Source organism: Podarcis cretensis, assembly GCF_951804945.1.
Source record: "Podarcis cretensis genome assembly, chromosome: 3".
Lineage (NCBI taxonomy): Eukaryota > Metazoa > Chordata > Lepidosauria > Squamata > Lacertidae > Podarcis > Podarcis cretensis.
This window is the reverse complement of record NC_137172.1, coordinates 30,740,297-30,811,790: the sequence shown is the minus strand read 5'-3', so window position 1 is coordinate 30,811,790 and position 71,494 is coordinate 30,740,297. Positions and strand designations below refer to the sequence as shown.

At 44.1% G+C, this 71,494-nt stretch overlaps 3 protein-coding genes and 1 long non-coding RNA gene across 4 annotated transcripts; 2 read left to right on the top strand and 2 right to left on the bottom strand.

The window, feature by feature from the left end:
• Nucleotides 1–30,226: 30,226 nt before the first annotated feature.
• LOC307212215 (mitochondrial amidoxime reducing component 2-like) lies at nt 30,227–44,790 on the bottom strand. The gene is made up of 7 exons (XM_079969332.1): nt 44,398–44,790; nt 41,751–41,924; nt 39,603–39,765; nt 38,325–38,465; nt 34,791–34,852; nt 34,644–34,715; nt 30,227–31,037 (listed from the first exon to the last, which is right to left on the bottom strand). The coding sequence occupies exons 1-7, from the start codon at nt 44,655–44,657 to the stop codon at nt 30,908–30,910; spliced, it is 1,002 nt and encodes a 333-aa protein (XP_079825458.1). The 5' UTR covers nt 44,658–44,790; the 3' UTR covers nt 30,227–30,907.
• Nucleotides 44,791–50,124: 5,334 nt separating this feature from the next.
• On the bottom strand, nt 50,125–59,601 carry LOC307212216 (mitochondrial amidoxime reducing component 2-like). Its single transcript, XM_079969333.1, has 7 exons — nt 59,304–59,601; nt 56,828–57,001; nt 56,195–56,357; nt 53,124–53,264; nt 52,352–52,413; nt 52,200–52,271; nt 50,125–50,389 (listed from the first exon to the last, which is right to left on the bottom strand). The coding sequence occupies exons 1-7, from the start codon at nt 59,564–59,566 to the stop codon at nt 50,266–50,268; spliced, it is 999 nt and encodes a 332-aa protein (XP_079825459.1). The 5' UTR covers nt 59,567–59,601; the 3' UTR covers nt 50,125–50,265.
• LOC307212252 lies at nt 57,008–58,548 on the top strand. Its single transcript, XR_013836894.1, has 2 exons — nt 57,008–57,378; nt 57,627–58,548. It is a non-coding gene; the product is annotated as an uncharacterized lncRNA (long non-coding RNA).
• A 3,252-nt stretch (nt 59,602–62,853) lies between the features above and the next one.
• Nucleotides 62,854–65,421, top strand: PFN3 (profilin 3). Its single transcript, XM_079971023.1, has 2 exons — nt 62,854–63,101; nt 64,838–65,421. Exon 2 carries the CDS (start codon nt 64,915–64,917, stop codon nt 65,326–65,328), a length of 414 nt encoding a protein of 137 aa, XP_079827149.1. The 5' UTR covers nt 62,854–63,101; nt 64,838–64,914; the 3' UTR covers nt 65,329–65,421.
• Nucleotides 65,422–71,494: the final 6,073 nt, after the last annotated feature.

Sequence of the window (71,494 nt, the reverse complement as noted above, 5' to 3'; positions counted from 1 at the left end):
TCCGTTGCAAAACCCTCCAGAAACCGACCCAGTCAGCCCCCGGTGACGCTCTTGCGGTCGCCTCGGCCTTCCTTCCCCTTGCTGTCCTCTTTCGCCGCTGCGCAGTGAAAGGACCTCTGCAGCCTTATCCTGCAATTTGGGTTTCTAATGGTTTGGAAGCAGGATTCCCGAGGCATTGACCCGGGATCGTTTGGCCATACACTGGTACCTTGGTTCTCAAACTTAATCCGTACCGGAGTCTGTTCCAAAACCAAAGCATTCCAAAACCAAGGTGGCTTTCCCCATAGAAAGGAATGCAAAACGGATTAATCAGATCCAGACTTTAAAAAACAACCCCTAAAACAGCAATTTAAAATGAATTTTACTATCTAACGAGACCATCGATCCATAAAATGAAAACAATAATCAATGTACAGTAGTACCTAGGGCTGATACTTAATTCGTTCCGGAAGTCCGTTCTTAACCTGAAACTGTTCTTAACCTGAAGCACCACTTTAGCTAATGGGGCCTCCTGCTACTGCTGCGCCTCCGGAGCACAATTTCTGTTCTCATCCTGAAGCAAAGTTCTTAACCTGAAGCACTATTTCTGGGTTAGTAGTGTGTGTAACCTGAAGCGTATGTAACCTGAAGCGTATGTAACCCAAGGTACTACTGTACTGTACTATAAAATAAATAAGTCAGTATTGTAGAGGATAAAAATCAAAATTATTATTTTTTTCTTACCTGCACTGATGTTAGTCATTCTTTGGATGGGGGGGCTTTTGACTATTTCCGCAGTCACACAATCAATCAATCAATCAATCAGTCGCTGAACTGGGTTCCACACAGTTAAAAAAACAAATTAACCAAAAAAAGCCTCAAAAACAAAAACGCAAAATAAATAGCAAAAACAAAAGCGCCAAACTTAATCCATTCTGGAAGTCTGTTTGACTTCCAAAATGTTTGAAAACCAAGGCGCAGCTTCTGATTGGTGCAAGCACCCCGGAAACAATAGCTGACAAGCGCATCGGATGTTCGGCTTCCGAAAAACGTTCAAAAACTGGAACACTTACTTCAGGTTTTTGGCGTTTGAGTACCAAGGCGTTTGAGAACCAAGGCCTTTCAGAACCAAGGTACCACTGTATTACTTTTCTAGAGCTCACTTTGCCTTCTGGGACATGAAGACCAAGTATTGTCCAATAGGGGCTGAGAGCTCAGTGACAGAGCATCTGTCTTGCAGGCAGAAGATTCCAGGTTCAATTCCTGGCATCTGCATAGATCGCTGGCAGACAGACCCCTGCTTCAAACCCGAGAGAGATGCTGCCAGTCAGTGTAGACAATATGGAGCTAGATGGACCAATGGTCTGACTCAGTATAAGGCAGCTTCCTATGTTTCTTCCATTAAAGGGCATGGCTCCTCTCTCTCTCTCTCTCTCTTTTCTCTCTCTCTCACCTGCTAGATCAGGCCAGTGGCTGACTGAGTCAGTGATGCTTGTGGGGAAACCACAGAGGACCAAGTACAAGAGTCTTCTCCTCCTTCCTTCCCCCATGCTTTCCAGAAACTCATAGAGTTTAGCCATGTATCCATTGAACAAGCCATTCTTCTTCTCACAACAACGCTACGAGGTAGGTGGAAAGAGGCTACACACTTCTAGAATATGTAAGAATTGAGGAGATTTCACCCCTCCCATATCCAAGAATCTCCTGACGAGTCTGCTGATTCTCCAGAGAGGAGGAGCAGTGTTCTGCTTTCTACTTATTCAGCTCCAGCACCAAGTCAGTCAGTCAGTGTGTCGGAGAGAGAGAGAGACTGAGTGTTAGAGATCGTGTGTAGAGATAAGGTTGCTGCTAAGAGCAGCTGCAGACACTCAGTGTAGCATTCATTTATGCTTAGACCTATTTAGCTCTGTATATAGTTTTGTATTATAGTTGTAGTTATAGAATAAAAGAAGATATTCTACAGAGCTGCTCTCCGAGTCGTGTATACACTGCTACACTCTGCTAAACTCTGCTGTGCGACGACTGTATTGTGGAAGTGAATCCGGTGCTCACAACTCTAAGCTGTGAGTCCACAGCACTTTGACCTGGTGGTCTCTGGAAGTGCTACCCAGCTCGCCTAGCCCAGTCGGGGTTGAAGTGCATGAGTCCAGTTGGTGACACTGGCTTAAGGGCGATGCTGACAAGAATTTGAACCCAGACTGCCTCCATCTTACTCTGGCACTCTGCCCTGCAATGGCTTCATCCCACCAAAGAATTTCTCATTATTTCCTACCCTGTCTAACTACAGAGCACCCACAAACCTTCAATTTTACGCACCCTTAATTTGCATAGGAGGGATGCGGGTGGCACTGTGGATTAAACCACAGAGCCTAGGGCTTGTCCATCAGAAGGTTGGCAGTTTGAATCCCCACAACAGGGTGAGCTTCCATTGCTCAGTCCCTGCTCTTGCCAACCTAGCAGTTCGAAAGTATGTCAAAGTGCAAGTAGATAAATAGGTACCGCTCCGGTAGGAAGGTAAACGGTGTTTCCGTGCGCTGCTCTGGTTCGCCAGAAGTGACTTAGTCATGCTGGCCACATGACCTGGAAGCTATACACTCGCTCCCTCAGCCAATAAAGCGAGATGAGCACCGCAACCTCAGAGTGGGCCTCGACGGGACCTAATGGTCAGGGGTCCCTTTACCTTTAACTTGCATAGGATTCAGTGGGATTTACTTCCCAATGCATTAGAGAGGGCTGCATAAGTCTTTTGTTTGTTAAATAATTTGAAAGCAATTTCTAAATCTGCTTACTCCGAGATAAGTTCAGCGGAATTCAAAAATTCAAATAATTTCAAAATGGCCATTTTCTAAAGCTGCATTTCACCCCCCCCCAGTTAATTTGAATTAAGCTTTTGTTGTTTTGCATTGATAACCCTATCAGCTAATTAGGAATAACGACACAGGCATGGCAAACTAGGGGAAAATACTTGCATTTGAGCCAGCTGATCCCAATTTAACACAACAGGACTGTAAGAAGTGCCATGGCTCAAGGGCGGAGCATCTGCTTGGCATGCAGAAGGGCCTGGATTCAATCCCCAGCATCTCCAGGCAGGGCTGGGAATGTCTTCAGTCTGAAACCCTGGAGAGCTTCTACTATTCAGCATAGACAATACTAAGTTTGGTGTCCTGAGTCCTGACTGAGAATGTTATGTAGTGAGTTGAATAGGATCCAAAATGCAGCTGTCTGATTGGTCCTAGAATAGGATTCAGAATGCAGCAGTCTGCTTGGTCCTAGAACAATGCAGCAGTATGATTGGTCTGCAGGAGCCACCCAATCCAGCTCCAGGTGGAAGTGAATCCACAACCTGATTGGCTTACAGGAGAATCCCGGAATTAACCAATCACATGCAGCCCATTGTGTAACTAATGTATATAAAGCAGATATTTTGGGGGAACATTCATTCCTCCTCACCACTATGAGCTGAATAAAGAGCATGAAATCCACTCTCAACTCCGAGCATATTTCAGAGAATAAGGCAGCTTCCTATGTTATTAAGATCCATTGAATGTGTCATCATGAGGTCTGTGTAGTCAAGTGCCCAGGAGTGTCTAACTTGTGGCTCTCCAGATATTGTTAGACTTCAGCTCCCATCATCCCTGTCTATTGGCTGGCCGGGGCTGATAGGAGTTAGAGTCCCAACAACATCTGGAGAACCACAAGTTAGCCACTCTTGGTGTAACAAGGTTAGGGGAATGGAAACAATGAAACCATATGAGAAGGTCTGTCACATCCATCGGAAAATGGTCTGGACAACACTGGCATTGATTTGGATCAGATGGGGATTGGTGCCTCTGCAACAACAGCTCCCATCATTCTTGGTGGCTGGTGTTTATGAGAGCCAGTTTCCTGCTTATTTCAGGATCTGCAATACAGGCAACAACCATTTTATGCATGTTCAATATGTACACAGCTGTGCACACACGCATTATTGCAAACCTGGAAGTGGCACTTAAAGGGTAAACGACACCCCCAAAGATGGCAGAAGCAACAAAAACGGTGCAAAACAGCATCCCACAAGCCTTTGCACTGACCTTTGAAGCCAGTGGAGAGTTGGAGTCTGAGCAAGCAGGTTTTTGCAGGCTTTTTCAATGGTGTTCCCAATATATGCAACTTCAGTTAAATGCACGGTGCCTTGGAATGTAACTGCTACGGAAATGTACTACAGACTGGGCTGCCAGGTGGTCACCTTCTGCTTCCAGGAGGAGAAAGAGCCCACTTACTCCATCCTTCTGCTTTTGAACTGCTCTTACCTTCACTGGAAACAGTGGTTTGCTGAAAACGGCAGTGCAGGCAGGTAATTTTAGACTCTGGACTTCAGGTCTCGGTGAGGGCTCTTGCGCTAGCAATATACAGTGGTACCTTGGGTTACATACGCTTCAGGTTACATATGCTTCAGGTTACAGACTCCACCAACCCAGAAATAGTACCTTGGGTTAAGAACTTTGCTTCAGGATGAGAACAGAAATCGTGTTCCAGCAGCGTGGCAGCAGCGGGAGGCCCCATTAGCTAAAGTGGTGCTTCAGGTTAAGAACAGTTTCAGGTTAAGAACGGACCTCCGGAACGAATTAAGGATGTAACCAGAGGTACCACTGTACATTACTTCACCTACTTCACGATGAGAGAGAAGCCTGCCCTATTGGACAGTCGCTCCCCTGGGCTGAAATTGGCTTCCCACTGGCTGTAGTGCTGCTCTCTGCAAATCAAATTCCATTGGATTGATTCGTTTGGGTAATCCTGAATTCTAGTATTATAGTATTATAGAAGCAGGAAGCCAGGGAACCCTGTCTCTGTTCACATTATGATTTATCAGACTGATAGCTCCAAGGAGCTCAAGGTGGCTTACATGTTTCTCCTCACTCCTCCTCAATTAATCTCCACAACAACGACAACCCTGTGAGGTAGGTTAACCTGAGAGGCAGTGACTGGTCCAAGGTCACTCTGTGAGCTTCACGGCTGAGCGGGGACTCGAACCTTGGTCGTACGTGAGTATCCATCAGTGCTATTTTTCTAGAAAAAGAAATGCCAGAACAGCAATGGTGCCCACTAGAGAATTCTGGCTGGAAAAAAGCATTGTTGTTGTTGTTGTTGTTGTTGTAATTATATTATAGTAGTGGCACTCGCCCTGTGGAACGCCCTCCCACCAGATGTCAAAGAGAACAACAACTACCAGACTTTCAGAAGACATCTGAAGGCAGCTCAGTTTAGGGAAGCTTTTAATGTTTGATGCATTACTGTATTTTAATATTTTGTTGGAAGCTGCCCAGAATGGCTGGGGAAACCCAGCCAGATGGGTGGAGTATAAAAATTATTATTATTATTATTATTATTATTATTATTATTATTATTATTATTATTATTATTATTATACAGCCATTTGAGCTTTTCCTTGTGGTGAGATGGCTCCAGGTCCTTGACTTTAACAGAGAGCTCTATCTAGTTTAACTGGACAGGAAGACAATTGTTAGTGGTAAGAGCTGCAGGCACACTGTTCCTTTAAAGCACATTTGAAGCACATTTTCCACCTCAGAGAAATCTGGGCACTGTAGTTTATTTATTAAGGGTTGCTGGGAACTAAAACAACTCTACAAGCTTAGAGATCTATTACTACATCGTCTTATGGACTTGTACCTCCCTAATATTTTTGAAATATAATCATTTAAAAAAAAAAAAAATGGCTGCTGGAAATTGTAACTCTTTGAGAGGTAAACTACAGTGCCCGCTGCCCAGAATTCTTTGAGGGAAAGAATTGCAATTTCCTGGTTAATATGCACACCTGTCCCCAAAGAGAAAGGTCACGCTGGAAAATGAATGTTCTGGCGCCGCCTGCTGGTCAACTGGCAATATTACAGGGTGCAATTGTAAGACTGCTCTGTTCTGTCCCGTTGTGCCGGCGGAGGGAAGAGATAATGTAAGATCCTCTCAGTATTAGTTTGGATGCAGACGGTTTTCCTCTGCAACAGAAACAAGAATGGACATTTCCTTAATGGCTAAGCAATGCACAAAAGGTCAAAAGTTCAGATTTGCTTTACTATAATTCAGGTTTATTAGACTTCGGAAGGACCTGAGATGCTGTCGGGTTGCCAGTGAGTGATGGCATGCGTTCAAGGAAAAGAACAATAGATGGAGCCAGGTGGTGGCTGCACTGTGCTGTTTGATAACCAATTACAAAAAAATAATAATAGAAGAAGCCAGGTCATCATTTGCAGTTTCTGGACAGCAGAGCTCACCTGCCTCTGAAAACAGACAGTCCAAGAGTGTTGTTGTTGTTGTTGTTGTTTAGCCATTTAGTCATGTCCGACTCTTCGTGACCCCATGGACCAGAGCACGCCAGGCATTCCTGTCTTCCACTGCCTCCAGCAGACTCAAGTTCATAGCTTTGACAACACTGTCCAACCATCTCGCCCTCTGTCATCCCCTTCTCCTTGTGTGCTCCGTCTTTCCCAACATCAGGGTCTTTTCCAGGGAGTCTTCTCTTCTCATGAGGTGGCCAAAGTATTGGAGCCTCAGCTTCAGGATCTGTCCTTCCAGTGAGCACTCAGGGCTGATTTCCTTCAGAATGGATAGGTTTGATCTTCTTGCAGTCTCAAGAGTCTCCTTCAGCACCATAATTCAAAAGCATCAATTCTTCAGCGATCAGCCTTCTTTATGGCCCAGCTCTCACTTCCATACATCACTACTGGGAAAACCATAGCTTTAACTATACGGACCTTTGTTGGCAAGGTGATGTCTCTGCTTTTTAAGATGCTATCTAGGTTTGTCATTGCTTTTCTCCCAAGAAGCAGGCGTCTTTTGATTTTGTGACTGCTGTCACCATCTGCAGTGATCATGGAGCCCAAGAAAGTAAAATCTCTCACTGCTTCCATTGTCCAAGAGTGTAACACAGATTAAAAATCATGCAGATCTGCATCATAAGATAAGCTAACTTGTAGTGCAACACTACACATATCAAGTCAGAAGTGAGTCTCATATGGAGCTTCATGCCAGGTTGATGTGCATAGGATTGCAGCGTTAGAGAAGCTCAGTAGTACAACACATGTCTTGCCTGGAGAAGAACCCAAGTTAAAGCTCTGGTATCTGCAGGTAGGTCTGGGAAGGACTGCTGTCTGCAACCCTGGAAATCCACTGCTGTTGGATGCAGAGTGGCAGTATTAGATAGCTGGCACATCATTCAGATCAGTGGCGCAGGGTGGCAGGGTGGCACGAGGAGCCAAATGCGCAGTGCCCCCTTAAAAGATGTGCCCGGGGCCATTGCCCTGGAAGCCTCCCCCCACCCCACCCCCGTACACAGAAGAAACTCATCCAACCCCAACATAACAGCGGCCCTTTAAAATGTCCTATCGCCTCCCCTTTTGCCTCATCACAGTCAAAACACAGCCAGGCTTCCTGCCTCCACTGGGACTCTTACGGCTTAAATTAATAAACATGTATGATTGTGTAGCTCATATACAAGCCCCTTAGAGTTGCCTTTGAGCTTGAATCTACTGAAGGGTAGATCAAGTCCTCGAGCAACTGTTTACCACCTCGGCTCTTGTGCTGTTTCCTTTCTTCAAGCTCCTGTGGGCTTTGAAACACTTGAGCTCCCTCCCTGCTCAAAGGCAACTAGGAAGGAGGACGGAGAGACTCCCCCTTAGCGCTCACGTTGATTGGAGCTGCCACGGTGTGGTGTGTTGGTCTCCAGCTTGTAAAACTGCAGACCGCTGGCCTGGTGCTCTCTCAACCTCTGCGCTTCAACAGGCAGCACACAAAATGCCGCTGCAGCAAATTCCTGGGATCCCACGCCTTGGAAGTGGGGCTTGGGGAATGGCTGCACAGTCCATTGGTCTGGTACCTTGCCTGTGGAAATATTCATGATTCGAACAGTGCGGTGCAAAAAAGAATAGAAGGACAAGCTGCACACCATCTGTGATTAAGCCCTGGAGCAGGCTTCCTCACCCTCCACCCTCCAGATGTTTTTGGCCTACAACTCCCATGATCCCTAGCTAGCAGGACCAGTGGTCAGGGATGATGGGAACTGTAGTCTCAAAACATCTGGAGGGCCGAGGTTGAGGAAGCCTGCCCTAGAGGGTTCACCAGGCAGGATAGCTCAGTTGGTAGAGTATGAGACTCTTAATCTCTGGGTCATGGGTGAAAGATTCCTGCATTGTGGGGGGAGTTGGACTACATGAACTTCATGGTCCCTTACCATTCTGTGTTTCTATGACTATTATCCCTGCTTCTTCCTCTCCAGCCTCTTTTGATTCAGCCCTGATCATTTGCTCCAGACTCTTTCTGAAGACCTCATTTGACTACCCCAGAGCCACAGTTAACCCCTCACCTCCATTACTGACATTCCTGTAGTCATGCAGGTTTATCCTCAATCTAAGTCTTAAGGATGTGGTCTTGGGGCATGTCATACAGCTGTTCTGCTGAAGCTAAGCAGGTCTGGATCTGGTCAGTGTCTGGATGGGAGACTGCTTGGGAATCCCATGTATGCTGCCTTAATCTCCATAATGGAAGAGGGGAAGGATATGCATGCAATAAATAACTAGCTGATTGGCTGTCATTTCATGATGCGATCTTATTCTCATACTTGTGAAAGAGGTACCGGTATATTTTCCTACTTTCATTGCTTGCGTCTCTTCTTTTTTTCGTTTGGCTGCAGTAATCTCTCGTCTGCATCTAACTCCTTTCCCAGTGGCTGCTGCTTCATGTCCCAGGCCTCCCCTCATTTCCTTCCCTCACCTTAATACAGTTCATAGGTGCCCTTCTTCTGTGGCAGAGGTGGAGAGCCTGTGGCATGGTTTGACCAAAGCTCCCATCCTCCTCAGTCAGCATGGCCAATACTCAGGTATGATGGGAGATACGCACTGTGGGTTAAACCACAGAGCCTAGGACTTGCCGATCAGAAGGTCAGCGGTTTGAATCCCCGCGACGGGGTGAGCTCCCATTGCTCGGTCCCTGCTCCTGCCAACCTAGCAGTTCGAAAGTACGTCAAAGTGCAAGTAGATAAATAGGTACCATTCTGATGGGAAGGTAAACAGTGTTTCCGTGCACTGCTCTGGTTCACCAGAAGCGGCTTAGTCATGCTGACCACATGACCCGGAAGCTGTACGCCGGCTCCCTCGGCCAATAAAGCAAGATGAGTGCCGCAACCCCAGAGTCATCTGCGACTGGACCTAATGGTCAGGGGTCCCTTTACCTTTACCTTACCCTTAGGAAGGAGACCATCTTTATTTCTCATGTTCAGTGGGCTAGGAACTTTTAGGTGACACCACTGCCTTTTCTTTAGAAAAATAGGTGCCAGCACTCACCATAAAGATGTTACAATAAGTGTCACACTTTTTAACCAAAAAAAGAGAGGTGCTAGTACTGCATACTCTTGAGGACCCCTTGAAAAAAAAGCACTAGGTGTCATCAAGCCCAACCAATCCCTTCTTTGATCAAGTAGACATTTGATGATAATTTTCAGAGAAGGTCTATGTAGGTTTACAGAGCTTTTGAGAAAATATTGCCGAGCTTTGAAAAAAACACACAACAAATAATAAAGAATCTTCTGAAACTAAGCTTGAAATGTGTGGACATGATTGGCGTAGAAGGGAGGACCACTTGATTTTTAATGTGTTTAAAACACTTGGATTTTTATAAATCCACTCCTTAAAACCGTACAAAAAGCTAGCTTTTTCCAGTCTTAGTATATGAGCAGCTCAGTGAAAAATGATTTTGCGTTGCTAGTGGGAATTGCATGGTTGGTGTTCGGAAGGCATGTGTAATGTACGCTCTGGGTTTCTTAGGACATTCAGACCCAGATGGAAAAGTAGTGGCTTTTATTTATTCTCTTGGTTCTCGGCGGCCTTCCCTTGCACATCTAACCAAGTGTGCCAAGCGGAGAAGTCAACAAACTGTTCTTCCCTGTGAATGAAGAACAACCCGGCTGCTTTAGATGCCTATTTTTACACCTTCTGTTTGTTCTTTGGGGTGACGTTGTTCCACACGGTTCCACCAGCCTCCCATTGTTCCACTCCTCAAGAAGAATGTGGCTGTATTGATTGTTTGTGCGTCAGCCCAGATCTCTCTGGAGCTGCGCTTGGATGAAATTAGATAATTTCCATTAGTGGGACACGCATTATTAGTCCCCAGTGCCAAATGGAAAAGCGAGCCAAGATGACTATTTCTGGCCATGTTCACCTCAGGAAGGAACCTTCTCAGCTTTAATGGGCTTGTGCTATTGTTGGTCGCCTTCTGTTTGACAGGGAGCCAGCAAGGGTTGAAAATTGTTTAGAAAGCTGCATGAAATATAATACAACCTCAGCCATTTGCTGCAGCACATTCCAGGGCGATGTTTATTTTGAAAGAGGGGGGGGGGGATTATTGTCTTTGGCAGGGATGGGGAAAAAAACCTCTCCTTCATAACTCAGACTCAAGAACATAAGCTTCTCGTTGCTGTTTTCCTCAAAAGTGCTTTGCAGATGTCATTGAGCAGGGATGTCTACTGAGGTGGGCCGAGGTTACTCACAGAGTACCTCCACTCATATAAGCCTCCATGTCCTAATTAATTAATCAATTAATTAATTTTATATACTGCTGAATTGATTTACCTTTCTAAGCTGTTTACATACAAACCCAAACTTTAAAAATAAGTAGACATAAAATTTATTGGAATATCAGTTAAAACCAGCAGTTATAGAAACAAACATACCCGATACAATTATGTATCTGGGTAAAAGATAAAGGTAAAGGACCCCTGAACGATTAAGTCCAATCAAAGGTGACTATTGGGTGCGGCGCTCATCTCGCTTTTCAGGCAGAGGGAGCCGGCGTTTGTCCACAGACAGCTTTCTGGGTCATGTGGCCAGCATGACTAAACCACTTCTGGCACAATGGGACACAGTGCCGGAAACCAGAGCACACGGAAATGCCGCTTACCTTCCCGCCACAGTGGTACCTATTTATCTACTTGCCCCATTATGCTGCTGAACTGCTAGGTTGGCAGAAGATGAGAAAGAGCAACGGGAGTTCAATCTGTAGTGCGGATTCTGGGTAGGCTTGCTTAAATAAACCAAAACTTCTTAGCAGAGATAAAAAAACACACAATACAATGAAAGTATCTGCCTAATATCAAGAGGCAGGGAGTTCCAAAGAGCAGGTGCTTCCATGCTGAAGGATTGATTCCTTGCAAGTGCAGAATGAACCTTATGTGACACTGGTTGAAGTGCCAGTTTCCACACACTGAGTGGCTGGGTGGGCACAAATGAGCTAAGATAAAAGGGATTTACATACTCATAGTGGCATCTTGAATTTGGCCTGGATGACAAATCGGCAGCCAGAGAAGATCTCCAAGCAGGGCTGTAATACGCTGACAGGGTCTCACTCCTATTAGTGCAGAATGCTGCAATTTCTGGACCAAGCCCAAGGGAAAGCACCACTGACGTGTAGGTGGGTTCCCACGGGGCAAGACACAGTAATGACAGCAAGAACCTTTATTGAACTAACAGAACTGGACAACATCAGCAAAACAACTGCTTATATACATTTTCGAAGTCCTGGGCCACTCCCACTCCCAACGTGATTGGCTGTCTAAACTTCCAAGCTGTGAATCATGACTCAGAGTTCAAGGGCCAATGGGAGAGGCCCAAATACTGAAATGTTCTGTGATTGGATATCATGTATTGAATCAAAACACAGGTGCTCAGAATCCTTAGTCCAGACTCAAGCTCAGGCAAACACAGACCACTGAATACATAACAACTACACAGTGTGCACCACTGTCTTGCCATTACCAGTACATGGACTACTGTGGTAAAGCTTTCCTGATGCAGGAATGGCCACAGCTATCATACCAGCCAAAACTGCTAAAAGGTGCTCCTGACCACGGAGATGGGTTCTTCCTCCAGGTGTCTTCCTTACCAGGATTTAAACTGGTGTTCACTTTCAACAATAGTGTGTCAGGGACTCAGGGCTGAACACGGGGCAATGAATGATGTGGAGTCAGAAGGGTGACTGGAACTGGGAGTCAGGACCAAAAGGACTCTGGAACAAAGAGCAAGACCAAAAATGCAAGACACACTAGAGCTCAGGAAGACCTTGTTGCTCAAGCAACATTCAGTGAGACAGGAAGCTTGACCAGAAAGAGCCATCAGCCAGCTTGGAGAAAACCAGTCCGGAAGGTTCGGCACTGAGATGCTGTAGTGATATGACTCACCACATGGGGGCAGTATGACTGTGCTGTACGATATCTAGCCCTCTCCTGAGAGGCTGCAATGATGCAGCTTGCCACACGGAATCATAGAATCATGAGTTTGAAGGGAAAACAGATAACGGAATTAATTAATTAATTAATTAATTAATTAATTAATTAATTGGTCTCCTAATCACCTTTCACTGCCACTTGGTAAGTCTGGGTCAAGTTAAGATGCGAACAGTGCAATCCTAGATGCTTCTTCCCAGAAGTAAGTCCCAGGAGTAAATCCCAGGAAAGTGGGCATTGGATTACAGCCTAAGGGATGAGCTGTAGGCTTTCCAAGACATTTGCCTGGCCACTGTTGGAGAACTCTGGACTCAATGGAGCCTTGCAGCTGTGGCTGATGCCCATTGTGGCTGGTAGGGTGAAAGGCAGGGAGACCAACAGCAGGGGGAGCCAGAGCCAATGACAGGCAGTGTCTGTTCAGTCTAGCTTTGTCCCCATCCTCATCCCTGCCAGGTTCTACAAGGGCAACACAGAGACTAAGGAGGAGGAGGCTGACAGCCAGGGCCATCCCTTAATCTGGTTGTAAATAAGGCAGGTAAGCAGGTGGGAAGGAAAAATGGCTGAAGGCATACTGAGGTTAGTGGGATAGTGCCCCAGTAGCCATAACAGAGCAGCCTCCTCTGGAGCTTTATCTATGATCTGACCTGCTCCACCCTTTTGGTGCACATGGATTTCCTTGGTTGGCCTCCCTTTAATTCCTTTCTTTGCCCAGAGCCAGGTGGTTACAAACACGAGATTTCAAAATGGCAGGGTGGAATCGCAGAATCTGAATGGGGTTGCACTTCCGGGGTAGACCAAGATGTTGCAGCTCCTGAGGCGAAACATCCATTGCCATTGCCATTTCTCAAAGTTCCCTTCCTGCCCAGCAGCAAAGTTGGGCAATGGAACACCTCTGGCTCCCGCTGACTCAGTAAGCGGGAAGCTTTGCCATGGGTCTCTCTCCAGCCCTAGGAGGGGGTGAGACCAGCAGCAATGCTAGTCAGCAAAACACTCTGCTTCTCTGCCGCTGTCAAAGTCTCCCTTACCTGGGTTGCTTCTGCAGTGGTGGTGGGGTGGGCAAGGAGTCTGCAGGGGTGCCACCTCTTCTGTTTTTGCTGCCTGAGGCCGCTGCTTCGCCCCGACCTATGTGGACACCAGCTCTGTTGCCCTTTTCCAAGACTTCCCAAGGTCAGGGAATGCCATGGGACAGGAGAAACGTGCCCTATCTTGGTTCCTGTTGCAAACCCAGCCACTGTAGTGAGGATGTGCCAGTCCCTTGAGAGGACAGATCCAAATAGTCAAGTTAGAGAGTCAGAATCATTGGATACAAATAAGGGTCTATAATGCAAGTGCATATTCAGATCTTGCTCTTGGTCTGCTGCAGGGGTTATTAACATCCATGGAAGGAATGCAGTGGGTTCAGTATCAGCCCTCTAAACATTCCCCATTAACCCCATTTCATTTCCCTTCTCTCTCTTCCCTCCACCCAGCCTACTCTCAGCCTGTACCTTGGTGGGCTCCCTAGACGCTAGTTTCTGAAAATTATTTGGAGCACAGAGATGGTGGGAATGAGCTCGTTCTCAGCCTTGACAACTCCCCAAAGATCTATCTTTGTTCGATATAGCGTGGTTCTGTTCTGTAAATGTCATCTTATAACAATTCTTAATGAAAGCGGGATTTGGAAGAGAAAGTTTCTGATCTTGTGGCTTTTCCAGTGTTTAAGGTATCTAAAGATATGCCAGTGCGGTGATTGGGAGGGGGGAGAGAGAACTAGAACCACTCTTTTCCTCTCCCTGCTATGCATTTTGTAGAGTTTGGCTGAAGTAGACATTGTAGGCCCCTCCAGAGGCCTTATTTATTGTGCTGTCATGATGATTTGTACTCATGATGCTATTATTATTATTATATTTATTTATTATCATCATCACTGATTTATTAATTGCCTTCTAACCCGCCCTCTCAAGGCAATTTATAAGATAACTAAAAAGAGAAATACTACAAACACTTTTTAAAAAAAGACTGAAACCCTAAGAACTGGTCACCCGCGCTAAAGAACCATTTGCCCAGCTGGGAAAACTTGCTGGAGCAAAAATGTCCTCAAAATGCGCCTGGAAAGTACAGATAGCAAGAGCCTGTTGTATCTCAGCAGGAAGCTATTCCACAGAACTGGAGCTGCAGCAGATATCAGGCTGTCACTACTGTTTACACCTGCAGAAGTTTCAGGGTGGTCACGCTGCTTCATTTCCAATCAGTGCACGTACCCAAACATTCTTCTGAAATCCCGTAACTCTTTTTGTTGTTGTTGTGCCCCTTCAATAGCACCATAGCACAAGATGCTCCTCCAGATCGTAGTGACGCAGGGACCTTGGGGAAAGCATCACGGAACAACTAGTGAAACAGAATGATATGTGGATGGATCGTGATAAATCCACCATTAATGCATTCTTCTTGCTTAAAGTGTAATTAAGCAAGGTTAAGAGCATGGTGCTGATAACACCAAGGTTGCAGGTTCAATCCCCATAAGGGGCAGCTGCATATTCCGGCATTGCAAGGGGGTTGGATTAGATGATCCTCAGGGTCCCTTCTGATTCTATGATCATTGACATGTTGCAAAATACAACCTCCCCCCCCCCCCAAAAAAAGGCCACTCTGGAACGGCCCTCTATCAGTAACCAAACAAGCTTTCTTTAAAAACAACAACCAACAGGGCTAGGTTTGAGAAGTGGACTACATTTCATTTTGCAGCAGCCTCCTCCATTCCCATTGGCATTAGTATCATATCGATGTTTGAGGCAAAAGGTGGAAGTAAAAATAGAAGGGATATACAGGATGAGGAATTGGAATAAAGACTTTTTCCCATATCAACAATCACCATAACTGGTTAGGAATGGTCAGCCAGCCAAAACATGCCCCCCCCCCATCCTCTGGTGTCTCAATATGCTGTGCTGCTTAAATAATAAGGATGATGAGGATAAAATTAGAAGTTGGGGGGTGGGGAAGAGATTGAATGTCATAAATCATCCAATTTTTAAGGTTGATGGGAGCAAATGTCCTCCAATTCTCAAAGGTATTGAGTCAGAAAAACCTCTTATGGGATGTTAGTGTTTGAGGGGGAAATAACTGAGGAAAACACAGTAATAAATCCAGAGAACGTGCAGTTATTGGGGCTTTAAAAATAATTGTTCTGGTGAGGAAAGAGAGCAACATAATAGCTTAATGGCCGTCTGATTCCTTATGCTCTGCCTCAGTCCCCAAGATCTTCTGGGACCGGGGGACATCACCTTCCACTCCCAAAGAAAGAAAGAAAGAAAGAAAGAAAGAAAGAAAGAAAGAAAGAAAGAAATCCATCTCCACCCACAAGGTGTGAATCCTAGGAAAACATATTGTTGTGAGTTTTGGAGAGGGGGGGCAGTCTGTCTGTTGCCCTGAGTCCCTTCCAATTCTTGGGTTCCTGTATCTGTGGGGGTAGGTGGAAGGTATGAAAGCAGGTCCCTTGTTTAGGCAGTGGCTGGGGCGGACGAGTCAAGCACCATGGTTAGCATAAGCCAATAAGCTGCTCTGTGCCAGAGGGCTCTCCTTCCACCTGGCTAGTAGGTAGAAGAATAACAGCCTAGGCCAGATCCAAAGTTGTGATGAATGGAGGAGCAAGATATCTTGGGGTGTTAATGCTGTGAGCCCCTCCATCTCAGGCTCAGGTCTCTGCTGACCTTCATTCCAAGGAAAGTGAACCCTGCATAAGCGCCGGGAGCTCTGGAATCTCTTGCTGCTTGGAGATGGGGGTGGCGGGCAGCAGCAGACCCTATTTTTCAGATTTACAGAAGCCATCCCAGTTTCTGATTTGATCCCAGAATGTCCCTTATTTTCATCAGAGAAAAGTTGGAGAATATGGAGTTATCCGACGCCTGAGCCATCTGAAGGGAAGGTTTTTAAAAAACGTTTAATGTGTTATTATGTTTTTATATATGTTGGAATCTGCCCAGAATGGCTGGAGCAACCCAGTCAGATGCATGAGGCATAAACAGTAAGATTATTATTATTATTATGGAACCAGACGTCCCTACTTTCAACAGAGAAATGTTGGAGGGTACACAACTGTGTGCAAGAATTTTCTGCAGATGATCATTGTTATCATGGATGTGTTCTGAATATTTCACCCCAGCACTGGCCGAGTCAGTTAGCCCCTCTTTGCTCTTCAAATGTTCCCCATCTGCTAAGTGGGATGGGGAAATAACTTCCTTTTCTGGCAGGGATGTGGTGCAGGCAGCTGGAAGAGAACAGCAGAGACTTTCAAAGCCAGTGAAACGTTGACCCGCCAGATGTGGTAGGCCATGGAATCTCACTGTAGCCCAGAGTCCTTTGGGGCTACTTTCCACAGACTGTCTATCAACTTGTATCTACCAGTATACAAGGTCCATTCACCAAACTCGTTTCTGAGGCCCTTCTGGAAGCCGATGGAAAAGCACATAGTAAAACAGACATTTCTAGTGGAATAAATCTACAGTTCCTTAAGCCAGCGGCATGCGTCTTATTTCCTGCGCAAAGATGAGAACTAGAAGCATAAGCCTCCCTTTTGTGTTTACATTGCGCGTGGAGTCAATGGACTACACTAAGGTCTCCATCTGGAGTCATTTTACGGTACAAGAGCTGGTCTCTTCTTAAAGGGAGCTAATATAAAATACCAGTTTGAAGGAGGAGGAGAAAAGCAATATGTTTTATAGAGCTGGTAAGTGGGGGGGGGGGCTTTATTTGAGGGTCCCATGAACTTTCATGAATATATCCAAAGAGATTTATATTTTTGTAATGACTTCAAAGTCATATGGTAAAACCGAAGTTGGTGGTTGTTTTTAATGCTGATGGTGGCAACATCATCGGTTGACAAAGTCAGTGCATTTGAAGGCCAAAGCTTTGCTCACCTACCTTCATGTAAATAGTGCTATTCAAACCACCCGTAAAGGATAGTGGTATATTTTTATAATTTTATTATTTATTAACTTTGTATACTGCCCTTCATCAGAAGATCAGAGGGCAATGCACAACACAAAAATACAAAATCAAAACACAAGAATACATAATGAAAGAAAAACAAGAATAAAAACAAACCAATAGCTCCCCTCCCACTAACACATTTTTTGGAAGAAAAAAAACCCACCATAGAATGTTAATCAACCAAAGGCCTGGTTGAAGAGGAACATTTTCACCTGGTGCCTAAAGATATATAATGAAGGCACCAGGCAAGATCCCTGGGGAGAGCATTCTACAAACAGGGAGCCACCACAGACAAGGCCCATTTTTTGTGTTACAAGTATTTGTTTTCATGTATATATCCCCTAGCTATAACTTTTTGGACCTTCAGAAGTGACTTGGGCTGTGATCCTGTGCATACTTGGTGAAGGGAATCACTTAGACTGTGTACACATGACCATTTGCTCCAGGCCCAGTGCTCTCCCACCATCGGTGTTAGAAGCCAAGTTCACATGACCGTCACCATTTAAAGCACATGGCTTACCCCCCACAAAGAATTCAGGGGACTGTTGTTTACCCCTCTCAGAGCCATGATTCCCAGCACCCTTAACAAACTACAGTTCCCAGGATTCTTTGGGAGACATCATGTGCTTCATATGTAAGGGGCGGATGTGACCTTTAGCCACAATTCATATGTACCTTTTCATTTCCTGATAAATACTCACATTTGATATGTTTTCCCTCAAGCCAGCTTCCATCCCCTTTGAAAATGGAAGCCACCCATTGCACATGCACAGATGGTGCCTCCGTTGACTAGGAGTTTGGGGAAATTGCAGATGCAGGGAAACAACCCAGGTAAGATAAAAAAAAAAAAAAGTAAAAGACCTCTGGACGGTTAAGTCTAGTCAAAGGCGACTTATGGGGTTGCGGCACTCATCTCACTTTTCAGGCCGAGGGAGCTGATGTTTGTCCACAGACATACTTTCCAGGTCATGTGGCCAGCATGACTAAACCGCTTCTGGCACAACGGGACACCGTGATGGAAACCAGAGCACACGGAAACGCTGTTTACCTTCCTGCCGCAGTGATACCTGTTTATCTACTTGCAATGGCGTGCTTTCGAACTGCTAGCTTGGCAGAGGCAGGGACAAAGCAATGGGAGCTCTCCCCATCGTGGGGATTCAAACCACCGACCTTCTGATCAGCAAACCCAAGAGGCTCAGTGGTTTAGACCACAGCGCCCCCCCCACTCCCCATAACCCAGGTAATGGTGCACAGAACAATGTAAAACATGACTTGAAACGCAGTGGAAGGGAACCAATCTGGCTGTGTTTTAAACTGCTAATGCACAATGCCCTTACTAGTAAGGTACATTCTATGCCTGCAGAAGTTGCCACCCCACCATTCAGTCCCTGACATCTTTGGTTAAAAGGATTGTGCAGCAGGTTATAGGAAGAACATTTATCTGACTCCCTGGAGAGCTGCTGCCACCGCAAGTGGACCCTTCAGCTGGTGGGTCAGGACTCACAACCAGGTGGCAGCTTGATCCAAGGTGGGTCGCAAGAGCAGCATGACCACCATGCAAATATGTGGCCAAAAAAATAAATGGATCCCCAAATTCATGTTGGGCAAAAAGGAGAGTCTGAAAAAGTTAAAAGCCTACTGGAATAGGTAATATTGGGATAGACAAAGAGCTTGGCTAGATGTAAAGCAACATCTCAAGGGTCTTCCTATATACTTGGGAGTAAGGCGCACTGAATAAAATGGGGCTTACTTCAAAGTAAATGGACATATGCAGCTGATCATCTTGAGCGCTGGCTATAGGTCGTATTGGTGGATTCCCCCAGATATATGGATGTTCAGTCTCTCTGTGAACGTGTCTCAGGTGGCATTCGTGGCAATTTCTTTTAAGAATGTTTACAGGCATATTTATAACTATTAAAAATGTGAATTTGCTCAGGACAGCCCCAGGAGAAAAGATTTGAAGAGTCCAATATGTTCTGTCTGCACAATTGCAAACACATGTTTTGAATTCCATGGTGAAATCAAGGGGGTGAATTTGGCACAAACAGCAGATTATATACCATCTCCCACTTGCTCCTTCTACTTCCCTGGTCTAAAATCCCCCTCTCAAAGTGGCTTGGCTTTTCTTTGACTTTTTTAAAAGGCACTGTTAACATGCATTAGCACATAATGTATAGTTAGCTCATTAATCACTAAACTAGGCTGGCGGTACCTACAATTTTTCATGTAATCCTCAACCTTTGTTATGCAAACGTAACTGTTCATTGACTATATTTTTGGAGCCATAAGTCTGAGAACAACAACAGCATCAACATTTTAGTGTAAGCTGAAATTCACAGAAGGTTGACATCTGCAGCCCATGTCAAAATTCTGTATTGCATAGGATTTTAAAAGACTCATAGCCTTGATGATACGCTTAAAAGAGCTGAAAAAGCAAATGTAGAACAAGACCAATGCATGGGGGCTAGAATTTGTTACTCTGATAGAAACTGGTGGGTGGGGACCTCAAAAACAACTGAATGATCAGTGGCCATAGAATGCTGACAGAGAGGGAAACAGAAAGAAAACCAGACAGGGAGGGAAAATGGAGTATCATTAAATAAGTCATGGCTGGCTGGCTGGCTGGCTGGATCGCAGAACAGGAGCAATCCACATTCTGCAACATTTTGTTGCAGTACTCATGTGTCTTTTATTAAGAATTTCATCACTGTGTCATCCAATACCACAGGCAGGATTAAGGATTCCTTACCTCCAGCCAGGCAGGAATCAGGGCCAGCAGGGATCACAGGTGTAGAATGTTAATATCTGACCATAATGCCAAATGGGTTCCAATAGAATCAGCAAACTGCAGGCCTCCTGCAGCCCGACTGGAAAGGAAAAGGCTGCTGCATGCCTTTTTGCTCAATGCCTGTTGGCTTGTAGAGAGCTGTGCCCCTGACGTGTCAGCCATAATGCATTCTCCTCCTCTTCCCCCCCCCCCCACCTTTTAATTCTGTTGCCCTGGTTATTTCTTCAGTCCAGATGTTCACAAACTGGGATCTCCCACGATTAGAACAGGCAACAAAACAAAATTATCACACCGATTAATACATTTGCAACAGCTGGGAGCAATTTCTAAATCAGATTATAAAGACGCCTGGGGAGCAGTTATAGCTGTCCAAGCTGTCAAAAGCTTTCGCAACGTCCAGTTTTATAAGCTGCATCCCTGTAAGGAAAGTTCCCTGCAGAACATTCTATCTGAATAAAGGGTTCAGGCCTTCGGAATCCTGAAGCAAGAAGTCCCTACGCCATTTTGTCATCTCTGGCTCTCTCAGGCCAGACCTGCCAAATTAAATGCCCTGGCCTCAGGCAGCCACTTCTCTCTGCCTAATGGTAAGGCTGGACTGAGCACCCATCTTCCCGAGCCCTGCCTAGAGATACCACAGGGATTGAACCAGGACCCTTTGCAGGCAGAGTCCGTCCTCTACCACTGAGAAGAAGAAGAGGAGGAGGAGGAGGAGGAGGAAGAGGAAGAGGAAGAGGAAGAGATGGAGGAGGAGTTTGGATTTGATATCCCACTTTATCACTACCCGAAGGAGTCTCAAAGTGGCTAACATTCTCCTTTCCCTTCCTCCCCCACAACAAACTCTGTGAGGTGAGTGGGGCTGAAAGACTTCAGAGAAGTGTGACTGGCCCAAGGTCACCCAGCAGCTGCATGTGGAGGAGCGGGGAAGCGAACCCGGTTCACCAGATTACGAGTCCACCACTCCTAACCACTACACCACACTGGCTCTCTGAGCTGCAGTGAATCCCCTTTACACATTGAGCTGGGAGTAAGGGTCACTGAACTCAGCGGATTCTGCTCCTATGATGGAACTCCCCCTCCTCCTCCTGTGCACCTCCTCCCCAGATCTGTTCTGAGGGGTCCCCTGAATCTCCATAGCAGATGCAGGGGTGCAGGCCACAGGGAGAAGGAGGGAAAGTTCCATTGCATGAGCAGAGGTGTAGTTATCTGGGGTCACTGGGATGTGTGTATATGTGTTAAAGACCTGTTGCTCTTTCTGCAGCAGGTCTTGCTACCCCCAGTGTCCTAAAGCTGCCCAATCAGCATTAAAGGGGAGGAGTTTTTTGAGCCACTGAGAACAAATCTCCTTACCTTTTGTGCTGACTGGAGCCAATCAGAGTGAAAGGAGGCTCGTCAGCCACTGAGGATTGGCTCCTAGGGTCACTCTGGAGAAGAAGGCATGCAGGAAAAACCGTGAGGAGTTGTTGTTCGGCTTGCTTTAAAGCTAAGCATTTAGGAATACTGAAACCACAAGGCACTTCCGTTTCAAGAGAAAGGTGTGCAAGTTCTGTTATATGCAATGGAACTTCAAGGAAAGCACAATTTAAGTCATGCCCAAAGAAGATATTGGAGCACTCCAAATCATATAGCCATGTACGTGCAAAGAAAATAGAAGATCTAGCTGATCTTCATTTATCATTAAACAGCATATTTAAGTATTAATATTGTATAATTAGATGGTTATTGCATAACTTTAGGAGGTTGTATAATCTTAGAAGGGGCATGGCTGTGAGGTGCTGTGGTTGGGAAAGAATGTGGCTGTGGCTATTGTGAGGGGACCCTGCGCTACTGAATTCATCGGTAAAAAGGTAAAGGTAAAAGGCCCCGGGACGGTTAAGTCCAGTCAAACTTAACTATGGGGTGCAGTGCTCAACTCACTTCAGACCAAGGGAGCTGGCGTTGGTCTGCAGACAGCTTTCCGGATCATGTATTCAGTATGACTAAACGACTTTTGGCACAACGGGACACCGTGACGAGTGCCAGAGCGCACAGAAAAGCCATTTACCTTCTGAAGTAATCACTACACTACTGTCCATGGGTAGAACTCATTTCGTTTGCATAATGTCTTCATTGGATGCAACCCAATGCGGCATAATCGAGTAATAGGTATAGAATCATGCTGTCTCCTTCATTCCCATGGCAGATTGCTATTGTTCTGCATCAAGTCCATATCTATGCAGTGGTCTGCAGGGAAAGAGCTGTATTCCCAAAGAGAATAATTTCATATTAAGAGGTGTGAAACAGGACAATATTCAGCAGATGGGCTGAAGTCTTTCCCGAAATGGAGTTTGTGAAAAGGGATCCTAGCAACCCTTGATACCTGGAGGTCCAGGCACCAGCCTAGGTGATGCAGCAGCACCCCAGGGCTGTGAATCTGTGAGCAAGAGGGGGGAAATATTTCCGTGCCTGGTGAACCCCTTCAACAGCCTCTAGTGTGAGAAGATGGGCCTGACCTGCTATAAACTTGTCTCCCAAGAAAGCTTTGTTTGAAATGTGCAATTTTATTTATTTTTCTTTCTTTGCTTTACTTTGTGCAATTCTGCTGAGCTTGACTGCCCTCTACATTTCAATAAGAGGAAAACACTGTAACTTGAATTAAGGACACACACACACACACAAACACACGTCCTGTGATATCTTATGTGTGCAGTTGACATTCATAATCAGAGATCTGAAGGATGCCTTAAAACACATAGGATTGGGCACAAGCAGAAATGTGCCACCTTTTCATAGCAGCAAGATATATCTTCGCATTCACCACAACACCAGGTGTGCAAAGGAACCTTATGTATACGTATCTGGTCAGCTCACTTTATCAACTACAGAGACCACAGTGTTAACAGATTCCTTTACTTCTGAGGAAGACCCCTCAGGGGTCAAAACACGTTTGCTCTCTAATATAAATCTATTCCTTGTTTGTTGCATCAGTTTAATGCTCAGGCATTATTCAAGATAGATGAGAACATAGATTGTATTTCAGTACTTTCATCCACTGTTACAAACAACCCCAGTCTTTGAGTGGAGCGAGATTCCAGCAGCTCAGGAAATGAGGCACAATGAAGGCCGTGGTGCCTTTATGATATGTGGTTTATTTACACATATATACAAACTGAGCCTACAATGGAGGGGGCTGACAGCATCAAAACCTCAAGGGGTTATTGTTTCTCCCATAGCCACAGCCTAGGATTCAAACAGAAATCAAACAAGCTCCAAAACATAGCTCTGAACCTCTCCCCAGCTTGTTGACTTCTACACACTGCCACCTTTCCGCAAAAACACAACCCTAAACTCTCCGCTCTTTCTCCCTGCTAACTTTCTTGGAGCTCAGTGAAAAGGAGAGCCTGTGACAATTCAGTTGAAATCATAAATGTATGCAAATAATATGCTTGTCATGGCAAGTGGTGTGTTGTGAGAAGAGCCAGAATTCACAGCGATACCTTAATGTGCAGGTGGGTGACCTGTACCCCTAAGGTTGCCTGCAGCCGGTGGAGGAAGGTCCATTAAAGCAAATGGGACACTGTCTGCCGAATTTCCATCTGACCTCAACGATCAGCCCCCAACACCCCCCACCTCTTACTTACCTCCCATTCAGAGATAGCACTGCTGCTTGTCGGCTTCCTCCTGCTCAGTCTTAGTGTTGTCCTTGTAGAACTCAACTGAGGTGATAATGGGGGCAAAACTAAAGACACATTATGGCCAGGTAAAATCACTAGAGGAGGGTGGGGGGCTGGGGGGCCCTAGTCTGGCCAGAGCTCCAAATCCCAGATAGAGAGACTTGGAGGATCATGTATGGCCCTTGGATTTAAGGTTCTCTACCCAGTGCCTTAAGTTTTCATGGATTTCAGCTTGCACGTGTCTTCTGAATTCAGACTTCCAGAAGCAGCCCCAGAGTTTTGGCTGACTCTACGCATCTTCTCTTGGAAGCAGACGTAGCTATTATCCTGGCTCCACAAAAAGTTCAGGAATCTGAAGATGACATCCATGCACACCTATTACCTTCCAAGTGTCATGTGAGAAATGGATGCAAAGTTTAAGAACCTGGAAGCACGTCTTCCCAAATGTTATGCCAAGATGCCCCCATGTAGGAAAAATATGCCATTGTAAATGTTTACACCGTCTGATTTAGAGCTATACAGTTTCCCTTCAGCCATAAACCAGAACAAATACTTAAAGATTTATTACATCCTTCCCTCCAGAGACTTAAGTAACTGTAGTTAAATAATTGAGCAGTTAAACAACACAGAGTACCATTATTCTACTTCCAGGATTCCTGAGAGGCATATTGTTTTCCAAAGGGATTAAGGTCTAAAAGCTGAGCCTCTAAATATGTCCTTTGTCATTCCCATTGAACAAAGGGCACATGTGTAATTTTTTCCCCTTATGTGCTCCATCACATTACACTGTGCTTCCCCCTTCCCCAGAAACAGAAATGAGCTGATCTCAGAGAGACCTGAAGGCTTGCTTAGGGCTCATCGACACGCTTTCTTTAACCATATGAAGACTGCTTGAAACTGACACCAGATGAAGGCTGGCCTTGGCAATTATACAATAACCTTGAGCCAGTCACCCACTTTATATTTTACCACACACAGAGAGAGGGGGTATTTGCACCAGAACAGCGCATTCCTGGTGGCTGCTGGTGCTGGCCTGGATAGGCTACATTTGATATGGAAGGGTAATGACGAAGAACTGCCCCACAAAAACCACATGTGTACTCCTCATATTGATAAAGCATTTGAGAGGGTTGAACAGGGCCATGGTCTTTGCTCTCCTGCTATGTGATGAAGCATCAGTGCATAAAAGATGTAGTGTTGCATTCAACCCTGTCCTGCTCAGAGTAACCCTACTAAAATTAATGGGCATAAGTTAGCCATATCTCTTAACTTCCATGGGTCTGCCCAGAATAGTTCTAGCATTGAATGCCACCCACACTTTCCCATCTATCTCCCACAATGGGAGGTCCACTGAAACTGCAGGTCTGCTGTATAACAAAGTGCTATAAATGTTGACCAGGAATAAGCATTGCCAGCCATGTTGGCCATAACTTTTGACGGGCAAAATGCATGGTAATGACCCACGATGTTCAAGGAATATCTGTCTATGGAAACTCATTGTTAAAGTATGGTATGTGTGTTGAAAAGGAACATAAGAAAAATGGGGTGCTTTGCAACAGAGAAATGACCGAAAGACACAGAGTGCAAGCAGATCTGAGAACTGCTCAAGAAATGGCATCTGGGGCTGCAGATGTCCCTCTTTGAAGATCTGAGGTATGGCAATGAATTTGATGGTTTTAGGAGTGCTATGCTAGCTGTCTCCTCCTATGCTCAACTTGTGTATTTGTTAATAAAGCAAATACTGGGAAAGTGTTGTAAGTTCTCAATGATCTTTCCTCCCAAAGGAAGCCAAAATCAGAGAAGCTTCACCCACCCCCACCCCCCGAAATCATTCACCTCTCTGGGAAGTGGACACTACGGCTGGGCGATATATCAATGTATCGTCCAACACTGGTTTGAAATCTGCATCATGATAATTGTTTCATAATATTTGAGCTGGCAATATACTGAGAATCACAATGTGTGTAAAAGCTAGGTGATATCTGGTTTTCAACATCGCAATAACTCACCAGCTAAACCTCAAAACATCACCAGCTTAACATTGCAATCTACCCCAACGTCTGAAATAAGGATGGAACTGTACAGAGGTGAACAGGACAATGTCCTGGCAACTGCTACTACTTAGAGGTCTAAAACAGATAAATGACAATATTATCAATCATCACACACACACAGTTTCATCAGCAGGCAAACCGAAATGCATCCCAACAGGACTTTTGGTTTTGGATGCATTTTGGCTTACCTGCTGCTGAAAGTGACCATTTATCATTTACCTATTTATCTACTTGCACTTTGACGTGCTTTCGAACTGCTAGGTTGGCAGGAGCAGGGACCGAGCAACAGGAGCTCACCTGTTGTGGGGATTCTAACCACTGACCTTCTGATTGGCAAGTCCTAGGCTCTGTGGTTTAACCCACAGCGCCACCCGCACCCCATTCAGTATATAGGAGCACGTAATTTTATGCATCTGAAGTATACTTTTTTGTAAATGTTTTTATGTATTTACATTTTTTTAAAAGTAGTTGATTTTATGTTATGCAAAGTGGAGAGGTAACTCTTTAGGCTTTCAACTTGCTTTTTGTTGTAGGGTTGTAAATATATATTAAGGGCTATTTAGCTTCAGGAAGAAAAATTGTGTTCCAGAAATCAGACATATACACTCAAGTTGCACATACTTAAAAAAATAAGAAGAGTCCAGCTGAATGTGAGACCAAAGGTAGATCTAATCTAGCATCCTTTTCCACCATAGTGGCCAACCAGGTGTTTATAGGAAGACCACAAGTCGGACATGACTACAACAGCCCTCTCTCCACCTGTGATGCCCAGCACATGCAGACTGCCTCTGACCCTAAAAGCAATATATACCAATCGTGTCTAATAGCCACTGATAGCCTTATTCTCAATGAATTTGCCTAATCTCCTTTTAAAGCCATGTAAGTTGATGGCCCTGACCACAATTTGGAGATTTGAATTCCACTGCTTAACTATGCACTCTCTGAAATACTTTATCTTGCATGTCCTGAATTGTATACCAGTCAGCGACATTGAATGACCTCATGTTCTAGACAGGGGTGGAATCACTCTACTCACTTTCAGCAGGCAAATTGAGGCAACACTACAGGTAGAGCCCCTCTAAACTGAGCAGAGGAAGAAAGAGACACTGCTTAGGGGCCACGTGGAGAACATCAGGCACAGGGTCCAAATGTGGCGCACCAGCCCTATCTGACCCAGAGGACTCTGCCCAGACCATCCACCTCAGATGACACACCCTCACTGGCTCTGCACTGCACCTGCCTCTACCTGGATGGAATGTGTCCTTGAGCTATGCTAATACCTCTTGCTTGCCTTGAAGGAGAGTGGCTTGTGTCTAGCCACACCCACTTTTGCAACACCAACCAGGGCTATGTGACCCCTGGAAGGTTGTCCATGGGAAATTATCATAGACTTGTAGAGCTTGAAGGGGCCGTAGTCCAACCCCTTGCAAGGCAGGAATATTCAGCTGTCCCATATGGGGATCAAACCTGCAACCTTGGTGTTATCAGCACCACACCTTAACCAACTGAGCTAGAATGTGGCCACCAAACTGAAAACCCTTAACTGAGGGGAAATAATCTAAGGTGGAGTTTTTGCTGAAGCACTTAATATTTCACCCCCATGGAAGCATCTTGCAGGACTATCAACAGCCACTATTCTATCAAGTCTGAAACACAAATCTTTAAGCTAAGGAAAAGGCCACCACTGTCTTTTCCTTAGCTTAAAGATTTGTGTTCTCCTTCCAGAAATCCAAAGGCCTCAAGTAGATAATTACTGCTCTACAAAAAAGAAAAACAAGCAAAGGCGGAATCATGTTAACAGCCATTTGACAATAGTGTGTTTTTCAGCTGACTCACACATTCTCTCTCTCTCTCTCTCTCTCTCTCTCTCACTCACACACACACACACACACACACACACAAACACACAGCCTCTCTGTGCGCTTCAATTGGTTTGAAATATAGCCTAGCATTTATCTTGGCTGCATTAACAAGATCTGTTTTACCAATACATTTATATTTATGATGACTAAGGGCAGATTATAGCTGTTAAAGTTGGTCCTCCTGACATGAAAACACTACTTTGTCATTAATACATTTTCTAGTATAAACTGTGATGTCAGGTCAATGGAAAGGGTGAAAACTTTCCTAAAGTATGCACACGTCTTTTTTCCCTTCTTCTCCGAGCAATTGAGCCCTAATGGAATAACAAAAGGTCATAATAACAAACCATTACAGCTTTGGTCTTGGCAACGAGGCCTACAGAAGAATCTCCAAGAAACAGCCATCATTTCTCCAATGTTATGGCATGAGGGTGACAGGAACGGTACACAGATGTGGGCGCAGCATGGCGGTAGCTATGTGAAAGCTGAGCGATCAATTAGTCAGTTGTTTACCAAAAGCTTTCCTAACTGACGCTAACCAGAGCTCCAGGAAAGAAAGAAGATCCCGGCAGCTGTCACAGGGAGCCCACAGAGCATGCGCTCAAAGGCTAGTGAGGCTGCTATAGCCAGCCTACTCTTCTGAACACAGACCAACAAGCAAGAAGCTAAAATGGTGGGGGTTGCACCAGGCCCCTTTTTGATCTGTTTCTCCTGCCTCATGCGCCATCATTTCTTGGGTGCCGCATCTATAGTTAAGGAACAAAAGGAGGGGGCCACCAGGTACAAATACAATTGATGAGACTTAACAGGGTTTCCATTTTGCAATGGGGGCACTTCAGAATATGGAGCATTTTTGTCTTACAAAGATCTAAATCAGGCATAGGCAAACTCGGCCCTCCAGATGTTTGGGGGCTACAACTCCCATCATCTCTAGCTAACAGGACCAGTGGTCAGGGATGATGGGAGTTGTAGTCCCAAAACATCTGGAGGGCCAAGTTTGCCTATGCCTGATCTAAATACCTTGGGCATATAAATTAATATATGGTGTCCATACAAAACTTGGAGGAATGCTACCATCACTTTGCTGCAGTGATTCCTTTTTAATCGCTGCATTCAGTGGGACTTATTCCTAAATAGGTGCTTTGGAATTGCAGCCAAACAGTGCAGTCCTATGTATATCTACTCAGAAGTAAGCACCATTTGACCTTCAAGGGACTTACTCCCAGTTAAGTGTGTAGGATTGCAGCCTCACAATGTAACCCTAGCTGTATATGCTCATAAGTAACTTGCGTTGAATTTGATGGGGTTTGCTCCCAGGTTAAAGAGGATTGGAATTGTCGCCTCAGTCTACTTATGCAAGGACTAACACCTGAGGCTAATGCAATGCCATGCATAGACGTCCCACCTGCAAAGTCCAAATCCCAGGGTGGAAGTAAGAATGAGCATATTTACTTCATTCTTTTATTGTTCTAGGGCAGGGGTGCCCAAACTTTTTTCAAAGAGGGCCAGATTTGATGAAGTGAACATGCATGAGGGCCAGCCAAAGTTGTTTTTTAGGATTGGAGTGGTTGAGCTTTTTTATGATTTTACCCCAAAGTTGTTAAGCTTTTTTTAGGATTTAGGACTTTGGACATGCATAGGGCTTCACTGTATCTGGTATTTCACTCCACTTGCCTTCCACTTTAATTCAGATCACTAAAGTTAATATTGGAATTGGCACATGAGCATTTTGCCATTTCTGTTCACACCTTCCCCACCCCCAAACGCCTTACAGATTGATCTGAGTGGAGTGTCCATCTAAGAGTTTAAGCACTGTGCCACAATTTATGTAGATCTGCCCTTAATTTTAAAAAATGTCTCTCTGTGCTGGAAGGAGCAGCACTGGGCTGCTGATAAAGTTAGCAGTACATCTTTTTAAGTATCAGCTGAATCTACTGTTCAAGGTTTTCAGGAAGGACTCTCAAAGTTAGGTCTTTTCACAGGCAACACTAACAGTGTAATCCTACACATGTCTACCCAGAAGTACAGTGGTGCCCCGCAAGACGAACGCCTCGCAAGACGGAAAACCCGCTAGACGAAAGGGTTTTCCGTTTTGGAGGCGCTTCGCAAAACAAATTTCCCTATGGGCTTGCTTCACAAGATGAAAATGTCTTGCGAGTTCCTGCGGGTTTTTCCCCCTTTCCCCCCCTTTTCCTAAGCCGCTAAGCCGCTTATCAGCTGATCCGCTGATAAGCCGCTTAACAGCTGATCGCTAAAAGCCGCTAAACCACTAATAGCACTAATCCGCTAAGCTGTCAATGGGCTTGCTTCGCAAGACGAAAAAACCGCTATACGAAGAGCCTCACGGAACGGATTAATTTCATCTTGTGAGGCACCACTGTACCTCCCAGTTCAACAAAACTTACTCCTGAGTAAATGCAATCACAAGCACACTTACTAGGGAGCAAGCCCCAATGAATTCAATGAGAATTACTTCTGAATAAACATGTTTAGGATTGCACTGCAAGAATGCCTTTTACAAAGTGCCTTCAAATGTATATACAACACAAGGATCGCATGTTTTTAACTGCAGTCTCTCTAATTGTGACTATTCATTCAAATCAAATGAACTTGCAGGTGGGTGCCATCTGTTCCCATGAACAAACACAGTCTTATCAAGCACATCATTGATCCATCAGTCTACCATTTATCACAGATTAACTCAGATTGCCCTCCAAGGACCATGGCCTTCCCTGCAGTAAGAATTATGAGCTGTGGCATGTCTAAATCATTAGGCCTGGACACATTTAACGTAGTTCATTATGATGCCATGTGCAGATACAATCAATTAATACATATTTATTTATTTATTTACTTATCTATTTTAAATGCTGCCTTCCCAAAACAGCGACCAAAAAAACAAGGGAGAGACACTAAGGATAACACCATGGGTATAACCAAGTGATCTTGCCTACAAAGAAATATCTTTTAGTCTTCACAGTATACCACAGGACTCCTGTTTCCACCCCCATAAGTTTCGGCATCTTTCGAGAGTTCAGTTCAAAATGTTGGTAGTAAACAATTATCTGGTAACATTATACTTATCTGAGTTACAAATTACAATGCAGGTCTTTTTCTCTAAGAAGCCAAGGAAAATTATAACCGACAGGAAGTATGGGCACAAATTAGCCAAAACTAAACACTTGGCAAATGAATGAACAAGACACACAGGTGCTTAAATTTCTTTCACTGATATCAGTAGGAATTTTTAAATGCTGAGATTTGGCTGGTTTGTGCCCTATGATAACAACATTGCAAAACTGCTGCACAGACAAGCACTTTAAGGCAAAGAGTCCTCTGACCCCTTCCTAACATTCAATTATCTTATACACAGGGTCTCCAACTTTAATGGTTCCAAGTTTAGATACTGTGAAAAAGCTCCCAAACAAGGGGGCAGATTTGTAGAGATGCTTGTCCGCGGGATCACACATGCGGTAGCTGCAAAGAAAAAATTAGGACCTTTATTAGTGAAATTATGGCAAAGGACTGTTAGCGTGTGAAGAAACAGGTTACATTGGGAGAAAAACACTGTTACCTTTAAATTTACCCACACAATGTGACTGTTTCTTTACACAGCTGCCCCACATTTTAAAACTTTTGAGGGGGCTCATAGGGTCCAGTTTTACATTTATTTATTTTTATCCTGCACTTCTTCTAAGGAAGGACCATAGCTCAGTTGTCAGGGCACCTGCTTTTCACACAGGAGGTTTAATCCTGGCAACAACACTCAAGAAAAGTATTTCGCAGTAACAGTGGTACTTTAAATGACGTGCAGAGTCTTCCATCTTTTGAGAATAGCGTCTCATTCACTTTCCTAAGGTGTCTTACAAAAGTGAATTGTGAAGGGAGCTGAAAGAGTTAAAATGGCTTTTTAAACCTCTTGGGTACTTTGAAATTTATTTCCCTGGCTGCTGTGGGCTTGTCAAGTAACTGATGGGGGGCATGGAGGGGTAGGAATCACTTTTGCTGTTTAGACATTGTGGAGATAGAGTGGTAGGAGAATTATTTTCTTTTCACCATTTACTTGGCTGAGATTTAGTGTCCTGTCATGCTAAACTCTCCCCACGCAGACAAGGAAGGCACTTTGCATTTGCCAGATGAGCTCTTGGGATGATTGCGGAAGACCTTCTCTCGCCCAAATTTATGGTGCCCCCCTTGAAAGTTTACACTTAGTTGTATTTATAATGGCTTAAAGGCTTAGCAAAATCCTGGACGCTGACTGTGCCACATAAGACCTTCAAGCTTTATTACTGCAAATTTAGACGGATAATGTTATATGATAGACCAGATTATGGAACCGAAACCTGTGAGATCCTCTGTGTTATCATTAGAGCAGTCAGCCAAGCAAGACTTATTGGTTGATTAATAGTTTTAGAGGAAGATGATTAATTAAACAATACAATTAAATACATTTGTATATTACCAAAATATCAATAGTGGTGCCTTTTTGAGATATTGAGGGAAGCATGAGATAACTTTCAGTTAACATTCATTGCAAGAAAGTAACTGTTGTTTTTAAGGTACTCTTTTACATTTCCTAATATGGTAACCTGCTGGAACCAAAACTGACTTTTAAAAAAATCCAAGTTTCCCCTTAATTTTCAGACCTGGCCTGAAATGGTTAATCAAATAATGCTTAGGACTGCAATCCTAGCTCCACTTATGTGGGAGCAAGTCTTGCTGAATTCAATTAAAACTTATTTCTTGTTCGAGTTGCACTGTTGATTAATTAATCAACAAGCTCACACAAAATTACTGGGGAGCAGTATAGAAATGTAATGCAATGAGTGAATGAATTAATAATTGTTGCAGTGCAATTTAATTAGTGTTGCACAACTGTACTACAATTAACTAAGAAAATGCCCTTCATATTCTGCTCTTCTAAGGGTACTATACTTAATAATAATAATAATAAAATTTTATTTATATCCCACCCTCCCCAGCCGAAGCCGGGCTCGGAGCGGCTAGCAACAGTAAAATAATACAGCATTCTAAAATCAATTCATTATAAAATCAGTTCAAATCAAATTGATGGCAACCATTGGGCTAGAGTTCTGTGAAGAATTACCAAAGGCCTGGTGGAACAGCTTTGTGTTGCAGGCCCTACGGAAAGATGTCAAGTCCTGCAGGGCCCTAGTGTCTTGTGAGAGAGCATTCCACCAGATCGGAGCCACAGCCAAAAAAGCCCTGGCTCTGGTTGAGGCCAGCCTAACCTCTCTGTGGCCCGGGACCTCCAAGGTGTTTTTGTTTGAAGACCGTAAGGTCCTCCGTGGGACATACTAGGAGAGGCGGTCACAGAACTAAGCAGCATTACTGATGCTAAATAAATGTTTACAACAATATTAGGAGAAATAATAGCAACAGTAGTCCGTGGTGTTTCAGTGGGCAACACTCAGGCTGGTTTACATGTTAGGTTATGTAAGTGAAAGGCTACCTCTCCCTGTTTGTTGCATCTAGCATGGCTTGCCACATGGAGCCTCGGGTTTGCATCAAGTATCCCATCGTCTTCAACTGAATGTAGAGATTACCAGTGCTGTCTTAGACATTCTGTATCAGGGGTGGAGAACCTTTCCAGATGCTGTTGGATCCCAACTCTCATCAGCACCAGCACACATGGCCTATGGTCAGGGATGCGGGGAGCTGGGAGTCCAGCAACATCTGGAGGACCACAGGTTTACCACTCCTGTTCTGTACAGAGATTTGGCAAATTACACTACTAGACATTTGAGATAAGCATGGAGAGGTTTCAAGCAAAAACAGTCTCCACATGGCTTAGCCCTGACCCATAACAGATCCAAATTTGAACCCTGTTTGTTTGCATATTTCATAAAAATGATACACTGTTCAATTGGGGGGTAGGACCCAAAGCAGTTTGCAAAAGATAAAACAGTAAAATCAAGAAAAATTACAACCCTACTTTAAATTAAACAAAAGTTAAAATACAGTAGTACCTCAGGTTCATACACTTCAGGTTACAGACTCCGCTAACCCAGAAATAATACCTCAGGTTAAGAACTTTGCTTCAGGATGAGAACAGAAATCATGTGCCGGTGGCACGGCAGCAGCAGGAGGCCCCATTAGCTAAAGTGGTGCTTCAGGTTAAGAACAGTTTGAGGTTAAGAACGGACCTCCAGAACGAATTAAGTACTTAACCCAAGGTACCACTGTACTAAAACAGATTAAAATTGCCTCAACTTTCTAAGCTTCTGTGTAGGCTTGTCTAAAGAGGTATGTTTTTAGCTGGTGCCAAAAAGAGTACAGTGAAGGCACCTTATTGATCTCAATAGGCAAGGATTGTTGCATTGCTTTCTATCCCCCAAATGGGATCTTCAGCATATCATGCAACAGGGGAGTTGTATGCAAATTGCTTGCTATTGCATTAGATGCAGCTATACCTGTTTTCTGAGCATCAGTTTGAAGCTGAAGGAGTTCAGTCATGAAATTACTTTCAAATGGTAGTCTAGATCACTGGCTGCCTCTTAATACCCTGATCCAAAAGTTAAAAAAAATATTTGACTCAGAGCACAATCCTTTGTATGTTTAACTTAGAAGTTACTCTGAGTTCTCTCTAGTCAAATGAACTCGTTTACCTTCAGTGCTGAATATAATCTATGAAGGCCTAGAAATATATGCAGTAACGCAGGAAGGTAAAGTTGATGGACATAAACGTATACTACCCAAATACAGGCCATATTTTTAAATTTTAAAAAGTGGCATACACATCAGTCCTACACAAGGTACTTGGGTGTAAGTCTCAAGGAACACAGTACGTAGGATTAGCTTCAGAAGCAGTGCCACTCATCTACTGAGCAATGGTGTTTCCAGATAGGGGCCTAACTTCCAAATGGGTTATTGAGATATCACAAGCAGGTCATTGGCAACAGTGTTTTCCCTTCCCAAATCAATCCCACCCACCCCCCATAAAGGTAAACCTGGGTTAAATTGGCGAAGATACAGACCAGCATTTTGCTGCCAGCAATAAATGAGGAGCACCCCAACACTATGCCAGACGTGTAACTGTTCGTGATTGCTGTCATACTTTACCTTTTTAGTGTTTCCAGTGGCTCCTTTCTGTCTATGATGCCGTTTTCTGGGTCAACAGTTGTAAGAAGACACCTGCAATGGCAAACGACATTTTGTAGTAAACAGGATCAAACAGCTGATTATTCCCTTTGCCAACCCCAAGCTTACCTGCCACATGCCATCACCTCTCTCAGTTCCACATCACCAATTATAACTTTGCCCCAGGTGTCCTAAGGGAAAATCAAGCAACAATTTGTGTTTACTTTCATACTAAACTTCTCATACTCAAGTTCAACAGATTTCACCCCCTATTTGCTGCTGTGCAGCTGCTTAAAACTAAAATGGAAATGATGAGGTTTTTTTCTAATGAAAGGGTCAGATGTTGCTAAACCACAAGACTGAAAGAAGGATTATATTAGTACTTTTCTTTTGCATCATCTGGAATTATTTAGCCTAGCAGATGGGCTAGTTACTTACATGGACTGTTCTTCTGAGCCAGAAAGGCTAGTTATTACATTCTTCAAAACCAAATTCCCATGGCTGGTTTTTAAGTGGAAGAGGCATCAAAAAGGCCCTTTCCAACCCAGTTTTCATGCGATAAAGTGGTTTTGTGGAAGCAACCCGATATGGTAAAACTTGAAAGTTGCCACATGCTGACAAAAACTTGCAATAGCACAGGGACAGGGAACCTGTGGCTCTCCAGGTGGGTTGGGCTCCAACTCCCATCAGTTCCAGCCAGCATGGCCAATAGTCAGGGATGATGGGTAGTGTAGTTCAGCAACATTGGGAGACTTGCATGCTTTTTACATGACCCCTATGTGAAGACAATCGTGGGTAGTATTCAGGTAAGTTTAAATCAAAGTAGACCTGCTGATACTGCCGAATATGGCCATGTTAGGTCCATTAATAACAGTGGATTTTAATCCCAACTATGTGGTCTAAACCAAGAGCCTAGGACTTGCCGATCAGAAGGTCGGCGGTTCGAATCCCCACAATGGGGTGAGCTCCCGTTGCTCGGTCCCTGCTCCTGCCAACCTAGCAGTTTGAAAGCACGTAAAAGTGCAGGTAGATAAATAGGTACCACTCTGGTGGGAAGATAAACGGCATTTCCGTGCACTGCTCTGGTTCGCCAGAAGCAGCTTAGTCATGCTGGCCACATGACCTGGAAGCTGTACGCTGGCTCCCTCGGCCAGTAAAGCGAGATGAGCACCGCAACCCCAGAGTCGGTCACGACTGGACCTAATGGTCCCTTTACCTTTACCTATATCTTAGTAGTTGACTACTACCCTGCGTCACCACTTCTTCATTGTCCTGACATTATATCTAGTAAGTAAAGGGGAAAAGAAAGAGGGACACATAGTGTAGATGTGGGCAGCTGGGTAGATGCTTCAGGAGGGAAAATGAGGGGAGGGAGCTGGCATGTAGATGCAGAGAGCATGAGAGAAGATTCTGCAACACACAACAAAGAAAAAAAAGGGTTATGGAAGACAGATGAAAGAGAAGAACTGAATCGTGGGGAGGGGAAAGAATGAAGGGGAAGCTGGAGCCATTCTTCCCCTCAGACTCCAATGGCTCCCCAAATAGCTAGTCACCTTCACAAATGTGTGCGCACATGCACAATCTCATTCTCACTATGGCCTGGTTATGTAAAAGTTCCCATTCTTGTGGGAGGAAAGCCAGTTGTGGGATTTTGACAATCAGTGCAGCTGCTTCTGAGGGAAGGCTGAATGTCATTTTGGGTTGAATGAGGGCTTCACTGAATGTTTAGGCACAGGGCGGACACTCTGCCAGTTGCAGAGTTGGTGTGGGTTGACTAGGAAGAGGGACTAGGAGGAGGAGGATCTGAAGAAGTGAGGTAAAGGAGTAGGAGTCCACTTTGGTTAGAATGAGCTGTTTAAGGATCTGAAGGAGAGAGGCACCATTCTTTTACTCCCAGCTAAAAGCTCGAAATTCGGATCACATTGGCATGCTGCCAAAGCTGCTTCTCCCACACTTCACCACAAGATGGCAATATTACCACTATAAACTAACTAACCAAGCTGCAGCCTCCAAAAGAGCTGTATCATAATTCAGTAGAATCATAGAAGGAAACCCAGGGTCATCTAGGCCCCTCTTGCAGGTTCAGCCTCAAAGCAGGAGCCTCCTTATCTCTGCACTGGTTCACCTTTGTGGTGAGACACCTGAGGGTGAAGAATCCACACCCCTGCCCTCCTATCTGGTGCTTCCCAGCACTTTTTCTTGCTGTCCTCATTTAAGTGGGTTCCTCATTTTAAACCCTTGCTTCCATCTCACCTTTGCACCCCTGTTGATCTCTTATACTGCCTTAATGTGAAACTGCTTATTAGCTTCCACTTTGGGCCCATTGTGACTCTAGCCCAAACTTTCTAGGACTTGCATTTCTACCTTCCGTGTGCTCAGCTGCTGGTGCCCCAAAATGCTGAAGGGATATTAATCTGTCCCTAGACAAAACTATTGTCTTTCAGACCAACCAATCAACCAGGTTAGTGATCAAATAAGCAAGGTTTCTGTTTTGTACACACACCCTCATTGTTACAATGCCTTCCAGAGACTATCATCATTATAATAGCAGTATTGTGCAAACATTCACAATGCGGGGGAGATTTGACACTGTGCCTTTTGCTAGATTTGGCATGTTCTACCATATTACACTGGAAAATCCTGATTCATCCTGACCTGCCACATTTCAGAAATAAGGCGGCGGCAGCAAAGAGAAAAATACTTTTGGAAATTTCAAGGCCAAGTGAGATAACCTTGGCTGAGAAGGTTGCAATATGGAACCAAATGCAAAGCATTTTCTCATAAAGAAAATGAGAACATAAAATCTCAACAGCAGGTTGTGTGTGTACGGAAATGGGAGGCATTATTTTTAGAGGCAAACCCATAACAAATGGATATGCATTCCAGCTCTTAGCTCTGCTAGGAATGCTTAGAAAGTTTATATGGAGGGAATACTAGCTGCTATGCAGCACCACACAACACTAGAAGTGCATCTGAGTAGGGTTCTGACTGCTGAATTGTCTGCTAATATTTCTGCTAGCTATGCAAATATTAACCAGTACAGTAACCAGTGAATAAAGTGGAATGTGCATGCAAGCCCCTAAGGAGATCCTTTTCCAAAAGGAAATGTCACGCAGAAGAAACATTGAAGCTCATCACTTTTAGGGCTTGGAAATATACCTGCACAATGCCTATTACTTTAAATTAAAAAACGACACCAGTTCTACTGCTGTATATATATTTTTTCAGGATCATGGTAAGGAAGGAATGGGTTAAAATTCTATCCCTGTGCCCTGTGTCCTCTATCTGGATTGCTTATTTTTAAATGAAAATGAAAACAGAGATAATGTCACTCCAAGTGAAACATTTAGGTTAGGTGCTCATTAATACAAATTGGTTCAATGAAAAGCCTATCTTACTGTTTGCATTTAAATCAGTGCATCTTGTAAATAGTCTGGAAATGGAAATGATTGCTTTCTCCTCAGTTACACATGTTGTAAATGCTGCCAACATAAAATCCTTGTAACTGTCTATAATCTAAGATACATACTGTATACTGCAGTTGCTACACTATAGCTCAGGTGCTTTTCCAAATGCTCACATAAAATGTTTCTTTTTAAACATGCACACATTTTGGATGAATTGTTTTAGAAACCAAAGGGAGACAAACAACATTTTCTCTACCTCCTCATAAGCTCCACAGCCTGAAACAGTAATGTTTGGTCTAAAATGTCGCATGTTGATTTTCTTCTCCATTCTGGAATTTAAATCTTCCATTGAAGCGTCTGAGATGATTAAGAGGGGGGCACAGTCACTATAGGGAACCTGTGTTGCAAAGATACATAAATATTACCAATGTCACTACAATAGCAGGTTAATAAGCATCTTCCTGGCATCCCTCTCAAACATTCATCATGAGCACATTCCACAGATTCCTCAGCAGCAATAGCAAAAAGCTGCCTTGCCATTTATTATTAGCTCTGGAAAATCCCACCAGTTTACACCTCTTAATCTCTTCCCTCTTTCGGTACTTAGAATGCAAGGAAGACGTTTCAAAATTTGTGACATCCCATGCAATGAATAGCCCATGAAGTCTTATCTATCGATAAAACAGTCTCTCAGACTTTAACTTGTTTATTTATTGCATTTACATCCCACCTTTCCTCCAAGGAGCTCAAGGTAGAATACACAGTTCCCCTCATCCTCCATTTTATCCTCACAACAGCCCTGTGAGGTTTGGCTGAGAGTGAATGACTCCATGACTAGGGCTTTTCCCCCAGCCTGAACTCAGTTCCAGCAGTTCTCAGATGGGTGCCATTGCCATTATAAGAGAACAAGGGAGGTGTTCATGGTGAGTTTAGGCACCTCCCCTCCCCCCTACAAAAATAGCACTGTCCATGACGGAGCAGATATTTAAACCTAGGTCCTAGTCTAGCCATTACACCACACTGGCTCATCCTCTTTCAGAAAGGCCAAGGGCTCCAAGTAAATTATTATTTATGTAGTATTTATTATATATTATTATTATTATTATTATTATTATTATTATTATTATTATTTTATGCACTGCCCATCTGGCTGGGTTTTCCCAGTCACTCTGGGCAGCTCCCAACAGAATATTAAAAGTACAATAAATCAAACAGATGTCTTCTAAGAGTCAGGTAGTTGTTTATTTCCTTGACATCTGACGGGAGGGCGTTCCACAGGGCAGGCACCACTGCTGAAAAGGCCCTCTGCCTGGTTCCCTGGTTCTCACTTCTTGCTGGAAGGGAACCACCAGAAGGCACTCAGAGCTGGACCTCAGTGTCTGGGCTGAATGATGACTAGTCCCAGGCTAGTCCTGACTTACATTTTTAAAATCAGCTATCAATTCAGATGTAAAAATATGGCAAGGATTTATTTTTTTTAAGCAGGATGGCAAATGATTAATGCTCACAATAAAACAATATTTATTTATCTAACCTCATCATTAGGTTGAAAAGGTTTGTGAATCTTTTCACATTTTCTTGGCGCCATGTCGGTCTCATAATGTACCAGCCGATATGGTTCTGACTTCAAGAAAGTGGTGAACCAATGAGCCACTTCATCACCACAGTCCCGTCCTTGAATATCAAGCCCAAACACCCTGTTGGAAATTACAAAATGGAGACAGGTGCTACACAAGGTAATACCATTGTAAGGACGTTGGTTTTATCCTCAGTTGAAAAGAAGACATTCTTGTAAGGGAGTACAACTCAAATCTTCCTCAGGTCCACTTTACTAATTCAAGAGAACCATGTTGTTGTGTTTTTATTCCAGTTTTATTTTTAACCCCTTTGCTGTTCACTTTATTTTTCTCGTTGCACACCTTTGTGCATTTTCTCTTCACACCACTTCGGGTGTGTCTGAATATTTAAATTTGTTACAGAAAAACAAATCCCTCTCTCTATTGGCCCTCCCTCCTGTGCTCTACTCTTTTAACATACACTTCTTTTCTCTCAACATCACAAGGCCTCATCACTATTAGCTCCCTCTTTTTATCTGCACCCCCATCTCTACTCTTTCCTGCTGAGATGAGCGGTAGTAGCACTAAAGACTTTTATTCTCCAGGATGAAGCACACATTACTAGCTAGATGAATGGGAAAGTTGGTGCCAGCTGCATCATGTGCTTTCAAAGAGGACGAGCAATGCAGAACTAGTAAACAAGCATTGTCCTATTCAAACTTCTACTTTTGATGAACTTGGGTGAGCCTTAAGATACAGTGGTACAGTGGTGCCCCGCAAGACGAATGCCTCACAAGACGAAAAACTCGCTAGACGAAAGAGTTTTCCGTCTTTTGAGGTGCTTCGCAAGATGAATTTCCCTATGGACTTGCTTCGCAAGACGAAACGTCTTGCGAGTTCTTGCGAGTTTTTTCCCTTCCCCCCCCCTTTTTCTAAGCCGCTAAGCCGCTAAGCCGCTAATAGCAGTGCTTCGCAAGACGAAAAAACCGCAAGACGAAGAGACTCGCGGAACGGATTAATTTCATCTTGCGAGGCACCACTGTACCTCAGGTTAAGAACATAATTCGTTCTGGAGGTCCATTCTTAACCTGAAACTGTTCTTAACATGAGGTACCACTTTAGCTAATGGGGCCTCCTCCTGCTGCTGCTGCGCCACCAGAGCACGATTTCTGTTCTCATCCTGAAGCAAAGTTCTTAACCCAAGTTACTATTTCTGGGTTAGCAGAGTCTATTACCTGAATCATGTGTTACCCAAGGTACCACTGTATTCCCACCTTGAAGTGGGAAAGCACAGAAGGGGGAAATGGAATTCAGGTAGGGAACACAAATGAATCAAGCAGGGGCACATTAGCCTGTGGGCCTTATTACTTCTTTATTTATTTGAATCATAGACTCATAGTGTTGGAAGGGACCCCCAAGCGTAATCTATTCCAACCTCCTGCAAACTGGGGTATCCATAAAACATTATCTAGAAAAATCTCAAAACAGCGGAACTCACGGTGATCAGGTCTGCATAATTAAAACAATATGTTTGATATAACCATCTGAGTATCATGAATCAGGTTTTAAGAGAGAGGTCCTAGCGCAGATTATTTTGTCTTTGATACTGGACTCTTGTTCAGTACCATCATGAACAGTTAGGGACATGTGACACCTAACAACAAAGGCCAAGAAGGCAAAGAGAAAACAGTATGTGGAAGTAATGTTTTCAGCCCGATTAAAAAAGAGAGGGACGCAGGTGGCGCTGTGGCTTAAAGCCTCAGCGCCTAGGACTTGCCGATCGAAAGGTTGGCGGTTCGAATCCCTGCGGTGGGGTGCGCTCCCGCTGCTCGGTCCCAGCGCCTGCCAACCTAGCAGTTCGAAAGCACCTCCGGGTGCAAGTAGATAAATAGGGACCGCTTACCAGCGGGAAGGTAAACGGCGTTTCCGTGTGCGGCTCTGGCTCGCCAGAGCAGCGATGTCACGCTGGCCACGTGACCCGGAAGTGTCTCCGGACAGCGCTGGCCCCTGGCCTCTTGAGTGAGATGGGCGCACAACCCCAGAGTCTGTCAAGACTGGCCCGTACGGGCAGGGGTACCTTTACCTTTTTTAAAAAAGAGAGAGACTAAAACCTATTAATTCATCACCTGCAAGTCTTCACTGGATTGTTCTTAGGAGCAGTGATAGGGATGGTCAGTTCCTTCATTTCTGGAGCATTCAGGATTAAGAGACCATTTTCACAATTTACAGAGACCAGAACCAGGCGAGGCTCCTGCCGAGCTGTGACCATATGACCATCTTCCTTAATCACAAGCCAAAATCTATGATTAAACATAGAGAGAATTGTTAATCCTTTAAATGTTATACCTAAATTGCTGACAGGCCATGAGAAAAATATTGTTACCTGCCACCCCAATCTCCAAGCTGTGTAAGATTCCAGGACTACAAGGAGTGCTTATCTGCATTCTTTGATTCCATTTAGATCACGAGGCACAACAGAGACTGTGGTGTCTTTATGATATATGGTTTAATTACACAGGTTTATAAGGGGAGGGATCTCCAGCATTACATTCCAAGAGGTTCTGGCTTCCCCCATAGCCACAGCACTGGATCCAAAACAGACATCAGCATCCTGCTTTTTGACTCTCGCTCCAGTCCATTGCTTAGCTCCTTACTGCCATTCTAAACTGCCACCTACCTAAAACACTGGCCTTGTATTTATGAACTAAACTCTCGGCTGAGGGAGGGAGGAAACCCAGCCATTTGCTAATGAGATTTGCCCTTTCATCCTTTGAAATGCTAACGATTCATTACTCCAAAGTAACACCTCACACAGGAGGCATGTCCTGGCTTAATTGGCTTTTGACACTTAGCTTAATTGAAGGATTAGCTAAGTCTAGCACACAGTTTAATTACACACTGGGACTGGCTTAAATGCACATGTGTCTAGCTTTGACGCCCCATATGCTAGCACCTATAAACCTATAGCAATATTTTAACACACTATCAAAGCAAGCATCCTTATTGATAAATGAAGTGGTTTGTTGCAGAACACAACTGGATGCCTTCATCTGACCCAGCTGCAACAAAACATGTCTCTCCCCTATCGGTCTCTACACCCACTGGCGGTGTAATTCTCCTTCAACCCCAAAGGCACACTCTATTGGCAGATGGATGCCAACAACAACAACAAGGCCTTTTAAACTGGGGGTGGTGCTGCTGTCGCTGTTACTATTTTTATGCAAGGGATGCGGGTGGCGCTGTGGTCTAAACCACTGAGCCTCTTGGGCTTGCCGATTGGTGAGCTCTCGTTGCTGTCCCAGTTTCTGCCAACCTAGCAGTTTGAAAGCATACCAGGGCAAGTAGATAAATAGGTTCCGATGTGGTAAGAAGGCAAATGGTGTTTCCATGCACTCTGGAACTCCTCACGGTCCTCTGTGCACCAGTAGAAGTTTAGTCATGCTGGCCACATGACCCGGAAAGCTGTCTGTGGACAAATGGCAGCCCCCTTGGCCTCAAGTGAGACGAGCGCTGCACCCCATAGTCACCTTTGACTGGACTCAGCCGTCCAGGGGTCCTTTACCTTACCTTACTATGTTATGCATTTTTGTGTTTTTATATTGCAAACAGCTGGTGATCCTCGGATGAAGGGCGGTATAGAAATTTAATAAATAAGACAACAAAGGTCATAGAATTCCAGATTGTAATTCCCCACGCAGTGGCGTAGCGCGGGGGGTGCAGGGGGGCCGGCCGCACCGGGCGCAACATCTGGGGGTTAGGGTTAGGGGGTGCAAATCCACGGGTTAGGGGGCGCAAATTACTTGCCTTGCCCCGGGTGCTGACAACCCACGCTAGGCCACTGTCCCCACGGACACCGCCTGACTGAAGCTCTGGGACACGTGTAGCAACAGCAGCAGCACTCAGGGCAGAACGGGCTTCGCCTGCAGGCGCAAGGGTCCTAAGAAGCTTCGTTGCGTGCGGGTAAAGGTAAAGGTAAAGGTACCCCTGCCCGTACGGGCCAGTCTTGACAAACTCTGGGGTTGTGCGCCCATCTCACTTAAGAGGCCAGGGGCCAGCGCTGTCCGGAGACACTTCCGGGTCACGTGGCCAGCGTGACATCGCTGCTCTGGCCAGAGCCAGAGCCAGAGCCAGAGCCAGAGCCAGAGCCGCACACGGAAACGCCATTTACCTTCCCGCTGGTAAGCGGTCCCTATTTATCTACTTGCACCCGGAGGTGCTTTCGAACTGCTAGGTTGGCAGGCGCTGGGACCGAGCAGCGGGAGCGCACCCCGCCGCAGGTATTCGAACCGCCGACCTTTCGATCGGCAAGCCCTAGGCGCTGAGGCTTTAACCCACAGCGCCACCTGCGTCCCCACCTGCGCGCGGGTAGCAGCTGCAAATAGGGCCGCCCGCCCCCTTCCCCAAAAAACGACGCGCAGACACCCCGAAACCAACACGGTTCTCACACCAATAAGGGAGGGAGGCGCTAAACTGGCCTCATTCGTCTGCGCGCCAAGTTTGTCCCACGCGTGAAGAATTGCAGCGGCCTGCACAGGCGCGCGGGAGAAGGAAGCGGACGCAGCGGTCCGCGAGAGCTTTATGGTGCCATTAGAAGCCCGTTAAGTCTTCAAGTCGCCACAGTACGGCCTAACCACACACGCGGCCCTTCCTCCGCCCCCGGCCCCACATTCCTTCCCCTCCACTCTCGAAAGGAAGCCGAGCCTCGCCGCCTCCCTCCCTCCCTCCATTTTCCTCCGCCCTCCCGCTCTTGCGCCCTCCGCCCCCTCTCCTTGCCTGTCGCGCAGGTCTCCGCTGCGGACGCCCAGCTTGGTCAGCTCGGCGCTCTCGAGGGGCAGCCCCTGGCAGGACTTGACCGGGTAGATGGCGAGGCTGGACACGGCGCCCACCCGCACCAGCTCTCGGCGTGCGCGGCGCCGGCCCCAGCGCCAGGCCGCGGCGGCTCCCAGGCCCACCACGGCCACCGAGGCGCAGAACAAGGCCAGGCGGGAGGACGGCAGCGCAGGCATCGAGAACCGGCCTAGCGACGCGGCCATGGTTGCCGAGGGGGAAGCCGTGTCGCAGGCGGGAGAACTTTAACCCGAGGCGGGCCTAGGCCGGGCCATGCCTCCCTCGGCCCGGTTCCTTTGCCAGCTTCTCGCTTGGCAGGCGCCGTCGCTGCAGGCGCCCCCGCCTTTATCCAGACGCTGGTATGGCGTTCTTGGGCAGACCTACTCCAAAGCAAGCCCCATTGAGTTCAGTGAAACTTACTCCTGGGTAAGTGCCTACGGGATTGCAACCCAAGCGTGTGCATGTGTGCTTACTCTCACCGTTGGGTTTCTTGGCAACCCAGAGAGCTGTATTTTGGGGAGGGAGGAAACACACACACCCCTCCCAAAGAAAACAGCTGAAAGAAGAGAAACACTCCACTTTCAGGACTCAACATGAAAAAGTTATTAGGCAGAGACCTAAAAAAAAAACCAAATCAATGAGTTTTTACTCTTTGTATTGGAACACTTTGCCACTTTCCTTTCAGGTCAGCCAGAATACCAGATTATACAGCATGGTACCCACAGTGATGGATGGGACTTTGTAGATGCCCTAATTCTGTCACCTTCCCAAATCCACACATTCTTTCACTACAAATGGCAGAGAGGGAGACTAAAGACAGTCCACCTCTCTCCCAGTTCCCCTTAGGCACTGAAGGCAGCTCCCATATAGGTGCAAAAGTGCATCTTCCACTTGAAACATCCATTTCTTCCAGTTGGGTATTAACTGATTAATATGCCATATTTTCCAGTTTTGGGATCATTCCTGTGTGTGTATATATGAAAAGTAAACTGATTGTTCCTTTCCAGAACTAACTTCAGGTTAAATCTGGGCATGTTGCCTGGTTTGGGGGGGAAATCATACTGGCAGACTTTGTAACAACATAGTGTATTTACATCAAATGAAAGAGTCCTATGGGGAGCTGAAATTTCCAAAGCCGCCTACAGAATTTAGGTAGTCATGTACACTCACATGTAAGGAAACAATCACATCTGAAGTAGTCCTTTTTAGAGCAATACCTCTATACATGCATACATTATAGCCCCTTGCTCCAAGATACTGAGGTAGAGGAATAATTTATTGACTGGAAAACACATGAAGGTGCTTCAAAGAACAAAATATTACAATGCTAATTCAAGAACCATTTTGCATTGGCTTTTGACATTTGAAGTGTTTTATTTTTCAGACCCACCTTATTTTCGTGATTGCAAGAAATTTTAACTCTTTTAATCTTGTGCTTCAGTGTTGTAACCCACCCAGGGACCATAAGGTGAATCTTAATAATAATAATAATTTTATTATTTATACCCCATCTGGTGCTGGATTTTCCCAGCTATTCTGGGCAGCTCACAGCATATATCAGAACATACTAAAACATCAAACATTAAAAACTTCCTGATATGGGGCTTATTGCGCAGAAGACTATCAGGATTTGTTTTTAGAACAAGTATATTCAGCTTAAGCAGGAATCAACTATTTATGAGCTGTCCAATGACATATATTGGGATACTGCACAGCTAGATCAGAACAATTCCCTTGTGAACTGCAGTTAAGACAAGTATATTAAAAAAAAAACAAATTTAATTACATTGGGCTTGAGTTGTGTTTCATTCTACATTAAACTTCTGCTTTGGAAAAAGTAACCATTTATACTAAGAACTCAACTCCTTTAATATTTCCCTCTCTCAGTGACAATCTTCTGGGAATTATACTGTTAAGAGTGTTGTTTTTGTAGGAAAAAACTATGGTGACAAAGTTCAGAGATAAAAGTTAAGCTTATTGAAGTCTTTATCTGGTAAAATATAAAAGAAAGATTACTTGGGTGTTTGGAACCTACTGGCATAGCCCAGGCCTTTAAATGTGTTTTATAGTTAATTATTCCCAACAACATAGAATTGTAGAGTTGGAAGGGACTATGAGGGTCATTTGAAGCTTATTCTTCCTGCTGTTTTTAAACTCCCTAACACAGAGAGACATTTATTAACATAACTAAAACTGGCTGTAGAACGAAGTTGCTTCTCACCACCATAAAAAGGTAAAGGTAAAGGTACCCCTGCCCGTACGGGCCAGTCTTGACAGACTCTGGGGTTGTGCGCCCATCTCACTTAAGAGGCCAGGGGCCAGCGCTGTCCGGAGACACTTCCAGGTCACGTGGCCAGTGTGACATCGCTGCTCTGGCGAGCCAGAGTCGCACACGGAAACGCCGTTTACCTTCCCGCTGGTAAGCGGTCCCTATTTATCTACTTGCACCCGGAGGTGCTTTCGAACTGCTAGGTTGGCAGGCGCTGGGACCGAGCAGCGGGAGCGCACCCCGCCGCAGGGATTCGAACCGCCAACCTTTCGATCGGCAAGCCCTAGGCGCTGAGGCTTTAACCCACAGCGCCACCTGCGTCCCCTCTCACCACCATAAAAGGCCTTAAAAAAAGAAAGAAAAGTATATAGCTGCACTATTTTGGTCCTTTTATTTTTTGGTGAGATACTGAAATAATTATTGCTCTTCTAACAGCTATCAACCTTTGCTACTCTTCTCCAAGACAGAAATCTGTCATTTTCACAAAGGAATACGCAGACTGGCGGTTTCTAGTTAACAGCACTATCTGCTCTACAGTATGCTTATTCAGAAGTATGTCCTACTAGGTCAATGAGGCTTACTCTCAGGAGAGCATACAAAAGACTACAGTCTTGATGTGGAATCCTATACATGTCTACTGAGGTGTAAGTTCACGATTTAATTCAATGGGGCTTAATCTCAGAAGTGTATAGGATTGTAACCTAAATTCCAGTTTCTTCAAGCTTCACTGTACATTTTGCTGGAACATTTGCACTGGGATATGAGGCAGCAGGGCGGTTGGAAAACGAGGCACATAGATACTTTTACCATGTGAAAAAGCTATAAAGACTCCACATTAGATACATATGTATACATTTAGTTCAGTTTACTAGCTACTATAAAAACTTTGGACAATGTTTTCAAATAATTTATCTCTGCTACTTCAGTCCAATGATTTTATGCAAGTAGGACACTTTTTATACATTCAAATGTTTCCCATATCAGATCACTTGCAACAATTGCAATTGGTACAATTCTTCTAAGCACATGAAAGAACAAGAGGAGTCGGGGTGCTTAGGAAACAACCTCCAACATTCACAGGGTAGGATGAACCCAAAAGTATCATAACGTGGCAAACTTTTCAACCCTGTATCAGGGTTTATACAAGTTATGGGGTGGTTGAACAAGATGAAAAACAAAACAAAGTCCAGCAATATTCTTTTCAAACCAATGGAACAACAGTTATCTTTTCTTTCTTCAACCCAGAAGAAAACTGAGCCGGCTATCTCCACTTCCAACTCTGTAAGCAGATCTTGTGGCTTTAACACCTGGCCTAATTTTTGTTTATTATTCCTTGTCCAGTCACCCTCTATCTCAGCTTTTGCATGGTCTTGCCTAACGAATAGTTCTGGAGAACTTGAAATTCCGCCAATTTTGGGGGGGACTTTGGAATAAGTGAGCATCGTTCCAAACAAGCTTAGCACTACTACGCACATCAGAATATAATGCAAGCTGTGTTGCAATGAAAAAGATACTGAACACAAACTCTTGTCCTTTTCTGTTTTCTCAGTCTTGATCCTCTAAACCTGAAGTCAGTTTGCATGTAACGCAAAGCCAAACCATTGGCTTATCACAGTAGTTCTCAAAGGGTGTGGCAGGAAGATTCAAGGACAATCAAATAAACATTTAAACATTTCAGTATAGGTCAGTATAGTTAAAGCTATGGTTTTCCCAGTAAGTGATGTATGGAAGTGAGAGCTGGACCATAAGGAAGGCTGATCACAGCATGTATCACACTGAAGGAGAATGTGATGAAAATGTTTTATAGATGGTATATGACACCTGTAAAATTAGCAAAGATGTATAAGGTTGATAACAAATGTTGGAAGTGTAAAGACAAGGAAGGGACATTCTTTCATCAGTGGTGGGAATGTAAGAAAGTGAAAAGTTTTTGGGAAATGATATATAATGAGTTGAAAAAAATGTTAAGATATACTTTTGTGAAAAAACCCGAAGCTTTTCTTTTAGGTATGGTAGGAAAGGACATCAGAAGAAAGGACTGTAAGCTTTTCCAGTATGCGGTAACGGCAGCCAGAATCCTGTTGGCTCAGAAGTGGAAACAAGAGGAAATACCGACGATAGAAGAATGGAGACTAAAAATGACAGACTATGCAGAACTGGACAAATTAACTGGGAAAATTAGATATACTAAAGATCAAAAGTTCATCGAAGACTGGGGGAAATTTGTGGATTATCTGAAAAATATATGTGGTGTGAATACAACGCTAGCGGGATTTAAAGAGGCACTGTAAAAAAAGAAAATAAGTATTGTTTATGAGAAATAATAGGAGTAAGGAGGAAAAATGGCAATACGAAAGAAGGGAATGTGTATTAAAGGTGTAACCACGGACGATTGTCAGAGACATTGAAGGAAGTCAAAAAAATAACTATGATTTGTTGTATGCGGGATTGAACGAAGAATTGGAGGGAATTTTATAAAATGTATAATAATAAAAATTATCATAAAAAAAAAAAGGAAGGCTGATCGCCAAAGAATTGATGCTTTCGAATTATGGTGCTGGAGGAGACTCTTGAGAGTCCCATGGACTGCAAGAAGATCAAACCTATCCATTCTGAAGGAAATCAGCCCTGAGTGCTCACTGCAAGGACAGATCGTGAAACTGAGGCTCCAATACTTCGGCCACCTCATGAGAAGAGAAGACTCCCTGGAAAAGACCCTGATGTTGTGAAAGATGGAGGGCATAAGGAGAAGGGGACAACAGAGGACGAGATGGTTGGACAGTGTTCTCAAAGCTACCAGCATGAGTTTGACCAAACTGCGAGAGGCGGTGGAAGACAGGAGTGCCTGGCGTGCTCTGGTCCATGGGGTTATGAAGAGTCGGACACGACTAAACAACAACAACAAGAAGAAGAAGAACATACCATAGTATAAAAGTATCTTTTTAATTTGCAAAATATGGATAGATAGATATCTTTTCAAAATGAGCGCAAGAGCATCAAGTGATACTCTCATAAATCAAGAACTAGTCATCTTGATCCTGAACAAGCATGCCATCATACTCACCTACAATAATAGCATATTACTGTCATTACTGAATGCTATGTCGACCAGAAGAGCAGCTTGAAGGACTGCATACGTGAAACAGATTACTTATTTATAAGATGTAATGGAGGTGCTGTTAGGTGAAAAAAGAGGGTAGCTGAAGAACGTTTAATGGCAAGTGAAGGATGTTAACTCGACTCTACATAAGAAATGATTCAGCAATGTGAAGAAATGATGATGATAGTATGTTCAGAACAAAAGCGGGAAACCTGATTTTAAGATATTTTATTATGTTAACTTAATTTGGTATGATTTTTAATAATTTGGAAAATTAATAAAAATAAATAAAATAAACCCATGGTTTGTCTTAAAACACCACATTTATTATTGTTGAATATAAGGTAGAAAAGATTCATTTAAAAAGGTCCCCAAACAATTATTTTTGGCACAGTTTTCATAAAAAACGTACAAAATAGTTCCTTTTATGATGTATTTTACACCATCAGATTGCCTTGTACACCATATCTCCAACTTGAATTGTTCCTGTTTTATCAATTCCGAAATACCATCCAAAGAGAGGGTGTGTTCTGTATATGTGCCGTTCAGAAGTATCACACAGGCGGTAACTGTAAAGAAGATTAGAGAACAATAAGCCATCCACAAAATAGCTAAATATGCTTGTTTTCAAGTTAAGTGACTAAGAAAACATTTTGGTAAGAAGCTGATAGAAATACAGGATTTCCAAGCATATAAAAAGTTTCACTTTGTTACTTTCATGATTGGCAAATTAGTAACAATTACTTTTGGGAGTAGATGGAAAGGACATCTCACAGAGAGAAAACCACTGCCAAATTAATGTACTTACTATAGAGCAAGCACTGATGAAATCAATAGGTCTTAACTTTTGAGTAAACCTGCTCAGAATTCCATTGCATGCTAGTTGCACGGAAACTGGTTGCATTCAGGTCAACAGGACTTCGTTTTGAGTGTTTTACTTACACATCAGAGGGCCAAATTTGTTGATTAATCAGAGCTGTTGTGAAAAACATTATAGCAAATGAAGCACACTTAATTAAGAGGCTCTTTAATATTTAGAATCACAGAACTAGAGGTGGAAGGGACCCTGGGGATCATCTAGTCCAACCCCCTGAAATGCTTGTATATGCAGCTGTCCATACAGGGATCAAACCTGTAAACTTGGAGTTATCAACACCATGCTCTAACCAACTGAGCTACTGCTTAAAATTTTTGCAGAGGATTACGCAGTGTTAGTCTTTTGCAGCAAAAACACCCAAGAGGCCTGTGGCACGTTAAATACTAACACATTTCTTATGGGATATGTTTTTGAGGTTTACTGTCCATGTCCAATCTGCATCTGATGAAGTAGCCTATAGTCCATGAAAGTCTGTGCCTAATACTGTAAATGTTAGTCTTTAAGGTGCCACAAGACGTTTTCTAGTTTTAAAAAATAAGGCTGGAGCCAAAGTGTTAGGGCATTTCAGGTCAAATCATAGAAATGTAGAACTGGGAGGTACCAGGAGGGTCATCTAGTCCAACCCCCTGCAAGGCAGGAAATCCGGACCATGTTCCCTTTGAAACCATGCCAGACCCTGCTTAGCTTTCCAAATGTGCTAGTAGTTTTATTGCTGCGCCACCACACAGCAATTCTGTGCACATTTATCTGGGAATGCATACCACTGGACTAAATGAGGGTTACTTCTGAGTAGAGGCTTGTACTAGTCATCTTGATCCTAAACAAGCATGCCATCATACTCGCCTACAATAACAACATACAGTAGTACCTCTGGATGCGAACGGGATCCGTTCCAGAGCCCCATTCGCATCCAGAAGCGAACACAACCCGTGTCTGCGTGTGTGCAGGTCGCGATTCGCCGCTTCTGCACATGCGCGTGATGTCATTTTGACCGTCTGCGCATGCGCGAACGGCGAAACCCGGAAGTAACATGCTCTGTTACTTCTGGGTCGCCGCAGCGCACAACCCAAAAATACTTATCCCGAAGCTACTTCAACCTGAGGTATGGCTGTATTATTATTGTCATTACTGAATGCTATGTTGACCAGAAAATATTAATTAAAAATATTAATTTGTTGTTTACTATTATATAATTATACTCATTATATATATGACTATTACCATTAGATCATTAGGAACATTAAAGAGAAAAAGCAGAGCACATTGCACTCTTCAAAGTTGTTTTGTTGACAGATTTTATATTAGTAAGCATTCAGAATGGTCAGTTCAAAAAATAATGTATTATTTTTAGTTTAGTTGAGCAAATTTACTGCCTCACTAAAATGCAGAGAGAATTCCCACAGAACCAGGATTTCAAGACATGATCACATTTTGAGAGTTGCATACAATCATTAGTCTACCTACTCAGATGACGGAGGAGGAACTTGGAAAATTTTTGTTACCTTTTCAACGTTTCAAGAGGCTCTTTTCTGTCCATGATGCCCGTGTCTGGATCAACAGTAGTAAGTATACACCTGTAATGAAGAAACAGAATGAGGTAACAGCAACCTCAAGTACTTCCTTGCTTCTTCAGATGCAATGCGAAATTGCTTACCTGGGGCAGCCCATTGCACCTTTCATTTCTGCACCACCAATAGTTATCTCATCCCAGGTATCCTGTGGAAATATAGTGTTCACAATATTAGGTCATTTGTAACCTTTGCATGTAGAATGTGTTTTATTTCGTATTTTTTATTTGTTTATTAAATTTATACCTTGCCCTTCCTCCCGAAGGAGCCCAAGGCTGCACTAAAGAGTACTACTTGCATATAGAAACTTGCACCCTTATAAATACAAAAGTACTTTGCTCCAAGTGACAGTTTAAAAATAATACCGTATTTTTTGCTCTATAAGACTCACTTTTTCCCTCCTAAAAAGTAAAGGGAAATGTGTATGCGTCTTATGGAGCGAATGCAGGCTGCACAGCTATCAACAGAAGCCAGAACAGCAAGAGGGATTGCTGCTTTCACTGTGCAGCAATCCCTCTTGCTGTTCTGGCTTCTGAGATTCAGAATATTTTTTTTCTTGTTTTCCTCCTCCAAAAACTAGGTGCGTCTTGTGGTCTGGTGCGTCTTATAGAGCAAAAAATACGGTAATTTGATTTTTTTTTTTGTAACACACACACCCCACCCCCAATCTGACTAGGTTGCCCCGGCCTCTCTGGGCAGTTTCCAACAGAATATACAAAAACACAAGAGAACATCACACAATAAAAGCTTCCCAATACAGGGCTTCAAATGTTCACGGAAGGTCATATAATTCTTTATCTCTCTGGCATATACAAATGGAAAGGTATTGTTTGGTGAGGGGGATATTCCATGTATTACCTCCTCATGAGAACTGCAACCTGTGACCAGAATGTTTGGTCTGAAGTTGCGTATTGTAACTTTCTTATCCAATCGGGTATTTAATTCTTCTAAAGACGCTTCAGAAAGCACCATAACCGGGCTACAGTCAGGATAGGCAATCTAGAGAGAGAGAGATTGTTGTAAGACAGACAGCATTTAATCTGGCAGTGGCTGATTGCCATTTTATTTATTGATTAAAACGTACATGGTTGTCCATTAGCAGATATTCTCTGGGCTGCTTACAGAACAAAAAGGAAAAAACAACATCCCATATGCAGTGATTAAAAAACAACAACTTTCCTCCTAGCAGAGGCGGAATAAAACTATTAACAGCTCAGATTTAAAAGAAAACAAACAAAAGGATCAGAAAGTTCAACGATTATTTAAATGTTTGCTTAAAAGGCCAGCCTGAATTGGTAATGACCATTAAAGGCCCCTTACAGCAGAAGGTGTGGATAAAATATTTGACCACTGGTATAGGGAAAATGGTTCTCAAAGATTTTTCAGTTTTAGTATTGGGTCTGTTGGATTTGTATGTAATGCTCTGGGCCAGTAGCTACTTGGAAAATGATTAAAAAGCCTTTCCTCCTTGTGAAAGAATCATGTTGTGTGATGGTGGTTTTTTTAGACTATTTATGGCAGATAGTAAATGTAATGGCTCGCAAGAATACTGGAGTTGGCTGCCGCAAAGCAGACATATCTATACAAGTAGTGGTGTGGCAGAGAACGTTCTCGAAGTTCAAATAGCAGCAATTGATGGCAACTGCAGAAGTATTAGGCAACAGCAGCAGTTCCAAAGTCTTTAGCCCAGTAAACAAACATGCTAAACTAGGTCACTCTGTAGGGCAAGGGTAGGAAACTGGAGCCAAGGGGCTGGATCCAGAATTCCCAAACATCCCACAGGCAGCTTTTGACAGAGCTGCCCATCAGGTAATTCAGCTTCAAAGAAATAATCAGGAGTATGCTCTAAGTGCACTCCTGATTTCCCCTTTTTATTTTGGCTCTGGGGGTTTACCTATCATGACATCAGGGGTGTGTGGTTTGGGACCAAACCATACTGTAGGCAAGGCCTAGGCAAACTCGGCCCTCCAGATGTTTTGGGACTACAACTCCCATGATCCCTAGCTAACAGGACCAGTGGTCAGGGTTGATGAGAATTGTAGTCCCAAAACATATGGAGGGCCAAGTTTGCCTATGCCTGCTATAGGCCAAATGGGGAGGGATCTACCATGCCTCATTAGACCCATGGGACAGGTTCTCATTCACTGCTCTAGGGCACTGGATAATTGCCCAATAGAAACTGAAACTTTCTGATGCAATTACAGATAGGTAGCCGTGTTGGTCTGCCATAGTCAAAACAAAATAAAACAAAAAATTCCTTCCAGTAGCACCTTAAAGACCAACTAAGTTAGTTCTTGGTATGAGCTTTCGTGTGCATCTGAAGAATGATGGTATCTGAAGAAGTGTGTATGCACACGAAAGCTCATACCAAGAACTAACTTAGTTGGTCTTTAAGGTGCTACTGGAAGGAATTTTTTGTTTTATTTTGTTAAAGGTATCTGAAGAAGTGTGCATGCACACGAAAGCTCATACCAAGAACTAACTTAGTTGGTCTTTAAGGTGCTACTGGAAGGAATTTTTTGTTTTATTTTTTTTTCTGATGCAAATTACCTTATGCCGATTTTTCCAATTTGCATAGGGAAATTTTGCACTTCAATTTTTTTCAAGAAAATCCCCAGCGCTGTATACAAGTACCAACATTTTAGTTATTTAAAAATTGTATACCACCCTTTAACAAGGCTTCTAGGGAGATTTACAGAAACAATAAAATACACAATAAATTACAATACATAGAATCATAGAATCATAGAGTTGGAAGAGACCACAAGGGCCATCGAGTCCAACCCCCTGCCAAGCAGGAAACACCACCATAAAAAGCTTGGGAGAATAAACACCACAAGCACCTGACACCACAAGCAGCTGCCAGCACTGAGAAGACACTCAGCTTAAAGGTATAATAGGGACTTAAGGTGTGTACATTTTTGTTTAGGAAGACTTTCCCTGGGGTGTAACTCATGTCATTTAATCAAGTTCATCTCTGATGAAATTGTCATGCTGCTTCTAGAGCTGGTATGAATTGTTTTATTGTTTTTAAGTAAGCTGAATTTATTTTATTGTTTTCAGAACATGTTTCCATGTTCTATTTTGTTTTTAGCAGGTATACTGCTTCAATAGCTTTCTGTTGTGAAGCAGTCTATAAATTTATTTAATATATAAACAACTACTTTCCCAGGAACAGGACTACCTTAGTTGCTTATTTTTATATATTTACATTTTTCATTATGAATCATTTGTATTGAATCAGATTGTTGCAGGACATATGATCTTTGTTATACTCCCCCCCCCCCCCATTTCTATGCCTTATGTAGAAAGGCAGCATACAAATTAAAAATGAAATGAGAATGAGAACTAGGAGAGCAGCATTTAGCTAATGAGATTATCAGGCTCATGGACTGCAGTTTAATGTAAGTGATCAACATTATGCTTATCTCTGAAGAAAGCCTGACAACTAGAAACACCTGTCTGTTTAGTATCCCTCAACGCAACAGCCACCAAATATGTAGGAATTTCCCACTTGCTTTTCAAAGGCAGAGGTCACTAGTTTGGTCAAGCCCGTCTTTGGAAAACAAGTTTAGACATGATAAAACGGTGGGAAAGGATAAGTAAAGGATGTAAAGGATCTGTTAATGTAAAGGAAACATCTAACTAAAGCAACAAAAACTTCTTATAGCAAATGCCATTCAAACAACATTCTATTGGAGCCGAAATTCAGTTACTTTAAGCTTGTACTAGCGGTCTTCCAGCACCAACCTGCACATATAACTTATTTGCCTGCAATCCATTTATATTGGTCATTATTACTCAGCTTAAACCAACAGTAGGTAGGTTGGTTAAACATGAGACAAAGAATATAACCTTTGAAAAGCAAATTCACACTACAAAACTATGAGTGTGGCACACTCCAAATCACTACAAAGTTGTTTTCTAACCTTATCAGTGGGTCGGAAAGGTTCCATAACATCTTTTGAATTCCGAGGAACCATGTTTGGCTCAAAGTGAACTAAACGGTATGGTTCTGATTTCAGGAAGGTTGTGATCCACTGAGCTGCTTCTTCTCCACAGTCTCTGCCTTGGACATCAAAGCCAAACAGCCTGCAAGATTTGCGGGAGGCATCAGTACTATCTTTCCTAACAACTGTAATTAACATAATTAATACTACAATGCTGGAGAAGGGGGGGAGCTAATCATTTTCTCAAATGGAAATCCCCACCCATACCTGTCATTTGCCCTACTAGAGAAAACATATACAAAGCCGAGGAGCTCACATGTTCAAAAACTACACTTCCTAAAGCAGTTTAGGGTTAAATATAGAAAACCTCTACATACAGAAGCATAGTTTGTGGTAATTCTTCAGAATGGACAATAAGGCTCAATACTTGAAAATCAGTTGCATCGCGCACACAAAAATTAATGTCATTCACAGGTGTCCCCTTGTGGTCATTGTCAAGATTTTTTAGAATGGAAGATTGCCTTTTAAGCCAACTCTATTGCTGTAGCTTGGTGGGGTGGGGAATATTATGTACAACAACTAAGAGGTGACATACAGTGAAGTCTAAAGCACCTGCAATTCTGCACTGGGTTTTTGACCGACAGTTGGACGGGAATACGAAGATCCTTCATTTCTGGAGCTCTCAGAGTTAAACAGCCATTTTCACTGGAGACAGAAATCAATACTAGCTGAGGCTCTTGCCGAGCGGTCACTGTATGTCCATCTTCTTTTATTACAAGCCAACACCTGAGTTAGAAACAGACCAAAATTGAAAGCTGGTAAGGCTTTATACATCTGATGGAAATGGACAGTAGTCCACAAAAGCTTAAGACATACATTTCAGTCTTCATGGTGCCACAATACTTTTTTGCTCTACTGAAAGGTGAAGCAGGCGAAAGAAGAGGAAGAATACGCTTGTCAGTTTTTGAAATGGCCCTTGTAGCTGCCCCTTTAACAACAGCACTTTCATCTGTTGCAAATAGCAGGTGATAATGTTTAATGCCATGTCTTGAAGAGCTTCTTCTGATGTTTTCTGTTTGCCAAAGCTCTGTTAAAAGGGAAAGAAGCAAGCCAAGCAAAAACCCTAAGGAGAAAGAAGCATGGTAAGTACAGTGGTACCTCGGGTTAAGTACTTAATTCATTCCAGAGGTCCGTTCTTAACCTGAAACAGTTCTTAACCTGAAGCACCACTTTAGCTAATGAGGCCTCCTGCTGCTGCCGCGCCGCCAGAGCATGATTTCTGTTCTCATCCTGAAGCAAAGTTCTTAACCTGAAGCACTATTTCTGGGTTAGCGGAGTCTGTAACCTGAAGCGTATGTAACCCGAGGTACCACTGTACAGTGGAGAAAGCTCCTCACTTCTCTTTCGGGAGAGACAGGATACAGCCTGACAGAAAGCAAAACACCAACAACAGGGAATGCCAGCACCAAGAACCGTACTGAGTTGTACAACTGGAGAAGAGGAAAGCCAGGGTGAAAGGTGTCAAGATTCAAAATGTCTTACATTCTAAAGAAAAGGGTTAAGTCCCTATTCACAGTCTGAGTTGCACATCATAACCAGGTAAAAATGCCATTATATTCCACCCTCTGCCACTGTCCTTGTTTTCTTCCATGTAAAAAGGCTCATGGGGGCAGGAGTCTGTGTGTTGGGGGTGGGAGAGTGAAAGGAGAGTAAGCTTAACTTGGCATTTTCAGGGTGTTTTGACTATGGTATGTGCTTCTCTTTTTCACAGCAAAGTGCTGTTTAAAAGAACCTATTTCCAGAACAGGCACGGGCAGCTGTAACCTTTATCTCACTTGGAGCAGTTTCGTTTTACTGTGAATCAAGCAATTTATATAAAGGGCTGTCATGTGGAAGACAGAACTAGCTTGTTTTCTCCTGCTCTGGAGGGCAGGACTTGAACCAATGGCTTCGCCTTCAATGTTACAAGAAAGGAGATTCCAAGTAAACATCAGGAAGAACTTTCTGAATAGCAAGAGCTGTCTGACAGTGGAACAGACTCCCTCAGGAGATTGTGATCTCTCCTTCCTTGGAAGTTTTTAAAAGCAGAGGTTAGATGGCCATCTGTCATGGAAGCTTTGGTTGAGATTCCTACATTGGACTACATGACTGTCGGGGTCCCTTCCAACTTTACAATAGGGCTGGACTTCTGTGTGGAAGGACTGTAAACTCATTGCAGTTCTACTACTCAAAAACAAATCCCTGATCCAGGAATTGTTAACTGTATGTTCTTCACAACTGGCTCCGACTGTGGCACTCAGGGTACCAGTAAATAAATGGAATAGATCCCACAAGCATGCTGTACTAGAAGATTTTTGTGGAAGTGTGCATGGGTGTAGCCAACTGGGGGCAGCTGCCCCCCCCCAAATAAAAAAAATCAAGAAAAATACGTACAGTGGTACCTCGGGTTACATACGATTCAGGTTGCATACGCTTCAGGTTACAGACTCCGCTAACCCAGAAATAGTGCTTCAAGTTAAGAACTTTGCTTCAGGATGAGAACAGAAATTGTGCTCCGGTGGCACGGCGGCAGCAGGAGGCCTCATTAGCTAAAGTGGTGCTTCAGGTTATGAACTGTTTCAGGTTAAGAACGGACCTCCGGAACGAATTAAGTACTTAACCCGAGATACCACTGTACTTAGCTGAGGTTCAGCCCCCACTAACAGGAAATCTCCCCCCCCCCCCATAAATCCTGGCTATGCCCATGAAGGTGTGAAAAGGATTTGCGCAAACAGCTACAATCTTATGCAAGCTCGCCTAGGGGGTTAAGCTGCATGGAAATGCACACTTCGATCCTTTGCACACTTGCCTGGGAGCAAGCCCCAAAATGCACTTAGTCCGAGTAAACAGGCGCACGATCCTGGGATCAAAGGCTGTATCTAAATTCGATAAATAAAAATTTGACGCAGGCGTTCTTAAAACACCTGTCCACACGCTTCTCCAAAAGTTTGGGAGGAAAGCAAGTTAGAAGGGAGGCTGGAAGGTGGGGTGTGGGGTGGGAAACCCACAGAAGCAAGAAAAAGCGACGCCTCCCGACTTGCACACCCACCTGTCGCCCAGGTCCCCGTTGCGGAGGCCCAGCTCGGTCACCTCCGCCCTCTCCACGGCCACCCCGCGGCAGGACTTGACCGGGTAGATGAAAAGGCCCGAGACCCTTCCCACCGGCTTGAGCTCCCGCCGCCCTGGACGGAGGCGCCTCCGCCGGCGCCAGGCTGCGGCAGCCCCCAGCGTGAGGAGGACGGCCAGGCCGGCGGAGGCCAAAAGCCAGCCGGGACGAGGCGTGGGCAGCGACTGAAGAGCGGAGCCGGCCATGGCGGCGGCGGCTGTAGTAGCGCCAGAGAGAAGCAGCGCCGTGGAGAGGCCAGCGCGAGTTTATAGGAGAAGGAGGCCGCTCCCTCGACGCTTTCGCTGCTGCTGCGGAGGCAGAGGAAACGCCGCCCCTCGAGCCCCACTGGAGGCCGCGGCGTTTGGGCGGGAATCTCGGCCAGAAATCAGGCCGTGAGATCCCTTGTTAGCCGCCCATGCAGAGGGGAAATGGTTCATCTTAGGACTCTTGAGGCGCTTGTCGCTGCAGACCCAGCAGGAGGGTGGTGGGGTGACTTTTCAGTGTTGTTGTTTAGTCGTTTAGTCGTGTCCGACTCTTCGTGACCCCCTGGACCAGAGCATGCCAGGCACTCCTGTCTTCCACTGCCTCCCGCAGTTTGGTCAAACTCATGCTGGTAGCTTCGAGAACACTGTCCAACTATCTCCTCCTCTGTCGTCCCCTTCTCCTTCCCAGCATCAGCGTCTTTTCCAGGGAGTCTTCTCTTCTCATGAGGTGGCCAAAGTATTGGAGCCTCAGCTTCAGGATCTGTCCTTCCAGTGAGCACTCAGGGCTGATTTCTATCAGAATGGATGCGTTTGATCTTCTTGCAGTCCATGGGACTCTCAAGAGTCTCCTCCAGCACCATAATTCAAAAGCATCAATTCTTCGGCGATCAGTCTTCTTTATGGTCCAGCTCTCACTTCCATACATCGCTACTGGGAAAACCATAGTTTTTACTATACGGACCTTTGTTGGCAAGGTGATGTCTCTGCTTTTTAAGATGCTGTCTAGGTTTGTCATTGCTTTTCTCCCAAGAAGCAGGCGTCTTTTAATTTCATGGCTGCTGTCACCATCTGCAGTGATCATGGAGCCCAAGAAAGTATTGTTATAAAAAATGAGCAGGGAGGCCCCCAGTGGCCAACCAACATCTGGAAGCTAAGGAAAAGCCTGTTTCGTGCAGGTGTGGCGAATATCTGACCCTCCAGCTAAGGATGAACTACAGTCCAGAACCGGCCCGCCCATGAAGCAAGGTGAGGCAACTGCCTCAGGTGGCAGGATCCACACGGGCTCTAAATAAGGTATCTCCAGCCGCTGCTGCTGCTGCTGCCACCATGGCGTTGCACTACTTTGATGCTGGATCTGCCACCTCCTCGGCAGAAGCCTCTCCACAACAGCCTCTCAGCGAATAGGAGGCACTGCTGGCTTCCTTCCACTCCAGGGAGAAAGTGGTGGGGTCTCCCCTCTGGGGTCTCCTGGGTTCAGTGGCGTAGCGTGGGGGGTGCAGGGGGGCCGGCCGCACCGGGCGCAACATCTGGGGGGTTAGGGAAATCCACGGGTTAGGGGGCGCAAATCCATGGGTTAGGGGGCGCAAATTACTTGCCTTGCCCCAGGTGCTGATAACCCACGCTACGCCACTGCCTGGGTTCTGCTCCCGGCCAGAGTGATTCAGAGTAGGCCCCTTCCCCATCCCACCTTTTTATTGCCCTCCCTGTTTCTGATGAAGATTTTTCCCTTCCCCCTTCTTCCCTGGCAGGGGGAGCACCATTTTGTGGTTCACCTCAGGTGCCAAAAGGTCTTGATTGAGCCTGCTCATTTATTTATACCCACCCTTCCTCCAAAGCTCTCAAGGTGGCAGAATTCTCCCCTCCCCTCTCTATTGTATCCTTACAACAACCCCGTGAGGAAGGTTAGGCTGAGAGAGAAAGATTGGCCCAAGGTTACCCAGTGAGCTTCATGGCCAGGTAGAACAAGAACCCTGGTCTCCCACTCTACCCATTGATCGTGCTTACTGGAGTGGATAGGAGTTGTAGTCCAGCAACATCTGGAGGGCCAAAGGTTCCCCACACCTGATTCACTTCAGCATTTGAAGTGGATGAAGTGTGCACATAACTACCTAAAGAGTCCCACATGTGCATAAGGCCAATAAGATTAGAATGTATGATTTCAGAACTACGTTAAAGGAAAATAATTACAGTGACCGCTTACAAACCATTTTGCTGGTGTGTGATAATGTCTACTCACAAACTAAGCTCTATTGCCAAACTTTGAGCAGCATGTTGAATGCTATGCTTATAGTGCATAATCCTTAAAGGCAGTTTGGCTCCCTCACTCAAGAATGTTGAAAATCCAGCTTGGCAGCGCCTTTATTTGGACTACTCTACAAGACAAAGTCCTAACTTCTAAATCAGGAAAATTGATTTCCTAATGCTGCAAGCAGCATTGAGCAACTGGAGCAAGGTTTAAATAAAATATCAACTATTTGAATTATTTCCCTCAGCTAGCCAAGTTTTCAATATGCATAATGCAGTTTACATTGATAAAATGGCCTTAAAACATAATTTGTCTTAGCACTGAGATTTAGCCAGGTTTGGTTCAATTCATGTATATTAAATGCAACCTTCTCATTCATTTTTCAAATAATATTAGAACAGTGGGTCAGGCCAAGAACCATCTAGATTCAATAAGTGTAGCATTCCGACTGTGCCAGCTGGGTAAGAACATTGGAAACTGCCTCATATCAAGTCATACCATTGGTTCATCTTACTCAGCGTCACCTATTCTGACTGGCAGTTGCTCTCTAGGATTTGAGGCAGCAGTCTTTCCCAATCCTACTTGCAGTTGCTGTGGATTGAACCAATGTTCTTCTGCATGCAAAGAAAGTGTTTGGCTGAGCAACACATCTTCCCCTATGCATCTGTATGCTCAGCTCCCAATCAAAATATTGATGCTGGCACCCCAATTCTCTGAATGGCCCTTCCAGATAGGTGCGGTATCAGCACTGCTCATGTCTGCAAACATGATGTCACCATCATCAAAATGGCAGCCCTATCTTTTTCTTTTATGTGGCTTTTGCCCCTTCAGCGGACGAACCAATATGGCAACAGAGCCTGTTAAATCTCTGCAGTCAATGCTGGTGTTGAAGTTTGTTAGTGCCTTCTTTTAGTGGGTGGGTAGTTTCTAACGTGCCAAATGCACACGCAGGAGAATCCGATCTGAATGATCCATTTGCAATATAAAGTCCCCATCCAGAACCACACAATGTGGAATTGTATGTGGTTTGAAATCCTTCCCCTTCCTCTGTCCTGAACCTACAGCAAATCAGCTTCATTAAGGAAACTTAAGGGCAGAAGGAAAACATATTTTTATTTCTTTCCAATCACATAATCGAGGGTAGAGAATAATTCTACTTTAGGAGTGGTATGAGGTCATAATGGGTGACCAGCTGCAGTAACAGATACTTCTGACATCACAGTGGATTCCTTAGCAACGGTTGGAGCATAAACACATAAACAATTGGTTTGTGAGCTCAGACTGCCTTTGGCTGGCTAAGCAAGGGTGGTATTTGATTAACTTTCCTGACATCTGAGCTTTGAGGTGTCCAGAGCCTTGATCCTGAACTCCCAACGAGCCCAGGGTCTTGAGCTGGAACCTCAGGCTTAAAACCTCCAGGGGCTTGGTTTCAAGTCCTTACCTCAATTCCTTCCAGGCTTTCATCTCAATTTGCACCATTTCATCATTACCCCACAGGCTGATTTTACAGAGGTACTGAGGGTGGATGGTTCTCATGTTTGGGGATATTGTATTCAGCTAGATATGGAAAGGCTTGCACACTGCTTCAGAAAGAGCAGTTTCACAGCTTGGGGTGGGGGGTGGGGTCTTCCCTGGATCAAGCTCTGTCTTTAGAGACCCATGTCACCCTCTGCGGCATGGAGTGAGTTTTACCAGCCAAGACTGATTCACCAGCTGCAACCACCTCTGGAGCATTTTGCCCATGCTTTAGTAAACTCCCAGATGGATTATTTCAATGTGCCATATGTGGGCTGTCTTCAAAGACCTTTGGAGCTTCTGTTCAGAATACAGATGCTATAATTTTATTATAAATTTTATTTATTATAATTTTATTATTGGTACAGTTTGTCCAGATCCCATTTCTCAATTTTTAAACATTTATTTTTAAGCTTCACTAGCCATTTTCTAAGCCTTAAACAGCCTGGGACTCAAATACTTGAAGGTATACCTACAGTACTCCCATATTCACCTGCCTTCATTCTAAGGTCATCTGCTAATGCTGTTCCCTAAAACCTCCTCCATCAGAGAGGCAGTTCTCAACCAGAGAGCAAACTTTTTTGGCTGTGCATCACATTATAAAAGTGCCCCTTCTAAAGAAGCTTCCCTGGCTCCCATTTTTAGGTGTCAGGCACAAACCATTTAACCACTTAAGCATTTTAAGTACTCTTTTGGATTTTTAAAATTGTTTTTGGTATGCTGTTTTTATTATTAATTTGTTTTAGTGTGGTAACCCCCAACCAGGTACCCTCCAGATTTTTGTTGGACAACATCTTCCATTGCTCCTAGCCATTGATCATCCCTGGCTGGGACTGATGGCGGTTGGAGTGCAACAACATCTGGAGCACACCACATTGCAGAGGGCTGTTTAGGAGTACAATCCCTAACTCCAGCCGCTGCCCAGCAGAACTTAATGGAGCAGTACATCTGCAGCTCTGCTGCACATTCCAGCCAGGGCATGGAAGGTGGAGAGCAGGCAAATTTCTGCACTAGCCTGGAGCCTAGCTGAGCTGGATAGAGTGACACTGCACCCCATTCAATACCATACCCAGTGGCAAAGGAGTATGGTTTGCTTTCTTCTTCTTCTTTCTTTGGCGATCACTCATAGCCAAGTAAGATTATCTTCCATAAACACGGTTTTAACAATCTGTAAGTGACTGTGGAGGCCGATTCTGGACCCACACATCCTTCCACAGTGGGGACATTGGTTCCCGGGTGGGAGTTGATCATGGTGTGGATTTGCCAAGCATGCCTTCCTCTTAGCACGTTTCTCCCTTGCGTTCTGAGTTCAAGTGTCTTCAAAGCCCATGACACCTTTGGTAAAAGCTGTTCTCCAACTGGAGTGCTCACAGGCCAGTGTTTCCCAGTTGTCAATGTTTATACTACATTTTTTTAGATCTGCCTTGAGGCAGTCTTTAAACCTCTTTTGTTGACCACCAGCATTACGCTTTCCATTTTTAAGTTTGGAATAGAGTAGTTGCTTTGGAAGACTATAATCGGGCATCCGCACAACATGACCAGTCCAACGAAGTTGATGTTGAAGAATCATTGTTTCAACACTAGCAATGCATTCTAACTTTCTGCCTGATCTTTTATATTTCTGTAAACTAATGTTGGAGTCGGGTGTGTTTTTTTAAAAAGTAGTGTATACATATTTAAAAATTGATGAATATATATTTATATATGTACTTTTAAAAATATTTTAACATTAGCTGGAAAACAATCCAGTCCTGAGACAAAGAAAAGGCAGAGCACTTGTCAAAGAAGAAATTGTGGGAGCCAAAGCAGGATGGGAGACTGGAAAGCCTACATCAATACAGTCTTGAAGGACAAAAACATTGAAGATGTAGCGATCGTGGGACATTCTGACAACAAATCTGTCTGGGCTTCAAAGCCAGGAGGCCTGCTGGCCGCCATCTCTCCCCAGGAAGTAGGAATAATCATTGGGCAGGACAGAAAGGCATTCCTGCAGACTGGGATCACCATAGCAGGGAAGAAGTGCAGCGTAATCCGAGACAACTTGTTAGTAGAGAAAGATGCTGTGATGGACACGAGAACCAAAGGTGGCGACAGCAGATCCATCTGTATTGGGAAAGGTGCCAAAGCGCTCATCTTTCTCATGGGCAAAAAGGGAGTCCATGGAGGGGCTCTGAATAAGAAGGTGCATGACTTGATAGCTAACATGAAAGCAAAAGGCAGCTAGAGCCAAGGATTTGTCTGGGTCACCTTTCTCCTGACTGACGAAACGTGGGGAAACTATTGCTGCTTTGAAATAAAAGGCATTTAGCAAACTCCATCCTGTTTCCTTGAGTTGTGAGGATGGGAAGGGCCATAGCTTAGTAGTAGAGCCTCTGCCTTGCATGTAGAAGGTTCCAGGTTCAATCCCTAGCATCTCCTGCTCTTCCTCTGACTCACCTATCTGGCTGGTGCTGAGGGGGCTGCAGGTTCTATCGTGGGGGGGGGGAGAGAAAGATCAGTATTGACTTCAGGTTTTGATGGGCCCTTCGGCAAGATGCCTTCAATGCGTCTACCTGTATACTCTGCTTCTCTCACTGTGAAGATGGTGACTGCTGGAATTGTGACTTGCTTCTGCACTGTAGACAAGTATGAATCCAGCAAAAGGCAGACCCTCATAACGCACATTTCTTGCAGTGTTGATGCCAGTGCAAGCATGCATGTGAAGTGCCAGGCATATAAACAGAAATCCATTGTTCAACCAATCACTGCAAGTAGTTTTTAAAAAACATAGCACTTAATGGAGTAGCTAAAGGTATGGGGGCATTTTTAGCTCTAGCATTCACTGGAACCAGGTGGGATGTGGGGTGGAGATCCTGAACAAAGGAGGTGCCAAACTTTAGGTAGCATACTGAATCACATTACAACTTGACAGCTAAAGGTTGTTGGCTCTCTGTGTGACAGCCCTTCAGAAATGTGAAGTACTATCATCTCTCACCAAGGTCACCGGCACTTTAGAGTATTTTTCTGCTTGCTAATTATACCCTGCTGTTCCTTCACCCTTCCCTCATAGGACTGGTTTTCCATACTGCTAGTCATTTTGGTCTCCATCCTCTGACCCTGTTCCAAGTTGTCTATACAGTGGTACCTTGGGTTACAAACACTTTGGGTTACAGACTCCACTAACCCAGAAGTTGTACCTCGAGTTAAGAACTTTACCTCAGGATGAGAACAGAAATTGTGTGGTGGCGGCAGTGGGAAGCCCCATTAGCTAAAGTACCTCAGGTTAAGAACAGTTTCAGGTTAAGAATGGACCTCTGGAACGAATTAAGTTTGTAACCAGGGGTACCACTGTATCCTATTTTATGTAAAAATTGTCTATATCCTCTGAAGTGTTTGAAGTATTCCAGAAGAGGTCAGACCAGTGCAAGATAAAAGCGGGACTATAACTTCTCATGATTTGGGCTAGGAATGCAGCCCCAAACTGTATTCACTTTTCCCCCGCAGCTGCATCACTGTACTGACACACATTCAGCTTGCGATTGACTACAATCCTGAGCTTCTTTTCACATGTGCTGTCTTGGTTCCAAGCCAGCTCTTCCCCATCCTATGCCAAATCAAAGCCCCAGTCAGCAAACAATAATCTCCAGGGCCTTCAGCTGTGGCTGCTGGGAGAGTATGCAGACTTCTGCTTTCAATACTTATTAGCTACCCTGAATTTATGGAAACCCACAAAATAAATATTAATTAAAAAATAAAAACCTCAGCTAAATTGGAATCTGTTTTCCAACCCGTTCAAGCACTGAATTGGTATTATTTAAAAAATAATAATAATTAAAGATTTTCTTAGTTTACAAAAGTACATTTTTTCAGGTTGTAGAGTCTTTTCTGTAAATCAGTTACATTTGATATGAGACATTCGTTTTGTATTCAGTATGGGGTGGGGGAAGAAGAGGGAGGAATGGGGAAACTTATATTCTTTTTATATAGTGTACATGTGGGGTGTTTTTTTTGTCAGCATCAACTGGACAGGTTCTCTTTCTACTTGCTTATTACCTTTCCTTGGTAGTGAGAGGGATTGGGGAGGTGCAAGGTGTGGTTGGTTATCTGTAGTTGGCTGCAGTGGGGTTTGTTTGCATTTGTGAGGGGGTGGATGGATTGATTCATTTGCTGTCAGTGGGTTCTTGTTGTTGACTTGTTAAGCTGTGTATGTGATAAAGGGGAGCCATACTGAGGTGAAGGTGTCCTCTTCTATTTGTCCCTGGGTCAGTTTCAGTCTGTTGGCTAGCTTTTCCAGTAAGGCTGTTTCCCATACGATTTGGTACCAGTGGTCCATGTTCACACCTGACAGGTCTTTCCAGTGTCTGGCTATGGTGTTAAGCACTGAATTGTAGTGCCTCAAAAGTTCTGGTCTAACTCTGTTGACACTTGCAATACTATATTCACCATGAACAGAGCAGCAACAGGAAGAGATAAACCAAAACAAGAATAACAAGTGCTTTAAAGAATATGTTTCACTCTCACAGACTAGCATGTAGTGCACTATGGATGCATGCAGTGTAGCCACTGATTTTGTAGCACATGGCGGAGCCCTAAGCAATTATAGGATTCCTTTGAAATGCAAAAATCGCCACCACAGCAATATCCAAGTGTTAACTGTGGATGCAGTCAGATCCATAACTCTAAGGGCATCAATTAAATCAAACCAAACATTTCTAGGTGGAAGTTTTGCTTTTTGTAATTAACGTTTGCTCAGATGTTTCCTCCAGCAGGATATTGATCACTTTTGAAGCATCTTAACATTTTAGCTTGAGAAGTCTCCTGCTGGAGAAGACAGGACAGTATTTCTTTTATGTTTCTAAGAATTTAAGAACCCTCCTGGACCAGGCCAAAGACCCAACTAGTCCAGCATCCTTGTCTAAGATTCATGGAAGATAAGGCTATCAATGACTACTATATCAATGATGGCTGTATGTGTCTCTGAATACAAGTTGCTGGGGATTATAAACAGGTGAGTCCTGTTGTGCTCATGTCCTGATTGTGGGCTTCTCATGGGCATCTGGTTGGCAACCGTGAATATTTGGTTCTGGGTCTCAGCCAGAGTCCAGTTAGCATAAAGGTGATTCTGCCAAGCTCAAAACCACAGGAGAGCAGAACAGAAAGATTCCTAATTGCCATATTTATTGGTGTGGGCATAGCAAATTCCTACCTTCTGTTTGCAGTATACAAGCCTTTTGGTTCAACTGCTGTTGACCTTCAGTTTGCCTTGGCTAAGTGCCTCTTGAAATCTCAAAAAAAAAAAAAAATCTTAAAAAGGAGTAGTACACAGCTAGAGTGCATTCCTTTTATTCGCCTGAGATACAAATCTATTAAAAGCAAAGAATCTCTAGTTAAGTCTCAGATTTAGAAATGTAATTCTTAAGAGTCCAACCTAATAATGCTCATGGTGAAAACCTTAATAGTTAACACAGCACAAGATAAGGTTGGGTTGGTGACAATTCCATGTTAATAATAGACGTCCTTTTGACAGGGAGCGATATTTTTAGAAGGTTTTTGTTCTGTTTTGTTTGGGGGCCTGTGGCAGGAAATTAAAGAAAATAACAATGAACATAAACATATTTTTTTCCTCCAAACAGGAGGGAGGTTGATGAAAACATCTACTCTACCATTTATATTCTCCAGGGGGAAAGCTTGGTGAGTCCTGCACGTTAAGTGATCGCAATGTAGCTAAAGGAGAGGACGGAATTATTCTAGCAAATAACTAGCCAATGATAGGCTTAAAAATAGAGGCATTCATAATAAATGCCTGAAAGAAAAGAGCCATTTTGCAAAGCAGCAAGATAATGGGTCTCATCTGCAGTTGTCTCAGTAAGAAATCGCTTTCCAGGTACACCTATTTTCAAGAATGCATAATTAGTGGTGCAAAAATTGCAGAGAGACCAATAAGCAGCAGGAGACCTTTTACTGGCTGCGTTTGCACTGAAGGATAACCTATTCACATCAAGATCAACCTCTTTGTGACTGTGCCATGGGTCAAGTTCTAACCCAAGGTGTGGGATGGTGTCACTTCATTGTGTACTACCCTGCAAAGATGGTAGATCAGGATATCCTGGTGAATTTCGGTATGAGTTGCAGTAGAGCAGCAAAGATTCCTGACTCCCACTTGTTCAGAAATGGCAATGACAAAATAACTCCCCCGCCCGTCTACATAAAAAATACATTGCGGAAATTTAAAAAAAGTTATGTGGAAAGATTGTGCACTCAGTTCAGTTCTGATCCTCCAAGCAAATTATGGGGCTCCGAGTTCTTTCATGTTAAATGTGTGTCTTTTGCTCCCAAATTATCAGGGATGGAGAACCTATTCCCTCCAAATGTTGTCAGACTCCATTTCCCCTTCAGCCCCTGCCAACATGGCCTGTGGTCAGGAATGATGGGAGTTGTAATCCAACAATGTTTGAAAAGCCACAGATTCCCCATTCCAGCTGCAGAATATGAGTTTACATTGTTCAGTCTTTAGAAGTCTAAACAACTGACCCAGAACATCTCTGAGAAATAAAGTCTAGAACTTGTTTACAATTATGTGCCTCACCCTGGCTTCTGTTTTCTTTTTAAAACAAGAAACCTGGTTCATTTTTTAAAAAAATGTTTATATCCTGCCTTTCTTCTGTCATGGAATGCCAAGTTGGTGCAAATGTACAGTTGTACCTTGGTTTTCAAACAGCTTAATTTTCAAACGTTTTGGCTCCCGAACACCACAAACCCGGAAGTGACTGTTCTGGTTTGCGAACTATTTTTGGAAATCGAACGTCCAACAGGGCTTCCACGGTTTCCGATTGGCTGCAGGAGCTTCTACAATGTAGTTCCCAGGCCATCACCCATCCAAATCTTTCTTCTCTCACCTTCTCTTTCGGCATACCTGGTTACCGGCCAAACTCTACCCACTTAATCGTCTTGGAATTATGACAGAGCAATCTGCTGAGTCACATTATAAATGACTATGTACATTCCTGGAACATGGTGATAGAAGTTACTGTTTTGAAGCCAATGTTTAATACAGCTTTCTTTCTTTTGTGATCTATGCTTAGTCTCTGTCTCTGTATTTCTGCCTACAACCTTAAAATAAGATGTAATTTCTTTACATAACTCCTGTAATTTGTAGTGCTCCTGATGTTTAGCCTGGGAATCCCAAAGAGGCACTGCTACACCCTCTAAGGTTTAAAGTACCTTGGTTTTACATTACAAGTAGTGTAATCCAATTCATGTTTATGCAGAAGTATCCTACATTGTGTCTAACAGAGTCTAATCCTAGTACAGTAGATGTGTTTAAGGTTATAGCCTAAGTGGCTCAGTAAGTAATAAGGGTTGCAATCCTGAATATTACTTAATAGGGTAAACTTGCATAGAATTGCACTGTTGGACATGGTCTGAGGCTGAGCACACATCATAAAGCATAAGACTTCTCCCAGAGAATCCTGGAAATTGTAGTTTACCCCTCGCAGAGGTACATTTCCCACCAGCCTTAACAAACTACAGTTCCCATGATTCTTTGGGGGGAAGCCACCTGCTTTAAATGTATGGTGCCCATGCAGAAACTAGTCACTTCAATTTCTTGGTTTTGCTAGCATTCTAGCCCAGTTCCTGTGGACACAAATGTACTTTCCCACTGATCAGTGGAGCAATGATACTAATGTTTGAGCTTACATAATGGTTTGTCTGCTACCTTCTATCAGGTATAAAATCAACAGCAGCAGTTCTTATGCTGTTCTTCATTATCAAAACTACATCAGGGTAGTGTACAAAACATATCAAACCAACAAGACACACTTGCAATTCTATGCAAGTTTACCCTAGTAAGTAATATCTAGGATTGCAACCCTTATTACTTACTGAGAGCCAGTGTGGTGTAGTGGTTAAGAGCGGTGGACTTGTAATCTGGTGAACCGGGTTCGCTTCCCTGCTCCTCCACGTGCAGCTGCTGGGTGACCTTGGGCTAGTCACACTTCTCTGAAGTCTCTCAGCCTCACTCACCTCACAGAGTGTTTGTTGTGGGGGAGGAAGGGAAAGGAGATTGGTAGCCGCTTTGAGACTCCTTAGGGTAGTGATAAAGCAGGATATCAAATCCAAACTCCTCTTCTTCTACTACTAAAGTACAAAACAAATACATTAAAATGCAGACATAAAAGAAGTACAATAAACCTCAGTAAAAATTATCAGAACAAGGCTGGCAATAAAATCAGCAGAATGCTTAAATGAACAAAGCAGCCCAGTGGCGTAGCGTGGGGGGTGCAGGGGGGGCCGGCCGCACCGGGCGCAACATCTGGGGGTTAGGGTTAGGGATAGGGTTAGGGGGCGCAAATCCAGGGTTAGGGGGCACAAATTACTTGCCTTGCCCTGGGTGCTGACAACCCACGCTA

Bases quoted from the DNA above. Each gene is read 5' to 3' on its own strand.
- PFN3 (XM_079971023.1), top strand. From the start codon at position 64,915: ATGGGAGACTGGAAAGCCTACATCAATACAGTCTTGAAGGACAAAAAC.
- LOC307212215 (XM_079969332.1), bottom strand. From the start codon at position 44,657: ATGGCCGCGTCGCTAGGCCGGTTCTCGATGCCTGCGCTGCCGTCCTCC. The intron at 39,766-41,750 runs GTGATGAATTAA...AATTTCCAACAG, and splicing joins AATCCAGTGAAGACTTGCAG to GGTGTTTGGGCTTGATATTC. The intron at 38,466-39,602 runs GTTAGATAAATA...TTTGCAACACAG, and splicing joins CTTTTCAACCTAATGATGAG to GTTCCCTATAGTGACTGTGC.
- LOC307212216 (XM_079969333.1), bottom strand. From the start codon at position 59,566: ATGGCCGGCTCCGCTCTTCAGTCGCTGCCCACGCCTCGTCCCGGCTGG. The intron at 52,414-53,123 runs GTAATACATGGA...ATATTTCCACAG, and splicing joins GTTGCAGTTCTCATGAGGAG to GATACCTGGGATGAGATAAC. The intron at 50,390-52,199 runs GTAACAAAAATT...TCTTCTTTACAG, and splicing joins CCTCTTGAAACGTTGAAAAG to TTACCGCCTGTGTGATACTT.